Source organism: Molossus molossus, unplaced genomic scaffold (genome assembly GCF_014108415.1).
Source record: "Molossus molossus isolate mMolMol1 unplaced genomic scaffold, mMolMol1.p scaffold_m16_p_15, whole genome shotgun sequence".
NCBI classification, from domain to species: Eukaryota; Metazoa; Chordata; class Mammalia; order Chiroptera; family Molossidae; genus Molossus; species Molossus molossus.
The window spans coordinates 49,150,870-49,222,958 of NW_023425350.1; the positions used below are offsets into that span (position 1 = coordinate 49,150,870).

The 72,089-nt window shown below is 37.3% G+C and overlaps 1 protein-coding gene across 5 annotated transcripts; it reads left to right on the plus strand.

Moving 5' to 3' along the window:
• The first annotated feature begins 29,986 nt into the window (after positions 1–29,986).
• ETAA1 (ETAA1 activator of ATR kinase) lies at positions 29,987–53,045 on the plus strand. 5 transcript variants are annotated; one of them, XM_036263495.1, is made up of 9 exons: positions 29,987–30,305; positions 31,526–31,654; positions 31,923–31,999; positions 35,334–35,446; positions 35,963–37,992; positions 43,184–43,281; positions 44,916–45,055; positions 47,865–47,977; positions 52,974–53,045. In XM_036263495.1, exons 1-8 carry the CDS (start codon positions 30,083–30,085, stop codon positions 47,908–47,910), a joined length of 2,856 nt encoding a protein of 951 aa, XP_036119388.1. In that variant the 5' UTR covers positions 29,987–30,082; the 3' UTR covers positions 47,911–47,977; positions 52,974–53,045. The 5 variants fall into 5 exon arrangements, with proteins under 5 accessions (XP_036119388.1, XP_036119389.1, XP_036119392.1 ...); XM_036263496.1 differs by lacking the exons at positions 44,916–45,055; positions 47,865–47,977; positions 52,974–53,045 and adding exons at positions 39,919–39,964; positions 41,688–41,795 and having other exon boundaries at positions 35,328–35,446; positions 43,184–43,295; XM_036263499.1 differs by lacking the exons at positions 44,916–45,055; positions 47,865–47,977; positions 52,974–53,045 and adding an exon at positions 41,688–41,742 and having other exon boundaries at positions 35,328–35,446; positions 43,184–43,214.
• The last annotated feature ends 19,044 nt before the right edge of the window (positions 53,046–72,089 follow it).

The following is a 72,089-nucleotide window of genomic DNA, read 5'->3' on the forward strand; positions in this document are numbered from 1 at the left end:
GCAGCAATGGAATGCAGGGAGGTGGCTGGAGCTGAAGGCTCAGGGGGTTTAGGTTCATGTCCTGGATGAAATGATCCATATGGTTAAATAAATGGGAATGAAGATGTCAATATAATAAGCCAGGGTGCATTATTTTTCTGTAAATCAGCCAACATGGCTGAAGTCTCTGAACCAATGTGAAGTCACTGAGCACAAAGCTGGGAAGAGACGCACAGTGTGTTCTTTCTCAGGAGGCTGTGGGAGCCAGCGCCAGCACACCACGGAGCAACAATGAATGTCATCTCAAGAAGAAAGAGGATGCGTGCCCGGCTGTGTGGCTCAGTGGTTGAGCATCGACCCAGGCACCAAGAGGGGGCCAGTTCAATTCCTGGTCAGGGCACATGCCCAGGTTGTGGGCCCGATCCCCAGTGGGGGGCATGCAGGAGGTGGCTAATCGATGTTCTCTCATCAATGTTTCTCTCTCTCTCTCTCTCTCTCTCTTCCCCCTCTCCCTTCCTCTTGTCTCTCTCTCTAAAATCAATAAAGAAAAAATAATTTTTTTTAAAGAATTTAATGTTCAAGAGCTTTTATAAAATGGGGGGGGGGTTAGAATATTCTTCTAGTTCTGAGAAGATGAAAAAAAGAAATAGATTAGAGAAGAGGCCAGAACCAATGCTGTACTCCGCATATTACCCCTTATTCAGGAAGACATAAATGACCTTATTTATAGGCCAAAGAGTTCTTTTTGACAGTGGATACATGGCAGTTCTTCATTTTCTTAGAAACATATGTAATTCATCAGTATTATCAGGATTATTTCTGAAGCTTGAGGCTGGCACTTGAATTTCCAAAGCAGTACAGGGCGGCTCTGTTCATTCCATCCAAGAAGGTAGACACACGTGCCAGAGCCAGAGGGAAGAGAGAAGAAACATTTCAGCATTTTGCTAGAGAGAACCACCTCTAGGTCCCTGAAATAACAAAAGGAAGGTATAATTGGATGATATCATCATCGATTATCTTCGTTCCAATAAAATTTCTATTTTTTTTTTATCCTCACCCGAGGACATTTTTTTGATATTTTGTTCAGCTACAGAGGGAGGGGGAGAGAGAGAGAGAGAAACATCAACGTGAAAGGGACACATCGAGTGGCTGCCACCCACACGACCCAACCAGGGCTGGGGACAAACTGCAACTGAGGTTATGTGCCCTTAGCGGGAACTGAACCCGGGTCTCTCCGGACCACAGGCCGACGCTCTAACCACTGAGAAAAACTGGCCAGGGATAGATTTCCATTTGAGGAAAGTAATAGAAAACTTTTTCTTTATATGCTCCTTTATCTTGGATAGGTTCGATGTGCTTTGATGTTCAAAAATGAGAGAACAGACATGCAAACTCATCAGCATAGATGATCTTGGCTAGAAAATAAAGGACCTTACAGATAAAACATTTTTGGTAGAGGGGTGTAATCTCTGGTTCTTAATGTACCCACGAGTGCATGCTAAATTACGCTGAATCAACGACCAGAAAATAGCAGCAGCTTAAAATAACAGTCTATTGCACATTTACGTCACATCTCAGCAACCACAGAGGCAGGAAAAATGTAATGAGCCACCCATTGGCTCTTAAAGCTTGTGAATGGAATGGACACATGATCGGTTCCTGTTTCATTGGCCGGAGAAAGTTACTTGGCTGCTCCTCATTTCAAAGAGATGTGGTGTTTCATTCTCCTTAATATTTGTATACAATTATATTGACTACTACTTTAAAAAAATCATATGCTTAAAAAATAAAATCAGTCCTGCCGGTGCAGCTCAGTGGATTGAGCGTCATCCCATGGACTGAGAGGTCCCGGTTCGATTCCCGGTCAGGGCACATGCCCAGGTTGTGGGCTCGATCCTTAGTAGGGGGCATGCAGGAGGTGGCTCATCGATGTTTCTCTCACATTGATGTTTCTATCTCTCCCTTCCTCTCTCTCTAAAAAATCAATAAAAACATATTTAAAAAAAAAATCAGACAGTAAATTTTGGCCTAACATAGATCTATGGATTTATCTCTTGATGGCTTAAGGGCCTCCAAAATAGACATGAAAGACCAAGAGTGGATGAGAAACTTAGGGGGAAGAAAATGACAAAGCCAGGGACCAATGTTGTTGATGAAGGTGGATATACGGACCAGGGGTTTAGTTCATAAGAATGACTAGTAACATAGATGGTTAGCTTCTAAAGAGAGTAAGCCTCAAAGCAGGACAGTTTTCCACAATAAGGTAAAAATGGGTGCATAAGAAGTTAGAGATTGCTCCCACCCCCCCCCCCCCCTTGTTCCCTGAGCCCATTTGGGAGAGATCTGATTTTATTTCAGGCTTGGAGGTGAGGGAAAGCTATGGAGAGTTAAAGACTAGGGGCCGAGCTCATTCACTATGGAGCAGGGGCTTCTTTGGGCGGAGTGCACAGTGTTGGCACGAAAGGCAGTAACAGAGGGATGGGCAGCAAGAACATGCAGAATCCAGGGAGACAGTACTGGAAGGAACAGATGGCCAGAAAGGTTGGCATTTGGGGCACAGCTAAGGTCAACTGAAAAGAGAAATTTGAATCAGTTGGCTGGTCCCTAGGGTCTGAGTGAACCCCAGGGCAAAGGGGTTCCTAGCCCAGCACAGGTTGAGATGGCAGATGATGTCACAAGCCTGGGGGAGGGGAGAACTGCCAAGCCCCACGTAGGGTTGAACTCCAAGGCTAAATAGGTCACGTGCCATTTCCTTGTCGTGCTATAGAGGTTCAGCCCAGAACTCACCAAACACTAGGCAAAGGAAAGAAAACTCTCAGCTAGGAAAACTGTTGCTCAATACTTGGTTTTTCTTTGCCCTTTCTTTCTAACTTAAAAGCAAATATATATATTTTATCTCTGCAAAAGAATCTTCTACAAGCTTCGAAAAGCCTCACAGAAGCCCTGGCCAGGCAGCTCAGTTGGTTAGAGTGTCGTCCTGATATGCCAAGGTTGCAGGTTTGATATCCAGTCAGGGCACATACAAGAATCAACCAGTTAATGTATAAACAAGTGGAAAAGCAAACTGATGCTCCCCCTCCCTAAAATTAATAAATAAGTAAAAGCTTCATAAGAAAAGAAAAGTTTGAGGTGAGAATTGGGCAAAAAGAAAACACCAGTTTGAAAAGAAAAGCAATTTCAAGGTTAGAGAACATGGAAGAGGAAAGGATAGATATAACGGAGAAAAATGCAAAAAAAAAAAAAAAATGATAGATTTATAAGTTTGGTTAAAGCATTAAATAGGGAGGTAAAAAAAAAATTGTAATTGTGATTGTAAAAACAGTTCCAGAAACTTCAGGGAAAGGAACTGTGTGGCTTTTATTAAAGATAAAAATAGAAAATTGATATCGAGAGTTATTTTATTTCTCATTTTTAAAAAATCATTGGGCACTTAGGATATTATTCTGTGGATTGCTCCCTTTTTTCTTTAGTTTTTAAACTATGATTTCTTTAGAACAAAACGTCTCCCTCCAAATTGTATTGGCTGGTAAAATGCACCTTAATGAATAACATCCCTTGAATAACTTCATGGCTCTCAGTACCATAAGGCAGCAACCCAAACAAATACCTCTGCATACCACTCCTCACCAGGGTCGCTCACACTTTGCCAGAAGAAAGAAACTCCTTTTGTATTTTAGGAAACTATATGGTGCTTGATCTCTGACTGCTAGGTTAGCTGATAGAAATTCTTGCATCCGATTACAGTAATAGGATATTAAGGAAGTAGCCTCCAAATGATAATAATAAGTAGCATTTCTGAGCCAAATAGTTCTTCCTAGTTGATTAAAATTCCAAAATCTTGCATTTTTTTAAGTTCTGGGTTAATTTTTCTTAGAAATATGATTTTTTCTCAGAAATATGATTAGAGAATTAAAGGAATTTATGAACAAAGAAGAAAATTTATGGGAAAGAAATAAATGTGTTTGTGTAAAATAAATCAAACTCTCTTCATAAGCAATAAAATGTGAGAACAAGACATTTTTCTTCTGATAAATTAGCAAAAAGAGAAAAAACAGAAATACACAATGCTTGCAAAGATGCAGCAAAATGGGGTCTTTCACACACAGCTAGATTGTTCTAATTCTTTTGGAAAGCAGTTTTGCAATGTATAAAATATAAATATATTCATTAAATATAAAATAAAAGTATTTATAAATGAAAATACATACTTTAACACCATAATTATGCTTTGAAGAATTTATCACCAAAGTTGTACATATAAAATATACTGCCCAACATCTTTTATAACAGTGGGAATCTGAAGTTTTGGTAGAACCTAAATATTTCAAAGAGAGAAACATGTATAACCAGCCACTATGCAAAACAATGCATTATTAGAAGAGCTCCAAAGACTTTAATATAAAGGGCATATGTGATGCATAAAACATTATAAAAACCGACTATTCCGAATAATTACAAATATGGTTGGTGTCTATGTGGGTATATGCACACATACTCACACACACAAATACACATACACCTTAGGATCGTTTTGGCTGGAAGGATTAGAAAAGCCAATAAAAACTGCTGTTTAGACAGTAAGGACATTGTATAAATCAAGGTCTTATCGAAAAGCAAATGGCACAATTAAATTAAAATACTTTTAGTTCAACAAGGACTTGTTTAGGAAGGGACTGGTTACATAAGGGTGAACGCGGTGTGGAGGAACCGCGGGGGATAACGAAGGAGTCTGGGGCTAGAGGCAAGAAAGGTGTTACTACCTTTAGAAGGAAAAGAGGGTAATGGAAAACAATAAATAACAGAGGGCTGACCCTCAGCAAAGGTCATTTATGGGGTTATGATAAGCAAATACACCAACGGTCCCGAAAGTAGAAACAGAATCCACCATGTGTTCACTACACTCTGAACGCTGACGTGATGCAGCACTCGAGGGGGGCAGTACTGTGACATCACAGTAACAAAGACGCATCATAATTTGTGGGAAGAAAAGGCTCTGTGAACATTCGAAACCACACATCCCGAACCTTTGAATCCCAAAGTCTTCTCTAATTTTACCAGACCGACATAGTGACATTAAAAACTGAGACAGATGTGCTATTTCTGGGAGGTCTCCCAATAACTTTTGATCTGCTGCTTTAAAGTCACGAGACAGAAACGGTGTGATATAACTAACCATTGGCAGGACAAAATAAGCTTCATTTTGACATCATTTGAAGCACAATTTGAAAATAAGAACAAATGGCAACAATGACATAGTGCTCCCTTTGAAAGCAGATTACATTATAGGCACAATAATAATCAGAATGATATCAGTTACCAATATACACCGTTTTAGAAATGCTTTGTCTAAAATAAATGTGTAATTACCTGGTTTTGATCATTATGCTGAGGCTATCTAAGAGTATGTCCTCGTTTTTAGAAACACACACTGAAATATTTAAGGGTAAAGGGGCATATGTCTGCAACTTCCTCTCAAAAGATTCAGGACAAAAAAAAATTGTATATATACATATAGATAGGAAGAATAAGGCAAACATGGTAAAATGTTAACATTTTGATGGATTCTGACGGGTATATGGGTATTCTTTGTATTATTTTCACTTTTCTGTGCGTCCGAAATGATTTCAAAGTAAAATGTTAATGTATAATACATAAAATTTCAAGGAATACATTCATAGAGATTAAATGCCTCTTCTTCGTCAAAGAAAAAAAATGAGAGCTACAGAAGTAATTATTGAAGGTGGCAGTGTTGGAGCAGCAGTTGATAATGGAGATTTATTTGTTAATCACCGCATAGTTATTGAATATTCTGCACCCTACCAAAAATAAACATTTTTTCAGCCGTCTGAAAACTCATCACCATTTTATATTGTTAATGACACTTTCAATGCATAACATGACACGCTTTGATCTACACCTGCGCCATCTGCTGAGCTGAGGTATTGAAGACAGTGGAGGAAGAAGAGAATTGATCAAAATTATGATACCAGGTTTGTAAATGGACTCAGGTATAACTGTCATCAATATACACAAACAGAAGATTAATAGTAAACTAAATGATCATATATTTGTCTTTGAAGGCAAAGCTATATTTAGTTGTTTTTATCTTATGATAAAACTTAATGTTCAGCAGGAAAAAAATATACATTTACTTGTCAAGTAGCATAAAGGAATTCCTCTATAGTCCAGAAATCCTTCTCTTTCTGAGAAATATTAAAAACTGTAGGTTCTCACACTAGCCGGTTTGGCTCAGTGGTTAGAGCGTTGGCCTGAGGTCCGGAGAGACCCGGCTTCGGTTCCCTAAGGGCACGTACCTTGGCTGCAGTTTGTCCCTGGCACTGGTTGGGTCGTGCAGGTGGCAGCCACTCGATGTGTCCCTCGACATCACGTCGATGTTTCTCTCTCTCTCTTCCTCTCCCTCCCACTCTATCTGAACAAAAAATGGAAAAATGTCCTCGGGTGAGGATAAAAAAAAAAAAACTGTAGGTTCTCGGTCACGAATTCAAAATTAACAGCTATTTATAGGCTACCTCTCCCATGGCAGGCACTGTTGGGGGCACTGGGGATATAAGGTAGAGAATAATAAAATAAAAACATTTCCTGTCTTCTCTATGCTTACATTATAGTGAGGGTGACAAAGACACAAGACAAAAAAGTGAAATATTAAGTGTTACTGATATTTGCTAGGGTAAAAAATGAAATAAAAATTTAAAAGGAAAGAGAGACAAGAAACGTTCAGGGAGAGGGTGCAATTTTAGATAGGGTTGCCGGGGAAGTAATCATAGAGAAGGAAAGAATAAAATAAGCCATAGAGATAGCTGGAGGATGAGCATTCCAGAGAGGAAACAGTGAGTGCAAAGGCCCTGAGGCAAAAGCATGCCTAGTGCATTGAGAAACGGCAATTGGCCTCTTTGGCTGAGGCGAAGAGAAACAAGGAAGAGAATAGAAGAGGAGGCCAGAAAAGTACTAGGACTTAGATTACATAAAACCTTATAAAAGTGAGCACTGTGACTTCTACTCTAAGTAAGATAGGGAGCCCTTAGCAGAAGCATAACATGATCTGTCATAAGTTTATCAGGATCTGTCTGGCTTCTGTATTGAGAATGGCCTGCAGGACAGCAAGGCCAGAAGGAAAAAAACAAATAAAAATAAAACAATTTTAAAACCCAGTTAAGCGCCCTGGCCGGTTTGGTTCAGCGGTTAGAGCATCGGCCTGCGGTCCTGAGAGACCCGGGTTCGGTTCCCGCTAAGGGCACGTACCTCTGTTGCAGTTTGTCCCCGGCCCTAGTCGGTTGTGCGGGTGGCAGCCACTCGATGTGTTCCTTTCACATCGATGTTTCTCTCTTTCTCTCTGTTCCTCTCTCTCCCTCCCACTCTACCTGAACAAAAAATGGAAAAATGTCCTCGGGTGAGGATAAAAAATAAAATAAAATAAAAAAAAACCCAGTTAAGGGATTATAGCAATAATCCAGGCAAGAGATAATGGTGGTTCAAATCAGAATAGTAGCGATGATGGTGGTTGAATCCAGGTAGTCCTTGCTTTAAATGAACTGCAGAATATAAATATGTCTCTGCAAACTAAAATTATTCACCTTAATAATAATAATCTTATTTTAGTAGTCAATGAGAAAAATTACAATTGTTCCAGAACCTTTCAATTTTTTTCTCAAAACATTAAAAACTTCCTATTGCTACTTATAAACATATAGGCGGATGAAAAAAATAGTATATCTATTATTTACTCGGGACACTGTAATTTAAAACATTAGAAACATTGAGATTTAGTGTTTTATTTCTTTGGGAAAAAAAAACAAAACTTAGGAGTAATTTAAACAAAGTTTGCCTTTTTCTTCTTGTTAAACTTACAATAATGGCCAAGAAATTGTTACGCTCCTTTCTAAGTCTGGGTCGCTTCCAACATCTTACCCTTTCTACTTTCAATGTCTGGAAATACCTCTAGTTCCCTTACTGCAAAGTTACTTGTCAGCATGACCTCCACTGGGGAATTCATCCTTTTGGTCACAACCACCTTCTTCACTCACGTTGATAAATCTACCTTAACTAAGTCCCTCCAGCGAGAAATCTAGAGTCTCCTGAATTATGGCTGTGCCAACCTTCCCGTGAACAGGTAGGTGTTTCTTTCATAACTCCACTTATGTTTGATTTAAATTTTACTTTCAGCATTATCATTTTTTGTGTCCTTGATGCATTTTTATCTTTGTGGGTCGATTCCCTCTTCCTTTTTTTAAAATTGAATTTACTGGGGTGACATTGTTAATAAAATTACATAGGTTTCACGTGATACACTTCTAGAATATATCATCTGTATGTTGTATTGTGAGTTCACCGCCCACAGTCAGGTTTCTCCTTCATAGTACCTGTCACTGGTGCAACCTTACATTTGTTAGTGATACTGATGATCTGGTTACTGACTATACATCTTGATAGACAGCTTGGTTATACAGTTGATGTTGCATTTTCCAAAACAGTGTCTCTTCTAGTCTCACGACAATCCCGTGAGCTAGGTATTACTAATGTCATTTTGTGGATTTTGAGGCTCAGAAAAGTTTTGCAATTTACCCTAGTTTCACACAGTAAGTGACAGACCAGGACTCAGATCCATACGTTCTGAATGCAAGATACTCAAGAGACAGAAGTCAGTCCTCTTTCCCTTGAATCGCCTCATCCTACCAGTTAGAAATAGACCACAGTCTGATGAAGTCTTGTTTTGGAAACCATAACACCATGTTCTCTATGCCATGATGAGTTGCCACAGGGAAGCTGTAGAACACAAGTGAGAGCAGAAATAAAACAAGCGTGGTGTGTTTGACTCTCCTGCCTGTATAAATGTCTTACAGCTTTCTATTTAAATTCTGGTCTTAGCCTCCATGACAAGAATATATAAAATATTTAAGGACCTCTTTGTTTTCATAACAATGAGACCAACCGTACTTAATTCAGCTTCTCCAGATTTCTAATTATAATACTAAGAAAAATCCATAAAAAGGCAAAACTGGCAACTACACTGATAGAAGGCAAAAGAATATATATATGTCCTAGCCTTCAGAAAACTCTCCACTATCTTCATTAACAACAAGGATGAATTAAGAAATAAATTCTCAAACTGCTGAACCTCTCATCTGAGAATTTGGGAGAGGTAGCTGAACGGTAGCAAAGGCGTCGGCGCACATCACTGACCACACCTAACTCACAAGTGTCTGGCTGCACTTCTCAGAAACTCACTTCTCTTCCCCAAAGGATTTATCTTCTAGTCTAGCAACTTTTCTCTCCCTCTTCACCGTTTCCAAAGCTGCTGTCTGTCAGAATAGAAAACCATTGCTTTGCTACTGGTATATTGCTATTTTAGCAAGTGAGATGCTTAGCAGACACAGCTACTTTTCATTTCTGATAGGACATGAATTTCTTACAAGTCCTTTTAGACATAACAATAATAATTTGTAAGATTATTTAAAATTTTTCATTGAAAAATTTCCATTATTTTACAGTAGCCCATGGTATCCAATTAAAGGTAGTTATAATATTTAATACAAAAAAAAGAAAATTTATTTGAACGTATCCTGTGTAATCTAGAGCTGAGAATAAGACTGCATAGTGTAACCTCGATACCCCCTCTATAACAGTCGTTTTATAATAAATACCAAATCAAAGTTTAAAAATTATATAAAAATAAACAAATGATAACACTCCTGACTGAAGACAAAAGAAGATGCCTTCCACTTGTTTTGTCCTCAACAGGGAGAAGTTAGGAAACACGTTCTTGAGTTGCTGGAGCGCTGCTTTGGACATTGTACTCACGAAACCTACTAAGAGCAGAGAAGTCCTTTAAATTTTCAAAGGCAAAATAGGTATTATCGTTAAACTAACCAATGCGTGTATTATTTAAAATTACATGAGTGTGACTATTCTTATTTTAAGAGAGACACGAAGGATTTGATATGCTACCATGGAGGACACAAGTGATGTCCCAGAGAAGGAGCGTACACTGTTCAGAACGGTTCTGAAAAGGCCTGTGATGGAGTAGACATAGAATTCTAGGTTCGATGCCCTTTCCTTCTGGATGTTGCCTAACACCGACCTCATCCTCACCATGTCCAGCCACCCCAGCCCGTCCCAAATCTCCCTCCTCCTCAGACTTAACGACCTTCTACCTCATGGCTGTCCCAGGGGTCACAGCGCTCTGGTCTAGGGTAAGGATGTCCACTCCAAACATCACTTAGCAATTTTTTCTTAGAAACGGAAAATGCACTTGTTGGTTTTTACATCCAACATTAAAAATAACCCAGCGGTTAACATGTCATGTCACATACGTAGGCAAAAATGGCAGATCCCATACACACCTCTAGTAGTGTTCCCTTCCATTAAAATGGCAATAAATAGATTTTTGCTTTTAAAGACATAGATTTTCAATGAGGGGGAGGGTAGACTAAGAGGAGAAACAACTTCAATGACATTTTGGAAAAAAGAAAGCAGATAGAGGAGCGAAGACTGACATAGAAGACCAGAAAAAGATTCATCTTAATCTGGCAAATGAAGGGGGCGTGAATGTCTTCACAGAATCCTTGAAGGCTCGGGTACTGGCGGACCAAGCCCTTCCAGAAACGGGGTGCCGGTGGAGGGAAAACTGGGGAAGAGCAGTTTAAGAGGCACCTAGAGACCAGATCCCCTTCTTTATTCTGTGAAGCTGGGCAAATTCTCACCCATCACCTGACAGAAGACCAGTAATTTATTCTCTGGAGATTGGTCTCAATCTGACATGTTTAAACATAAGTAGGGTACCAAGGTGCCCAGCATCTGAGAAAACCTTACAGCAGGAATAACTGAGACCGAGCAAACAGAAGGAAAGCACTTGCAGAACCAGAGATGCTGCAGGAGAAAGAAAGCTTGGGAAACGCTCTCATCCTGGAGACACGGGGCAGTTAATACGACTGTGAAAAGGAGCAGTCGAGGAACAAAACAAAAAATTTCATGAAATTTAAAATATGAGAGCATAATTTAAAAACACTTAATATGCCCTGGCCGGTTTGGCTCAGCAGTTAGAGCGTCGGCCTGCGGTCCGGAGAGACCCGGGTTCGGTTCCCGCTAAGGGCACGTGCCTCGGTTGCAGTTTGTCCCCGGCCCTGGTTGGTCGTGCGGGTGGCAGCCACTCGATGTGTCCCTTCACGTCGATGTTTCTCTCTCTCTCTCTTCCTCTCCCTTCCACTCTATCTGTACAAAAAATGGAAAAGTGTCCTCGGGTGAGGATAAAATAAATAAATAAATAAATAAAATAAAAACACTTAATACATGTATTAAGAAACAAAATTTAGGAAATCCCCCCTGGGGGGGAGGAAAAATGAAAGAAATAGAAAATAGAAGAGAAAAAAATAAGAAACTTGTGTATTGGGTTTAAATTCTTTCTCATTTTCATTAATAAATAAGTGTACATGTTTTACAAAGTCAACTTATAGTAAAAGCTTATAACAAAAACAACAAAAAGATCAGCCCTGGCCAGTTTGGTTCAGTGGTTAGAGCGTAGGCCTGCGGTCCGGAGAGACCCGGGTTCGGTTCCCGCTAAGGGCACGTACTTCGGTTGCAGTTTGTCCCCGGCCCTGGTTGGGGTGCGGGTGGCAGCCACTCGATGTGTCCCTTCACGTCGATGTTTCCCTCTCTCTCTCTCTCCTCCTCTCTCTCCCTCCCACTCTATCTGTATAAAACATGGAAAAATGTCCTCGGGTGAGGATAAAAAAAAAACATCAATTCCCCTATCCCCTTTTTCCTGCTTCCTACTTGGTGATTTCAGAGACAATTTCCTAACTTTACATGTTTAAGTAATATGTGTATTTTACTATGTTTTGATACATCAGTTTGGGACATAGTCTAATTGCTTCCTATTCCGGTAGTTGAGCATCTTACTCTTATACCCCCTTTGCTTCTGTTTTCCCTGCTCCACGATTCCAATGTAGTTGTTCTCATTTTAGATTAAATCGATATTCAGTTATGTCTATGTGAATATTACTCACAGCTGAGCACTGTACTAGGATTACATTTCCTTTCTTGTATTTTTGCTGAAGTTAATTATTACCATCTTTTTTTTGTTTTAATCGAGGTACAATTTACACACACTAATATGCACTCATCATTACAACTGAGTGGATTTCAGTGAGTTTATAGAGTTGTGCAACTATCGCTACAATCTAGCTTTGGAACCTTTCCATCACCCCACCCCTCCCCCAAATTCCTTTGTGTCTGTTTGCAGTCAGTCTTCGCTTCAGCTCCCAGCCTCAGGCAACCACTCATCTGTTTTCTGTCTCTATAAATGTGCCTTTTCTGGAAACTTCATATAAATGGAATCATGCAATATGTAGTCTTTTGTGTCTGGCTTCTTTCATTTAGTATAATATTTTGAGATTCATTATGTTGTAGCATGTATCTGTAGTTTGTTCCTTTTTATTGATGAATAATATTCTATTTTATGGATATACAACACTTTGTTAATCTACTCACCAGTAAATGGATACTTAGATTGTTTCCACTTTGGGGCTACTATAAACAACGCTCCTGTGAATATATGTGTACAAGTCTTTGTGTGGACTTATGTTTTCATTTCCTTAGGCTAAAAACCTTGGCATGGACTTGCTGAGTTCTATAGTAAGTTTACATTACACTTCCTAAGAAACTGCTAACCTATTTTCCAAAGTAGCCGTCTTATTTCCTAGTCACACGTGCAATATATGAGAGTTTTAGTTACTCCATATCCTCACCTACACTTGAAATTGTCAGTCTTTTTGTTTAAAACCAATTTAATCAGTGTATAGCAGCGACTCATTGTAATTCGTATTTTCCCAGTGACTATTTTAAGCATCGTTCCCCCCAATGAACTGCTTAAAACTGACTGCCATGAATGGAATGGTTCATTCCTGGACTCTCAATCCATACGTCTATCCTTACCCAAAGACTCCACTCTCTTGATTACCACAGAGTTATAGTATAGTGAGTTGTATAATTGGGTATTCCAAGTCCTCCAAATTTGTCCTTTTTCCCAAAATTGCATTTGCTAGTCTAGGTTCTTCGTGTTTCTGTATCATTTTAAGAGCAGCTTGTCAATTTCTACAAAAAAAATAAATAAATAAAGCCTCCTGAGATTTTGAATAGAGATTATATTGGATCTATAGAGAAGTGCCATCTTAACGATATTGCATCTTTCGGTCTAGAACATAAAATGTCTCTCCATTTCTTTCGATCTCGATTTCTCTCAGGAGTGTTTGTAGTCCTCTGTGAAGAAGACTTGTACTTCTCTTGCCTTATTTATTCTGTTTATTGCCTTTATTGAGAAATAAAACTTTCATTTTCCAATGGTTTATTGCTAGAATATGGAAAAATAACTCATTTTTGCATATTTATCTTGTCTCCTGTGACCTTGAACTCATCCATTAATTCTAGTATTTTTACATTTTTTTTAGAAGCTTCTCTACTTAGGGTCATGTTATCATCAAAAACGGCAGTTTTACTTCTTCCTTTTTAATTTGTATGCTCTTAATTTCTTTGTCTTACCTTACTGTACTGGCTAGAGCCTCCAGGGCAGTGGTCAATAGAATGGGTGAGAACAGACACTTTTGCCATATTCTTAATCTTAGGGACAAAGCACTGAGTTTTTCACAATTAGGTAGTGTTAGCTGTACAGTTTTGTAGACGCCCTTTAGTACGTTAAGAAAGTTGCCTGTCATTCCCAGCTTGTTGAGTTTTTATCATTCATGGGTGCTGATTGTTTTAATAATATTTTGTTTTCTTTATGTTTTTTGAGATGATCATGTGGTTTTTATCCTTTTTTTCTATTAATATGGTGTATTACATTAATTTCTTTTCAGATGTTAAAATCACCTTGCATTTTTGTGATAAATCCCACTTGACCACGTGTACCTTTTTGATGTGTTGCTGGATATCATATGCTAATTTTTGAGGGCTTTGTATCTATATTAAAGGGAGACATTGATCTGTAGATTTTTCCTTTGCTATGTTTTTCCACTCATCTTTGGCAACCCTCAGCTTATTCTCTGAATCTATGGGTTCTGCCCTGTTTTGTTTGTTTATAGTTTTCTTTTCTTGAGCCAAATTTATGAGATTTTAGTGTCAGGATAATACTGGCCTCATAGTATTGGGAATTATCTTCTTTTCCTCTGTTTTCTGACAGAAGTTGTGGAAGGTTGCTATTATTTCCTACTTACATGATTGATAGAATCCGCTAGTGAAGATATTGGGTCCTGGGCTTTTCTTTGTGGATTTTTAATTGCTGATTTAATTTCTTTACTTGTTTGCCTAGTCAGATTTTCTATTTCTTCTTGAGTCAATTTCAGTAGTTTGTGTCATTTTAGGAAATTGTCTGCTTCATCTAGGTTTTCTAACTTGTTGACATAGCCTGGTCGGAGTGGCTCAGTTGGTTGAGCATCGTCCTGTGCACTGAAAGGTCACCAGTGATTCCAGGTCAGATCCTTAGTCCAGGCAGGTATGAAAGGCAACCGATTGGTGTCTCTCTCTCTCTTTCTAAGCATGTCTTCAGGTGGAGATTAATAAAATAATAATAATACTTTTTCTACATAATGTTGTTGATAATATTAGAGTTGGTAGTGATGTTCCTGCTTTTTACTGATTTGTATCTTCTCTCTTTTTTTCTTGGCCATGCTAGATTCAGGGTCAACATAATAAGTATAGCTTAGCGGTCAACTCGTGGCTGGCCAGATGTTGTACGCAGACACCTGAAGTCAGTAAGGCATACATACTGCTCATAGATCTGTCTGTGGTTTGGGATCACAGCCAAATTTGACTCTTTGACCCTGTTTCACACTCTATCATGCTCTTTCAGATCTTCTTTGTGTAAACCCAATAAAATTAATTTTGGTTTATATCTGTATATACATGTGGCTTCCCAGTCAGCCAGTCATGTGGGAAGACATTAGCTGGCTCTTTTTCTTTTTTAAATTTTTTTTTCTTTATTGATTTTTAGAGAGGAAGGGAGAAGGAGAGAGAAATAGAAACATTGATGAGAGAGAACATCAATTGGCTGGCTCCTGCATGCCTCCCACTACGGATCAGGCCCACAACCTGGGCACTTGCTCTGACCGGGAATGAAACTGGCGACCTCTTGGTGCATGGGTCGATGCTCAACCACTGAGCCACACCGACTGGGCTAGCAAGCTCTTTGATGGTTAATATTTTTGAAAATCCACCTGCTAAATTTCTGGTTACTTCACGGATCTGCCACTCATGTCAACCAGAATTACAACCTCAGGCTCACATGACAGAGCTTTCAATATACTTTTCCTACTAAGACTGCTGCTGTTACTGGCAATAGTGCTGGGGGTGGTGGTTGGCCTCCACTCTAAATCAAGCCAGCCCCTTCAACAGCAAAGCTGATGGCATTAAGGCGAGCCCCACCCTCTTACAAACCCCTGCCTACGGGGCTGAAGCACTGAATGGCTTCAGCCCCCAGCAACAGTGGCTCCTGACCAGCAGTCCAGCAACATTTTTTAAGTCTCATTTTGTTGTTTGCCTTTGTGTGATTTTCAGAGCCCTGATTTTTTTTTTTGTCAAGTTTATATTTATTCTGGGGAAAAGGATTTGCCAGCCTTTGCCCTTTGCCATGATTGGAAAGCCTTGTTTCAGCCACCTGGCATCTTAGATACCTGTCTGTTTTCACTTGTTCAGTTTTTCCTTACACTTATTGCTAAGTGTCCACACACATGCTAGTAGTCAAGGTAATTTTTCACCAGAAAGAAATATCTCTCTTTCAATGCTTTTTTTTTTTTTGAAGTCTTCCCTCCTGAGAGATTTTATTCTGCTTTTATCAAGAGTAGAAATTAATCGCTTCAGTAATATCTTGTCATCACTTCCTAATTGTCCTAGGAATTCCCTTCACCTCAGTACCGATTTAGATCGTCAGTGTCCTGAACCTGAAGACTTTCTCTTTTTTGGTTTATTCCTTATTTCCTTGTTAAAAATAGTGCTCTCTCAGAGAGAAGAGCAACGGTGATCCGCAACACACCCGCTTTTGCAGCTGCGCTCTGATCTGTGCTTCCTTCGAAGTGTCTGGCTGGGCAGAATTCTGGTGTTGTTTTGTGAGGTGGACAATGCAATAGAAAATAAATAGCCTAATTGCTAGGGAAAACAGAGTGAGCAGAGTGAAGAAAAAGACCCATAAATGGAGTCTTGTTTGACAATGATTTAAAAATTAGAATTGTTTCCCGGCCCATGTGGCTCAGTGGTTGAGCATCACCCCATGCACCAAGAGGTCGCTGGTTCGATTCCCAGTCAGGGCACATGCCCAGGTTGTGGGCCAAATCTCTAGTAGGGAGCATGCAGGAAGAGGCCAAGTGATGTTCTCTCTCATCAATGTTTCTATCTCTCCCTCTCCCTTCCTCTCTAAAATCAATTTAAAAAATAAATTAAGCCCTGGCCGGTTTGGCTCAGCGGTTAGAGCGTCGGCCTGCGATCCACAGAGGCCCGGGTTCGGTTCCCGCTAAGGGCACATGTACTTTGGTTGCAGTTGGTCCCTGGCCCTGGTTGGTCGTAGGGATGGCAGCCACTCAATGTGTCCCTTTCACGTCGATGTTTCTCTCTCTCTTCTCTCTCTCCCTCCCGCTCTATTGGAATAAAAAAAATAATAAATTATTTAATTAAAATTGCATTCTTTTGAATAGGACAAATTGCTGACTCTGGCCTCAATGTGGTCTCAAGACCAAAGCAGAGTACCCAAGGAAAAGCATCACATTCCTATTACACAAACCTGAGGATTATAAGGCTGATGCGACAACTAACAGCCGTCCATCCTAGTAACACATCAGTACTGATCTTTGTCTAAAACGGAAGTTCAACATGCAAAGACTAGAACTTGAACAAAACTTAGATTCATTCTAACAACCGAGCCTTGTCAAAAGCATCCTCCAGATTTGTTTACCTCAAATCCGATCAAAATAAAAAAAGACTCGCCATCTACGAAGACCTCAGTAGAGCCGCGTGCCCTGGAAATGATGGTGCTGGCCGTGTCTTGGACGCTTCAACAAGAAGAAATAAATGAGGCAGTGCCTTTGACAAATGGTTTCATCCACTCCAGAATTGCTGACTTCCTGTTTTGAAGCAAGATATGGATGAATTAACAGTTATTCTCTTTATAGTCAGGATGCAGTTTGATCCTGACATCTCTCTGCAGCCAGCTCCTGGTTTTTATCCAGTATATCCACACTGATGTCGCCCAAGAAAATTTCCCAGTTTATGAACACTAGTTGAAAACTCTAAAGGCTACCAGCACCTTTGAAATAGCGAGAAAGGGAAAAAAAAGTTTATTTGCTGAGCAAAACTTCAATTGGACGAAACATCTGGGCACCGAAAGTGCAGACGGAGTGCCTGCAGTGATTAACCACACATTTATTTTTGCTTCTACCATGAAGATGGAAGCTGTACTACACACAGCACTGAGACTCATTGTGTTCTCCACCAGACTACACTGGCACCACAGGCTGTCGACGTCCCACGTGAAGAGAGTCTTCTGCAGTCAGAGTTATTTTATCAATGCCAGGGATAAAGGTATTACCTTTTCAAGAGGTTTTGTCAAGAACCGAAAGTCTAACATTAAGTTCTTAATTACACGAAAGTTGATTCGATTTCAGGAAATCTTGAAATGCTTTTTGGAAGGCGGGACAAACTTCGTGTTGATGATAGAGTGTGGGTTTGCCTATGTTTACATAAAGGCGAAAAACATTCTCGGAACCATTTGAAAGGGAGATTTATTTTGGCCTGGCTCACTTGGAAGATAACATGGGTCCATATAAATGAAGCAAATTATTCTCTTTAAGACAATAGTCAGTGTGTGCAACCATCAAGTCTTAGCCAACCTGTAAATTCGACCAGGCCCATAACTCCCAAGTATTTACAAAGTACTGGGCCAGGCAACAAATGCACAATGTAGGGGCCAAGGCCTGCCTGGCTTCCATGTTTAAGTCAACTTTTCCCTTCTTATTCAATCTTCTAATACCACGTACCTCTTCTTTATAATATGTTCCATGATTGTAATTTCATTAATTAATTAATTAATTTTTATCCTCACCCGAGGACATTTTTGCATTTATCTTCAGATAGAGCGAGAGGAAGAGAGGGAGGAAGAGAGAGAGAAACATTGATGTGAGAGAGATACATCAACTGGCTGCTACCCACACAACCACAACCAGGGCCAGGAATGAACTGCAACCAAGGTGTGTGCCCTTAGAAGGAACCAATCCCAGGACTCTCTGGTCCACAAGCTGATGCTCTAACTGCTGAGCCAAACTGGCCAGGGCTGTAATTTTATATTTTAATGATCTTTTTGATGTGTCCACTTGGCTACAATCCCTGTTATTCATTCAAACACTAACCTAGGAGTAGCTTGGAAGATACTTTGTAGATATGATTAAATCCATAATCAGTTGAATTTAAGAGAGATTATCCTAGATAATCTGGGTTAGACCTGATTCCCTCTATTGAGATGCTTTAAAAGCCAAAGTGAGGTTTCTCTAAAGAAGAAATGTGTGTGTGGATATCATCTTCAGCCCATGCCTGAGAGATTCCAGCCTGCCCCTTCCCGTAGCCTGCCTTACAGATTTCAGCTATGCCTAACTAGCCAACACAAATGAGTAATAAATATCTTACTAGATATCTGTTACTGGTTCTACTTCTCTGGCTGAACCTTGACTTTTCTAACACTTCCGTGGGGCTTGGGGGTTAATATGTTTTACTTTCTGAACTGTAAACTTCATGAAGGCAGAGATTTTAGCATTTTTATTTCTGTATTTATTTTTTTGCTAATGATGGTATCACATGGTGTAGCTAGTGCCTCGCTTACAAACTGCCTCCAAATAGTGCTTGCTGAATGAGTACTTAAAGACATACACATTTCTTTATTTTTACCTAAAAAGGAACCCCTAATTAGAACTGTCTTGGAAGCCCAATGCAAGTATGAAACAAGAAGTCCGAAAGACCCCTTTCCACCTTGACTGTAGCTACATCATTATTCTTATATTGGTTAAGTAGGGACAAAAACTAAAAATATAATTATTTACCAAGTACTTGTTCTATGCCAGATACCATGCTAAATGTATACATACCTCATCTCTTTAATCCTCAAAACAATCTTGGGGTGTAGGGATTGTTATTACCATTTATAAACAGAAAACTGAGAGACAGGGAAATTAGGAACTTTGTCCAAGATCACAAGTGATAAGTGATAAACTAGGGTGTGAACCAGGTGTGTTTCTTTAAAGTCAATATTCTGCTATATCACCTCCTTCTCAAGTCTGGGGATCTAGGGCCTTTGAGAGCTCATTAATAAAAACTTGGAGCCCTGGCCAGTTTGGCTCAGCAGTTAGAGCGCCCGCCTGCGGTCCAGAGAGACCCGGGTTCGGTTCTGCTAAGGGCATGTGCCTTGGTTGCAGTTTGTCCCCGGCCCTGGTTGGTCATGCAGGTGGCAGCCACTCGATGTGTCCCTTTCACATCGATGTTTCTCTCTCTCTCTCCTCCTCTCTCTCCCTCCCACTCTGTACAAAAAATGGAAAAATGTCCTCGGGTGAGGATAAAAAAATAAAATAAAAACTTGGAGGTTGTTCATTCATTCTTTAAAAAAAATTTTTTTTTCTTTATTGATTTTAGAGAGAGAGGAAGGAAGATGGGGAGAGACAGAAACATTGATGAGAGAGAATATCGATTGGCTGCCTCCTGCATGCCCCCCACTAGGGATCTGGCCCACAACCTGGGCATGTGCCCTGCCCTGGTATTGAACTGGCAACCTCTTGGTGCATGGGTTGACACTCAACCACTGAGCCACACTGGCCAGGTTCATTAATTCTTTTTTAAAAAACAAACAATTTTTTATTGATTTCAGAAAGAGGAAGGGAGAGGAAGAGCGAGACAGAAACAGCAATGAGAGAGAAACATCGATCGGCTGCCTCCTGCATGCTCCCCACTGGGGATCGAACTCACAATCTGGGCACATGCCCTGACTGGGAATTGAACCAGCAACTTCCTGGTGCATGGGACGACACTCAACCACTGAGCTGTACCAGTGGGGCATGCTCATTTATTCTTCAACATTCCCCATTAACCCATTAACCAAATATCCCTGATATATACCTCTTTTCTGCTGAAATTGTTAATGGCATTTCTTTTCACTACTAGAAGTGTTCTAGTTCGGGCGTTCAATGCTATGGTCCCTCTACATACAGAGAAATAGCGTGCTGTGTGCAAGCAGGAACTGAAGCAAGCTGCATCTCTGCCATGACTCCAGAGGCCCCAACATAGCAACAGGATTAAACCAGCTTCTTCTCTGCTCTTCTCCACCTTGTTAGATCAAGGTTGCAAGACCACATCTTCAGGGGACCTACACATTCATGTGCATGTGTAAAGGGGGGGGGGGTTGAATTTTCCAAACACAATTCCAATAACTAGAAGGTGGAGCTATGAACTTTGACCTCTGAAATTTCCTCTCTGAACTCTACTACCTTCACCATCATCTTGAGTGAACGATTCCCCCAGATCAGACTTTCTGTGAAGACTTAATTGAGAGCCTTGGATGCATTTCAGAGCAACTTTCTCCAAGCCAAGCAGGAAAAGCATAACGTGTTTACTCTCAGGAAACCTAGCAGATGCCTGAAAAGGGGCAGTCTCTGAAAATGACCAAGATCTTTCAATGTTTCTGGAAGGTGAGGTCAACTACATCAACTACACTTGGTTTACAGTGAATTTCTCAAGGCAGTACATGGTGTTCTGAGATTATTAAAAATAACTCAGAGAAGGAAAAATACACAGAAATAAAATAAAATTCGGAAAACCTCCAGTGGAACCACAGAAAAAATATTATGGGAAACCAAACAAAATGATGGTATTTTAGTTGATTATTTGTAGATCAGCTGTTATGTAAATTAAAGGTCCTCTTGTTGTAAAGGCATCAAGTAAAACCTAATATTGAAAATAATCTACTTTTAAATCTTGGTTACTATATAATCTCTTTCTCTGTAGATAAACAATGACTTAAGAAAAATTATTTGTCATATTAATAGCAAATGTTTTCACAATTTTAAATATGCTCTGTGTGGCCTTAGTTAAATTCAGTTCTTCAAACACAGTCCAGTTCTTTTGATACCAATGAAAAAAACAATCTATAGGATTTATAACAGTAATGTTTTTTGGTCTTTCCTACCAGGAAAACTACATTGTTTTCTGATCTTAAAATACATTTATTACTGGTTTTCTTATAAGGGTAAAAAAAAAAAAAAAATTCCACAAAATATCAGCCTAAACAGAAAACCCATCTCTCTCCCAACATTGCCTGGAGCAGTAACACAGGTCAGCGTGTGCACGTGCGAGCGCGTATGTGAGAGAGTGAGATATGTATTATGTTGCAGCTTTTCCTAGAACATTTTTTCATTCCTCTCTGGTTACACTATTTTAATTCTCTAAATATTAATGAAATTGAGGAACTAATCCTGTTGGACACATAAATTAAGCCCAAGCGATAGCTCATGATGATATTAAGTTGCAATCTAACAAGCAATTAGAGACTAAAGAATAATACTATGGTCAAGTCACAAAATAGATATTGTAATAAAAAATTTAAATTTAGTACTGTGGCATATTACCTTTACTCTTTTTGTTATTTATATACGCGTATTGAGTTGGAATAAATACCAAAATCTCTCTGCAAATATGATCTTAATGAAACATTAAAGATTATAATTATACTCTTGCCAAGTGGAGACTCGTGGTTTATTTTGATGTCTTGGCATCCATAAGAAAAGAAAAACTATATATGAGGTTATTTGAAACCTTCCATTCTTATTAATAGCTTCTTTCTAAAGTATGTAAATATTTCTTTTTATTAATATAAGGACAATTTTTCATAACTTTTCCTCAATCTTACCTCGTAATGCTTGGAACATAAGGCAGAGGGAATATGTAACGACTGTAACAGACCATTGAATAATAAGCGTGACTTACAAACCTCGGTTAACAGACAGCACTGTGCCAAGAACCCAGCATTTGGGACTGGCCCTGCCATCTAGGGCTGGGCTGGGCAAACCACTGACCATGAACCTAATGTAGCCTGGAGTCCAATTTTGTACAACTTTCCAGCTAAAATGGTTTTTACATTTATTAAATGTCTTTATTGATTTTAGAGAGAGAGGAAGAGGAAGAGAGAGATAGAAACATCAATGAGAGAGAACATCGACTGGCCACCTCCTGCATGCCCCCCACTGGGGATCAGGCCCTCAACCTGGGCATGCACTCTGAACGGGAATCCAACCAGCAACCTCTTGGTGCATGGGTCTACGCTCAACCACTGAACCACACCGGCCAGGCAGTTTTTACATTTTTAAAGAGTAAACAAGTCATAAAAGAATATGCAAAGAGACAGCAGAGATAGCAAGTGGTGGGCAAAGTGGAAAATATGCATCACATGTCCTTTCACAGAATGTTGCTAGTCCCTGACCTAGGAGGTCACCATATTGCCAGTGAAATGAGATTCGCCTGTGTCCAAACAATTGGTGAGAAATACAAGATTACACAATCCAGTGCTAAAGTGTACAGAATGGACTGGAGGTAAGATAAGACTTCAGAGAAACGAGGCACCAGTCATTGGGAACCAAATTCTTAGGGCAAGGCCCTGCAGAGGATTGTCCCTGGAGCTTTCCTGTGGTCATGAGTGACCTGGGCACCGCGTAGGCATTGCCGATTCTGATTCAGTAGGTCTGGGACAGGCAGGCTCAAGGTTCTGTATTTCTAACAAGCTACCCGATGATACCCAGGCTGCTCTTCCCCACACTACATTTTGAATATCGAGGTGTTAGGACATGGAGGGTCTGGAAACGTGAAGAGGAGAAGAGGGGCTGCCTGGAGGCACTGAGAAGCCATGGGAATGGGTTAGGAAAAGAGTTCAACAGCAGAATAAAGGGACCTGTGTTTTCCACACATATCTCGCCAATGAGATGACAACTCCCAGGGCCCAGTTTTCCCCAGCACTGTACCCAGATTATTGATACTAGACCAAAGCCAAAAGAGTTCTTTACCTTCCTATGAAATACACCAATCATTTTTTCCAATAGTCTGAAAGACATGAAAAGCCCTGTTGAAAGGAAAATTTTCTTATGCTAGGAACTGAATTAATATGAGCCGAGTTAGTTCTGTAATATAGATTTTGCAATTAAACTAACTTCTTTCCTATATATTTTTTACATTCAAATTGATCTAAAATGTTATTTAAAACTTTAATATGTTTTAAATGCGGTAATTTCATTCCTAAACAATCAAAAGCCATTTTCAGCTCTGGCCAGAGCATTCTGTATGAATAATCACTCACCAAAAGAACCATGTGTGTCTAGGACAATCCAAGCATCCCTCAGCGTGCAGTTGGCTAAGCTAGCTTAAACACTATTAACAATTATAAAAATTTCAAGGCTTTATTTTTACTGCAAAATAAAGAAATCTGTAACAGTCTCAGGTATAGTGTAGCAGTGTTTTAAGTTACAAATGTGGTGACAGAGTAAATGATACGAATACTGCTGCTTGAAGAAGTCAAAGACAATCTTTTGTTCATTGCTGAAAGTATTACAGATGTTGCCCCCTTTTCCCCATTGACGCCCCCTCCTTCCCGCTCTCACCCCCTCCTGCCTTTCCCAGCTCAATGTCCCTGTGGATTGGTTGTGCGTATATTCATATTTTCAAGTTCCTTGGTTTATCTCTTCCCACTCCTCCTACAAAGACTATCTTTAAAATCAGGCCATCTTCCTAGTATTCATAAAAGCAAAAACATATAGACGATGACTAGATTCCATCACAGCCAAGAAAAAGAAAGTTATTAACCCGAAATAAGACACTTTAGGGCTGCTCAGATCCCCCCCCCCCAAGGTTTCTTAAAGCAGCAAAGAAAGATGTCTTTGCAAATTACCTCCATGACATTCACAGCCATTAATCCTGAGTAGATACAGGCCCCATGGGGGTTGGTACCTGAAATGATCAGTGGGGGTGAATTTAATTAGTGGTACTTCTAAGAAAGTACAGTGTGCAAAAAATATGCCCACTTCAGAAATGAGTAACCCACTTTGCTTCCTTCTTCCTACCAATATCCACAGACTGATCTTCCAATAGACATTCAGTTTAAAAGAGTCCCTTCCAACCATAGAGTTCCCTTTCCCAGCAACTTTCTAATTTCTCAGCCCTACCAAATTGTCCCAGGCTTTTTGTTTTTTCCTTACCATTCACTGCCTGGCTTCATTTTCAAGCCTTTAACCTATAGCGTAGGACTTTCTGGTTCCAGTTTTGAACTCAATCACTGAATTAAGAGGCTTCAAATTAATGAAAAGTCTGAAAAATAGGTAAGATGAAAAGACGTTGTAGGAACTGAGGTTACTTAAACTTGGGGAAGGGTAATGAAAGGTAAGAAACTCAGTGGTGGCCCTGGTGGGTGTGGTTTAGTTGGATGAACATTATCCCTCGCACCAAGAGGTCACCAGTTTGATGGCTGGATTACTGGTCGGGGCACATGCTGGGGTTGCAGGCTTGATCCCCAGTAAGGGGCATGCAGGAGGCAGCTGATCAATGTTTCTCTTCATCAATGTTTCTATCTCTCTTTCGCTTTCCCTCCTTTCTCTCTAAAATCAAGAAAGAAAGAAACTCAGTGATGTCCTGTAGCCAGCTCATTCTAGCTTTTAAGACTTGATTATTAACCACAGCCGTTAATCAAGAGTAAATTACATAAACTTACATATTACAAACAAAAGTAATATAAAGGGGCACAAGGAAACTTTTGGGGATAATGGATATGTTCAGTATCTTGATTATGATTTCAAGAAGTATATTTGTACAGTGACTTCTAAAACATTGCAAATCTTATTTATTCCATTATGAAATTTTAGGTAAGATTTAACATAAGCCTATCTTAGTCATTGAAATCTGCACTATTGTCATGGTCTTTATTCTTACACAGAAAGTGGTGGGAATTTGGACTCCACTTTAGAAGATGGAAGGAAGCATGCGTTCTGCTGATCAGTGACGCTTTGTCATGTGCCATTGGAAGCTCATCTGGTGACTAGAGGTTCATGGTAGCTCAGTTGGGAACCTCTCCAACAAACTCAGTAGCTCAGGTATAGGAGCTGAAGACGCAATGGCATGGCTGAAGCAAAATTTGAGGCCAGCTGGAAACTGTATTAGCAGGTTGAGAAGATGAAAACATTGTGGAAAGTGGTAAAACAAAAGTTGAAATGTCATCCCTGGAGTATGGGCTGGAAAGTGAAACAAACACAGTCCACGTTTTCTATAATTTTAGGTCTTTATAAAAATAGTGAGCCACGAAATGCTTGAAAAAGAAAAGAAAAGGTAATTTCAGATGACAGCCAGTGCCCGCTATAAATTGTTTCACTTTCAAATGAATCATCAAAATATTGTAGCTCCCAACTCCATCTTTAAATGGGATTCTGCTATATTCTATCTTGAACTTTTCCAAAATAATATTCCTTTAATTTATTGTAAACACTGCTCAAATCGTTTATAACTGTGATTTTGCCAAAGTTTACAATAATCATCTTGTCTTTAAGAATGGCTTTGGCATCGTGCTTGGCAACCAGCATTTAAAACAAAAGCATTTTTGCAGCTGATATTTCGCTGTTTCCCACTGGTGCCTTCCAATAAAAACTGAGAAACAATTAGACCATAAACTTTGATCCCAAGCTTTGTTTAGTTCAGCTTTCATAAGGAATACAGACTAACTGGTATTAGCTCAAGGAAAGAAAATTTACTATAAAGGATTTGCCTTGGAAGAGAAAAGGAAATGATTGCATCTACAGTAGAACCTGGCTTAGGGACACTGGAGCTGAACGGCTGTTGGGTTTCCAGGTGTATGGAGCCTGTAGATGTTCACTTCAATGGCTCTCTGTCAGTGTAACTGCCGCTTCCGGTCCCACTACCAGTAAGTAGGCTTCCTCCTAGTTTCTGGCCCCCATGGTCTTGCACAAGGTTCTCTAGCAAATTCTTACTTCAGATCTGTAAGAGGAAACAGAATTGTTTCCATGTATCTTTTGTGACAGTCAGGTGGAAAGCCAACCTATAGGTTGGTTTCCAAAGTCAGGTGCCCACCACTGGTCCACTCAGTTTTACCTGGTGGCACCTAAGTCATGTAAGCAGTTGAAGCTCTTGCTAGAGCAGTTCCATCAGAAGAGGGATACGCGTGGTGGGTGATTTTAGTAACAATTGCTTGTAGGTCAGGACTGAGGAAAAATGGGCCCAGTACTTAGCCAGGTGCACTTCGGGGTATATTTTAGACACATGGTGACAAGACTGTAAAAAATGCTCTACTCATTTTGTTGCCTGCTCACATCCTGCCAATTATATCCTGATAGATTTAGAGCTGAAGCCGGGCTCTGTACACAGACTGTGCTACAAAACTGCACATTATGATTTCTATTATTTTTTTTTCTTGAAACAAACACTTCTCACAATTAGCCATCCATCCAACAGATAGCATCATTGTAATGTAAGTGACAAGGCAATCACTCCACAAAAAAGCTCCTTAACCACACGTTCTCAATGTCTCAATTTTTTGCTTAATAAACACTGTCAAGTTTATGAATAATTTCTGCAAGTAAACAAATAAGAGTTTAACTTTGATTTATTAAAATGTTTTTCATTGTATTAAAACTTACTTACATGTACATATTATTCAAATGCCTAGAAATGCTAAGTTTTGACGTTTTTAATCGTATTCCATTCAAATTTTTTACAAGACTACTTTTGTTTATTAAAAACATTTTATCAAGGAGTTAATTGTACGGTACTTATTCAGGAGTTATATTCAGGAAGCACATTTAATTTGAACTACATTAGAACTGTAACAGATTGCGTGAATTAAGTAACTTTCAAGCGAAAACTTATGATAGTTTCCTACCACATAATGGTTATAATTATAGCCATCCTGGGTGTGCTAAGGTAAAAACACACGTCTGTTCTTTGGACTCAATTTGTTCCTTTTTACAATGGTTACTTGGGTATTAGAGAATTTGCACAGTTATGGGAAATTATTCACTGTTATTTTATTTGCAGTATTAATATGCTTTAAAGGATTACCACATGGTTATTACTCCTACAGGCATTATAAAATTATTCAAACTTCTTTTAACTGTTTGTAAGTGTGAGCTGGGTATTTTTCAGGGTGAATTAAGTCTTTTAGACAGCTATGGTGCCATCTACTAAATAAAGTGTTATAGTGGACATTTTACTTTATTTTTTTTGCTTCTGGGATTCTTGAGCCGTTGAGAGTTAGGAGAAACCCCCAAGAGAAATAACAGTACACCTATTAATTTAGAAAACTGGAGGTTTAAGTAGTTCATTTGAATTCTAAGAGATGTAACCTCCCAAGCAGTCATATCCAGTTATAAACATATAAAACTAAATAATGGTTTAAAAATATGTAGATTAAAAACAATCATGGCAAGGGAAATAGTTGAAAGCCAAGAACTGAGGAAGAACAAAATTATTTGGTCTCAGTGGTTGGCATAATTGCTAGAACTGAACCTCAGATTCAGTTCTAGTACTCTTGTTAGCCAACATGAAGAATGAAAACAGTCAATTACAAATAAAAAAGATTTTTGTCTTACATTAAAATTTTAAAATGTTTTTATTGATAAATATAATATGCAACTAGAACAAGTCAATGAGTAAAGCCAACACATCAGATACTCTACTTCCCTCTGTCCCATTCCAATCATTGTCCCTCCTCCCCTCTCCAAAGTAACCATTATAGCAGTGATTTCCAAGCAGTGTGATGTAAGAATTTTTAAAACATGCAATACCTGACTATTTAGTCAGGTGCACTGATATCTTTTCCCTTAGAATGTCAAATAAAAATATTTCAACAGCCAACACAATAGCCATCCGATGTGAATGGATCAAAATTATACCTTTTTTTTTTTTGTCAGATCTGTAGAAAGCATAATATATATATTTTTGGTGTGCCACCGGATTTTAGTAATTAGTTTGTGTGCCATGAGACATAAAAGATTGAAAATCGCTGCATTACAGTATACTGTGGAAGAAAGAGGTGAGAGTCTGCTCTCTTTTGCTCAACTTTATAAGATTTTCCCGAACTGTTGCAGGAGATGCAGTTTTTCTTTTCATTACTGTGTAGCATTTTGTTGAGCAAACATAGCTTAATATACTTACCTACTATACCGTTAAAGGGCTTTTGGTTTGCTTCCAGTTTGGGGTAATTTAGAATTTTACTGCTAAAGGCATCTTTAGAAAATGTATCTTGATGCACAAGTCCATGCATTTCCATTGGTTATATTCCTAGGAGTGGGACTGCTGGATCAAAACTGTTTTCCTAAGCGGTTGGATCAAGTTACACTCTCACCAGCAGTCTTTGACAGTTCCCATTGGTTGTGTCCTCCGGAGCTGGGTCTCTCACAGGCAGCAATCAAGGCTGGGGCTGTGATCTCATTTCTGGTTTACTTCCTTAATGCCCCTATTGTTAGTCTTGCTGATTTTAGTCATTCTGATGGGTGTAGAAGAGTATCCCATTGTGGTTTTAATTTTCATTTTTCTCATTACAAATGAGGTTGGGCATCTTTCTACAAGTTTGCTGATTATTTACATTTTTCCTTTTTCAGAGAGAGCTTGCTAAAGTATTTGACCCAGTCTTCTTAATGGTGGTCAATTGTTTTCTTAATGATTTACATTAGTTCTTCATATATTTTACATATGGACCCTTAATTTTATCTCTTGTAAACATCTCCCAATCTACACGTTGCTTTTCATTCTCTTTAACTTTGTCTTTGGATAGGCAGATCTCAAGTTATTCAAATTTATAATTATTTTCTGAATAGTTGATAACCTTTTTGTTCAATTTAAAATTCATTCCCTATCACGAAGACAATTTATATCAACTTCTAGAATGTCCATTATTTCATATTTTACAATTAAATATATGATCAATTGGCACTTGATTTGGGGACATGGTTTGAGGTAGCGGTTGTTTCTTTTACCATGTGAATATCAAATTGATATTAAGTCAAGTGTCCGTTTATGTAAAGGTCTGTGTCCGAGCTTTCTATTGTTTCATCTGTTTGTCTGTCCTTTCACCATTGTTAGTTACACTGTCTCAATTACCCTTCACACTTGGTAGATATCCAAGTTTATTATTCCTCGAGAGCTTCTCAGATATTTTTGCAGCTCCATAATTATTTTAGAATAAACTTGTTATATTACATATACACGTACAACACTACTGCGATTTTGAATGAATTTGTATTGAATTTATAGATCAATCTGAGGACTCACTTTGTAATAATATGGAGTCTTGCAACCTATCAACATACATTAATCCTTCATTTATTTAGGTGTTCAATTTCTTTAAAAAATATTCCGTAATTATCTCTGTAGTGAGGTTGTAATCTTTGGTTAAATTTATTCCTAGTTATTTGGTATCTTGTATGCTAAAATAAATTGTATTTCTTTAAAACATCAACGTTGTTTGTTACCAACCTATGGAAACAGTTGATCTTTGAATACTGACTTTGTATTAGCTACTTTGTTAGTCTATGAATTCAATAATTTTTCCTACATTTTTTGGATTTCCCAATGCACGTATCATCTATTAAAAAAAAATAGTTTTATAGTTTCTGGCCTAATCTATACCTTTTATTTCTTGAAAATACTAAATCCCACAATAATCTGAATGAGTAATGTGTAAAATTAGTTGCAAATTTAATAAAAAGATGTCAGTGGATTGAATCTTCATCTGGCCTGTTCCCACTGTCAGTTACTTTGCACACACCACTACCCCTTAACACTCCTTTCTGACCCAGACGGCTGACCAGAGCCCAGCGGGCTCAGAGGCGGGCTGCGGGTGCGCGCGCGCCGCCAGCACGCTCACCGCCCCGCCCCTCGCCGGACGCAGCCAATCAGCGGCCGCCTCTCACTGGCGCGCCACCGGCAAAAATGGCTGCGGCCGTTAGTGCGGGTTGTTTTTCTGATTCCATGGCCCTACTCTTCCCGTGCAAAATGTGAAAGGAGAAACGGCTTGTGGAGGGGGTCCTGGGCAATGAGTCGGCGAAGAAAACTTGGGGACAGCCCTGGTCTGAAGAACACGCTGCGCCAAGCGGCGGCGGCTGAAGAATGCAGCTCGGTGGTGGACTCGGGGAAGAGGCGGCTGAGGTCGGCCCGCCGATCGGGGCTCTGCGGGGCCGGAGAGGGGCCTCTCCAGCCTTTGCCGCAGCAAGAGCAGCCTTCAGTAGCCGCTTCGTGCAGTAAAAGTAACCCCGAGGGTGAGACGTGGGCAGCGCGGCCTCCCTAGGCTTCGGCCCTGCAGCCCCACAGCCCAGTTTGCAACTGGGAAACGTGGAGTGGGAGTGGGGGTGGAGTCTGAAGGGTGTTTTTTCCCTGGGCCTCTCCGCTCGTGCGTCCAAAAACAACCCGACACACTCGCCCTAGGTCCTCGTCCCCGAGTTTGAGCACGGCCCCACTAGGTTTGATCACCCGGTTGTCGCCCCTGCCACAGGACAAGGTCGTGTGGGGTTGACCTGTTGGAGGGAGGGAGGACGGCAAAAAGTAGACAAAAAGTTCCCAGAAGTGGATCGCTGAAAGTATGATTTCTAGGCTGCCCCTCCAAGTCAGCAGTGGCGGAGCGAGGAGAAATACTTGATAGACATTTTGCCTCCTGGGAGAATTATTTCCACTTAAATTGTTTGCCTGACGTGCTCTAGAGAAGGCATCACATGAAAAGCCATAGCTATCTCTACCAAAGCCTTGCTGATGGCTCATCTCCTAATGAAAAAACCGGAAGCCCTTCTATCACGCCCCTCAGGGTAGGGCCCAGGAGTATTTCATTAGGATAAATTTTTGGTGTTCCATGTTTGAAAGATTTTTAAGAAAACCTGGTAGGAACTGAAACTCACACCAAAGCTGTTTCCTAGAGCGTGTTCTTTAGACACGGTTTTTGTTGCCTTACTGGCTTTAGTTTACTCCCATAAAGCAACACCAGAATGAACAAAAACAAATCTCTAGAAATCTGAAAAGTGATAGTAGACAAAAAGTTCCCAGAAGTGGATCGCTCAACCTTTTTAAAATAATTGGTGTAAGTTGGATAGAGTTGGTGAAAGCGGACTAAAGAGACATTTACTGAAGTTTCTGTCGGGATGCCCTTGATTGTTGAAGTGTATCTATAAATTACAGGTGGTTCCCATAGCCCCCAAGTTCCAGTGGTAAGGAATGGAGTGACTAGAGGATACAGTATTATATTTTCGTAGACCTACTAGATTATCTTAAAATACTTGCTAGTTACAATGTTAAATTTGGGAAGTATTAGAATGATTTCTTTGAGAAACAAACATTTCATTGTGAAAATTTATATTAAATTATCTCTGGGAGAAAATGATATAATTGTACTATAAATAGTAATCTTGTTAAAAGCTATTATTTGACATTGGGGTGTTATGAAGCAATGCTAAAATGCAACAATTGTTATTTTAATCTTATTTTTATGTAGAAAAGTATGAAACACCAAAGAGAGTGCTGCAATTGAATTTATTGTCATCTACCTTCAGTTCTCCTAATGATCCAGATGGACAGAATGATATCTTTTGGGATCAAAATTCTCCAATGACCAAACAGTTAGGTAATTTGTTATCAACATTTCTATCTGGGTGACTATTTGAGAAATGATTAGGATTTAACTGTTGAATTTCAGTGGGGGAACAACATCAGGAACTTTATACAGTTTGTTATTTGAGAATCTTATTTGATTGTATTGCTGCGATATGTATGTGATATCAGTGCCTAGTGATCTAAGCTGTGCTAATTGAAATTGTTTTATAATAAGTGTCCACTATTTTATAAATCCTTTTTTTTATTTAACATTTATAGAAATGTGTTTATTTCTTTAGGTAAAGGAAGAAAAAAAAAGATTTACACCACAGATAGTGATGAGATCTCACATATTGTTAATTGTATTGCTCCTCAGGTAAATATCACAGATTTATAATTTAATTTACACCACTAAGTCCTTGTATAATTCATATATATGAAAAATATTTTGTCTTTTACAATTTTTTTTTGCCAAAAATAGAGCAGCAGATATTACTTGTTCTACTACTGAAATGCAGATTTTGAAAAAAGAAACATAATGTAAGATTGGTAACTATATTTTTCTAAACATATTTTAGTTTTTTAGAGTGATGATTTGACTAGAGCTTTGTGTTTATTTTGTTTTTAATATTATTTTACAATGAATGGCATCATTTTCAAGTTACTAAAATAACACAATTGGACAATAAAAATGTAAACTTTTAAGTTTTTTTGTGATTGGTAATTGTGTACGGTCTATAGTGCAACTTTTTCCCCATTGAAACACCTCTTAATACTGTTGATTTACAAGATCATCAAGTAACTTTGTAAAGGCGCAAAAAACACTGGATTTGGAGTTCGTTCTTAGACCACCTCCTATATTGAGTGTCCTAAGCAACTAACAAGCTCTCAGAACTTCAGTTCATTTGGCCATAAGCTGGAATTACTTTCTTGTTCTCTTTATTGAATCATTATGAGGATTGTATTAGATAACAAGTCTTTGTAAATTATTTAACACTATAAATATAAGGTTATGTTAAAGTTAGTTATGGTAGTTAAATTATTTGCTGTAATAGAAACATCTGCAAAAGTTCTTTTTTCTTTAATTTCTTGTACTGCTTCAGTGGAATAGAAATACAAATTTAAGTCAGCTTCTGTTCTGAGCCTTTACTTTCCCCTCTTTTTTCCTTATTGAACAAATTTAAATTCAGAAAACATCTAATTTTGTTTAGTGTCTTCTCTGTAGGAAGGATGATAGTTTTCCTTGACACAACTATAGATAGTGACTGTATGTTGACCAAAAACGAGATGGCACTGACCCAAACTGTGGTTATGCGGAATCACAATAATCCAGTGGAGGAGACAGGAAATAAAGCTTTTCTTAATGGCTATAAAATATTCTAAATTACAACTATGATAGTCAAAACAACTCTGTTGCTACTAGCTCTACATTCCATGTTTGGCATGTCATAGAAATTCATTTTCCATATGGTTCATTAGTTGAATAGCACTTATGCCATAATACGACTTACTTCATGAGTTAACAATAGATCTTCATTAATTGTGAGTTTCACTTGAAAGAAGCATAATAAAATGTGTATGGGCTGGCCAGCCTAAACAGTGATAAAAAGATAGTTGAGCAAATTACTGGACTCTCCCTAAGTGGGCTGGAAATAATAGCTCACCTAAAGAAATGACAACAGTATACACGTGGTAACTTGTGTATCAGAAAAAATATAGTGAAATTAGTTGCTTTTAAATGTTACCCTTTTCAACTGAGTACTTTTAAAACAAAGCTTTGGTAGTTTTAAGGTCTTTTTAAAATCTTTAAAAAGTATTCTCAAAATGACATAGTATTCATGTTGTTTATTTTTAGGTGAGTTATCCTCAAATAATTATTTAAATCACCTTTATATTTTCAGAGATGGCATTTTAAAAAAATATAAGCACTTCCATTTTAATTGGATATTCACTTTCTTAAAGGATACTTTTTTATGTGAAGATGAGGGTATATTTTCCCATCATTTTTATTTTATTTATTTATTTATTTATTTATTTATTTATTTATTTTGGTGCATGCCCCTAGCAGGAACCGAACCTAGGACTCTCTGGTCCACAGGCCGACACTCCAACTGCTGAGTCAAACCAGCCAGAATCCCATCATTTTTATAAATACACATTGTACTCTTTAGGATTAAATAAAGTGTTTACATGTTTTATACAGCACCTAGATTGTCTTGTTAATTATTAATGGAGAAATTTTAAAAATAGAACACAAATAGTATGAAGTTATCATACTTTTATTCTCTAAAAATTGAATGAATTTTAAATTACTTGGTAAATGGACAAAAAAATCCATAATTAAATCATTAAGAATATTGTTTTTCCTAAATTAAGGCTGTTATTGAAACAAAGAGGGAAGAAATAATACTGAAAGTGAAATGATTGTTTTTTGGGTTTGGGGAGGGTTTGGTTGTTTGGTTTTTAGTACTTTGCAAAGTTAAAATCTAGGATCAGCCCTGGCCGGTTTGGTTCAGCGGTTAGAGCGTCGGCCTGCGGTCCTGAGAGACCCGGGTTCGGTTCCCGCTAAGGGCACGTACCTCGCTTGCAGTGTGTCCCCGGCCCTGGTTGGTTGTGCGGGTGGCAGCCACTCGATGTGTCCCTTTCACATCGATGTTTCTCTCTCTCTCTCTCTCTTCCTCTCTCTCCCTCCCACTCTACCTGAACAAAAAATGGAAAAATGTCCTCGGGTGAGGATAAAAAAAAAAAAAAAAAAATCTAGGATCAGTTGGACATCTAAGAAAACTACTTGTTGATCAATTAAGGAGTCTAGTAAATAAATATGAATCTGACATCTTTATGTCCAGCATTTTGCTAGATGCTGAACTATCATAAGAATAACTCTTAACCTTCACGTGACCTATAATCTAGTGATAACATTATTTTTACCTTGTGTGATAAATTATGTTTATTCCAGGTACTATAAAAATAGAGTAGAAAATAGTTAACCTACTTGATTTGTTGGTTTGGTTTGTAACTAATGCATAAACTCATTCTTCACTATTTTACATGATCACGTAACTGAAAAACAAAGCAAAATATACAGGACTTAAATGGCTTTTTCCCTTACCTTATTTTTTTTATCATTCTAACCTTGTACTCATCTCTGACTCAGTCCTGACTTTAACTCTATTTAAGTGTTCTTAATTCAGGTCATCATAGACTGTCCAGCTTTAAATACTGATTGTAATGGGGATAGGGAAATTTGAGGAATCAGGTGACACAGAAAGAATTCTGTATGTATCTTTCTTTATTCTTAAATCATGATGTCTGCTACACAGTTTATTTCTGATACTAATGTTTATTTTTATGAATATCTTATAGGTTGATCAGCTTTCTTTTGATAAAAGTGTGCTTTTATTATTAAATATGCATCTGTTAAATTATCAAATTACAAGAACTCAGTATTTTTTTAAAATAAGGAATTCCCAATTCTGAATGTTTTTGTTCCCTGAAACATAAATGTATCACTTCTTGTAACTTATTACCGTCCTCCAGCTTCTTATTGAAGATGGTTTAGTAAGCATCACCTTACCAGAAGATATTACTTGAAAATAATTCAACTAGTTAAAGTTTTCTTTTTTCTATTTTTCTTTCTTTTTGTTTTTTGGGTTTGTTTGTTTTGTTTTGTTTGTACTTTATTCCTCTTTTTATTTTCCCTTCTGCCAAAGGATGAAAAACCAACAACAGACTCCATGCTGGGTGTGTGGATTGGTGAATCTGCTATTCCTTGTACTCCTAATGTAGCAAAAGGAAAATCAAGAGCAAAAATCAGCTGCACAAAGTGAGTTCAAACTTTTTAGTTTTTCTGACATTCAGTGAAGTCAGTATTTTTAATATTACCCTGTTTTGGTTTTGTGAATATGTCAAAAACTTTTTCTAGTTGTTTTTTTTTTTTTTTTTTATCCTCACCTGAGGACATTTTTCCATTTTTTGTACAGATAGAGTGGGAGGGAGAGAGAGGAAGAGAGAGAGAGGGAAACATCGATGTGAAAGGGACACATCGAGTGGCTGCCACCCGCACGACCAACCAGGGCCGGGGACAAACTGCAACCGAGGTACATGCCCTTAGCGGGAACCGAACCCGGTTCTCTCCGGACCGCAGGCGGACGCTCTAACCGCTGAGCCAAACCGGCCAGGGCTTTTTCTAGTTTTGACATGTAAAATTTTGGACTTAAAATAATTACAGTGTGGTAAACATTTTAAGTTTTAACATATTAAAATATGTTAAATAACAATTGAATATTTATAATGACTTTTAGAACTTTTCTTATAATTTTTTAAAATATTTGTTTAATAGGTTAAAAACGCAAAATCAAGAGGAAGAACTTATGAAATTGGCTAAGGAATTTGATAAAAATATGGAAGAGCTAGATGAGATTCAAGAGCAAAACAAGAGAAATCATGATTTTATCCAGATGATTTCAGAAGCAGAGACTTCAAATAATTGTAAAGATAATGTACAGATGCAGTTATTACATGATGTAATTCCTAAAATAGATAATGCTGTAATAAAGAAGCCAATGAGAGAAAAGACCAAGGTATCTGTGGTAAATGATCAATGTAGCAGTCAGAAGCCATTTGACCAAAATGCTGAAGCAGCCTTTATTGCCATTTTTGATGGTTCCACTCAGAAATGCAGTGGACAGTTAAGCCAAGATCTGTCAGATACCTTATGGAACACCGTTAATACTACCTTAGGAAAGAAAAGTGCTTTGAAAGAGGAGAAAATCATTACTAATGAAACTCGGGTTACTGAAAAACTGCCAGATAAACCCACAGCATCACTTTCTCATCGAGTAGATCCTCCTGGAATGGCAAAATCTTATGTGACTTCCAATACTAAGGAGCCAGAAGCTTTTAATAAGCACATGGATGCATTTACTACTGGTGATTTTGAGGATGAGTGGGAAAACTTACTAAGTAATGAACCTTTTGTTATGCAAAATATAGAAATGTGTGAGCCTTTTTCTACCGCTGAAACAACCCAGATGGTTGATCAAAAAGAAATGTGTACTTCTAAGAGTAAAAATAATAAAAGTAACTCAAGAATAAATATAAGTTTAGGTGTTGGGTTGAGAGATTCAAAAACTTTAGTAGATGTTTCTTCAGAGATATATACCAGTGAATCAATAGATGCTGGAAAAGACAGATTTTCACCAAATTCAAATGATAAGCCAAACCAATTACTGTCCATAGGAAATAAAGTGAAATTTGAGAAATCATTCAATAAAATCATTGAAGACAAAACTCAAGATTGTGCAGTTGCATTTGACCTGACAAAAGTAAAGGAAGATATTCACACTAAACTTATTTCTAATGTGCATGCTTCTCAAAAAAAGTCTACTTTGAACACAGGATATTCTAATGAACAAAAAAATAGGTCCATTGTTAATCAGTCTTTTAAAATGCCTGCTGATCTAGTTCCTTTTGACTCTGCTGCTATGGGCAATGCAAATCAGACTAATGGATCAAAGTTGGTATCTTTCTCTGATGATTGGAATGACCCATCATTTGCCAATGAAATTGTTAAAGCATGTCATCAATTAGAGAATACCTGGGAAGCTGATGATGTAGAAGATGATTTATTATACCAAGCATGTGATGATATTGAAAGACTAACCCAGCAGCAAGACATGAGAAAGGACAGCAAGACATCAAGAAGTATACTTGAGGTTAATAATAGTTCCAGACATGGAGCCAGAAACCTGTTTACTACATCTAAACAAGGAAGTCAGTTGGTGCAATCAATGCATTTGAATATGAGCAGTGTTTCAGCACAATCATATTTATTGACAGATAGCCCACAAATAAATAAAGCAATGAAGATGCAGCAAGGGCAAAGTTGTGGAAATTCTCCAAGTTTTTTAGGTGCTACAACAAATTTGACTATATACTCTAAGAACTCAAATTGTCTGATCAAAAATCTGCCTGTCTCTTGGAATAATACTGATGTTCCAATACAAGCGAATACTTCCAAATCAGTTCTTACAAGACGTTCAAGTTTTAATGTGAATTCAGATCATATGAGTACAGAAATAGCTACTTTTAAGAAGAAATTGAATACCCAGCCTCTGACCTATAGGACCATAACAGATGAAGCTCATAATGACCTTAATAGAACAACTAGATTGTCTAAGTATACGTTTACAAAGATAAAAAATTCTCAAATTCTATCCCAGATTAATCAAAATTGTATAACAGGAAGTTTCTCTGATACCAGAATTACACAGAGTTTGGAGAAAAACAAAACTGACAACTCATTATGTGGAAAGACTGTTCAACAGCAATCTTTGATGAAACCTGAATCTTTGAAACAGTCTTCAAAAGGTATGTATGAAGTCATTTTCTTTGAAAGGTTATTATCTTGGAAATTAGCCAAACTTGGTTTTTTTATTGTTGTATTTAATTTGCATAATATTTATGTTTTCAAAAGACTCTAATGTTTTACCATTTAATATAGTGACTGGCATGTAGTAGGCTTTCACTATATATTTGATGTTTTCTGAAAAATTGTATGTTAGATACATATATTACTGTATGAGATGGTGTTTATGAAATGACTCATTGTTTTAAAACTTGAGTAATCTTACTCCTATATTTAGCAGAACATTGAGGTGAATAATATTTGAAAATTTAGGGTCATTTTAATTAAACACCTCCTCTAGTCTAGTACCTAGTATAAAACTGTTAATTTTGATAAGAATTCTGATTACTTAGTACAACCTGTCTTCTTTCATTCTTCGGATTCCTCTTTATACAAATTATCCTTTCCATCAAGTTCTATTGTTTCTACCACAAAAAAATACATCTCAAAATTGTCCAATTTTCTCACTCTACTGCTACCACCCTTTCTGAGCCAATACTTACTGACTAGACTACTGCAGTTCTTTTATCTGTCCCCTTTCAATTCTAATCTCCAAGCAGCAGAATGATCTTTTACAAACAAATAGGTAAACAACACATTCCTATGCTTAACCACACCTTCAGTGGCTGACTGCGTATTTCCAATAAAGTTTGGACTTGACACTGTGATCTACAAAGCCTTGATTATCTCTCCTTAACTTGCCCGCCCTCTTTTTACCCTTGCCTGCTAAGCTTCAACTATACCAGCAGTCTTCCAGTTCCTCAAAAGAAATAGGTTCTCTCTTAGATCAGGATCTTTGACTATACTATTCCCAACTAAAACTACTCCCCAACATTTGCCCCCCGACCCCTTGGGTGGTACTTTTTTATCCCTAGGTCTCAGTTTAAGTATTACCTACTCTCTCACAGAGGCCTTCCTTGAACAATCTGTATAAGTAAATCTTTTCCTTGTTATTTTCCATCATGTCTCTTATTTCCTTCACTTTTTGTTGTTGTTGTTGTTAATCCACACCCAAGGATATTTCCCTTGATTTTTAGAGACAGTAGAAGGGAGGGAGGTAGAAAGAGAGAGAGAAACATTGATGTGAGAGAGACAAATCAATTGGTTGCCTCCCACATGCCCCTCAACTGGGGCAGGGATTAAACCTGCAACCCAGCTACATGCCCCTGACCGGGAATCAAACCCGAGACCCTTTGGTGTTTGGGCCGACACTCTAACTATTGAGCTACAGCGCTTTCCTTCACCTATTTTAGTCACAATTAAATATTAATTACCGTCTTATAGAATACTTTGGCTTACCATAGCATCTGCCACTTAGAAGATGTTTAATAAATATTTGAGTGAACACCATGCAAAATAATGTAAAAGGTCTGCTATTCACTGATATTGTAATATTTTTTAAAAGGGAATATGTCTGGTGTAACTACCGGACTTCTTAATGCCCAGTGCTTTTTCTCAGCTTTACGGCTGCAGATGCTGTTTTCTGCACTAGGAATAGTGCCCCCACGTACCTATACCAAATCTGCCAGGCCATTTTCTCCTTGTCCTTGTATGTGTTTTCAACCACCTTCAGAATGATTTACATTCACTTTCTCCAATACCCAGTGCTAACCTCTGTTACAGCATTTTGTATACTGAATTGTAATTATAGATTTTATTAGTCTCCCTCACTTAGAGCTGACATTGGGTACCTTATCTGTTATGTACATTAATGCTAATATGAGAAAGTTTTTTTTGTTTGTTTCTTTTAACATTAAATCTTTTTAGATTGTAGATAACGCTTTTGTTGGTATTACTGTTAGAATGTTTCTGTTTAAGTTATCCCTCCCCTTTTTATAAAACAAATTATAAAAGTCCTCTGTTTCTCCTTTCCCACAACTATTTCCCAGGAAAAACCACTGGTAACAGTTTGGAAGACATCATGTAACATTTTTTGTGCGTATAAAAATGTGTGTGTATACCTGTAGGTTTGTTTGTATAGATGGAATTAAATGCTATGTACCCAGTATTTGACAACTTGGTTTTACCTTCACTTAATATAACTATCTTTTCTTTTAGTACATATAGATTTGCTTCAGTCCCTTTAACATACTGTGTAGTATGTCATTATATGGATGTGACAGTATATTTAACTGTATATATATATCTATTGATGGAAATTTAGTTTGGTTGCAATTTTTTGCATTATAAACAATCTTCCAGTAAATACTCTTCTACATAAATTTCTGCATGTTCTTGTAAATATATCTGTTAATTACTAAAAAAAAAATTAATGAAGGCGAGAGAATGTTTTGAATTTTGATGGCTACCAAATCTTCCCAAAAGTTACATCAATTTATATGCTTATCAATACTGACAGAGGATATATCTCTACATTATGGCCCAAACTAAGTATTTTAAAACTTTAAGAATTGTCTATCTATGCCCTGGCTGGTGTGGCTCAATTGGTTGGGCATCATCCCGTGCACTGAAAGGTTGCCAGGTCAGTTCCAGGTCACCGCCCATGCCTGGGTTGCAGGCTTGATCCCTGGTAGAGGGTATGCAGGAGATGGCCCATCAGTGTTTTGCTCTCTCATTGATGTGTTTCTCTCTCTCTCTCTCTTTCTCTCTCCCTCCCCCTTTCCTCTCTAAAAATCAATTAAAAAATCTTTAATAAAGTTAAAAAGAATTGCCAATTTAAAATATGTTGTATATTCCAATAAATGTAATTAATTGACTCATACTTACCAAATGAATATATTTACATATAGTTATAATTCTATAAAAGACTAAATCTCTTTAGAATGTTTGAGTTTTCTCAAAACTCTGCATTTTTTATGGATGAGTAATCTGCCTTTCAGTTTACCTTAGCTATTTTTGTTTTGAGTATTTATAGCATCTAATATTCTTTTTTTCCCCAGTATGTTTTTTATTGATTTTAGAAAGAAGAAGGGGGGAGGGAGAGAGTGAGAGAAACATCAGTGTGATAGAGAAACAGTGATTGACTGCTTCCCATATGCACCCCAACCCAGCCAGGGATCGAGCCCACAGCCTGGGCAGGGAGTTGAACCAGTGACCTTTCAGTGCAGGAGACCACACTCAACCAACTGAGCCACACTCATCAGAGCATATAGCATCTGATGTGCTAATGAATATTAACCTTCTTGATATTTTCTATCGCTTCTACTTCCTTTCACTTTATGTAACAAACTACTCTCCAGAGAATGTTTTTGTAACAAAACCCATTTAAGAACCTCATTCTTTGAAGGCAGAGCTTGGCAAACAATGACCTGGCCAATCCAGCCTATGCGGCCTGTTTTTGTACAGCCAGCATGCTAATATGGTTTTTGCATTATAAATGGTTAAATCAAAAGAAGAAGAATATTTCATGACTTGAAAATTGTAATCAATTCTAATTTTATTGTCCCTACACAAGTTTGTATTTGAATGGAGCCACATCATTTGTTCATGTATTGTCTTTGGCTGTTCTCATGCTCCAATGACAGAGTCGAGCAGTTAGAAGAGATTTTATGACCCGCAAAGTTTAATATATTTACTTTCTGGTCCATTACCAAAAAAAAAAAAATTTGCTGACCCCTGCTTTAGCTTAAAGATAAGGAGCCACTTTCGCTTTGTACCTTGCAATAGTTTGAGACTTTGCTGTGTATTTTTATTGCAGATTGAGTTAAAGGAAGGAGAAATGGATGACTCTCTCTAAGTCAAATTTTCATGGTGTGACTTTATTATATCCTTTGAAATTATTTTCCAGAATATCACCAAGCCAACTGTAAGACCAGTTTTAGGGAGCTATGTTCTTTTCTTTCGTCATAGATTATTAACCTGTGTTCCTTTCAAATGTATGGTCAATTGAATGTAAACTGTGTGTATGTATTCTGAGTTTTTTGTGTTTCTCAGGTTTGAGACTAAAGTATTAGATTATTAGTCTAGCTAATTTTAAGTATCTTGTAGTATCTTTCTGTAAGGAAAAAAAAAGCTACACTCTGAGATAATTAGTTTAGGAGTTAAAAGGCATCAGAATCATTAGGAAGTTTATTTGAAAGATATATCTCTTACCCTGAACACCCACTCCCATTCAAATAATACTAAGAAAGAAAGGGAAGACAGGTGACATATTTTAGACATACACTTCCCTTAGTTAACAAGAGAAATGTCTCATAACAAATTCGGGACCTTTGTTTAGATGTCAGTGTAAATAATATTTCTCTGCCGGCAGTACTACAGATTCTTCTCAGAAAGGCAGATGTTATAACAAACAGTTTTACAAATACAAAACAAGGTCACTTAAATATGTATTAAGGTCATGGTCTTAATTTTAAGACATTTAAATGAGGGAATATGTTTGCTATTTAAAGTTTGATTCTTATTAACATTAATATCTATTATTTTAGTGCAAAGTGACTTAACTATTGAATTAAATTCATTATATTTATGGCTCAGTATTTTGACAGAGGTAGAATTGGATGTTTTATTAAAATAGAACTTATTTTGATTTAATTTAAAACATTGTTTATTTTGTAGTGTGTTTATCTAAAGTGTGCTGCATAATATATCAGAATGCTTCACATTAAGACTTTCAAATTGAAGATTTTATTCAGATACTCTGCTTTTTAAAATAATTTCCTAGTGTTTATATAAAATGTGTTCTCCAAATAAAAAGATAATATCTGACAGTGAATTACATGTTTATTGACATGCTTGATTTTACTCTATCATGCTAAAATATTTATCCTGGATGGCTGAAATGAAATCTTGGAGTTCTGAAGACTTGAATATGAATATAGCTTATCTTATAAATACATTATTTGAGGTATTGGTATCTATATAATTCATTTTATTTTAAATACTTTAAGATTCCAGTTTGGTTTTAAAATGTATTTGTTTGTTCTATAAATTAGATGTCATTATTCACAGAATTATTTGCTGGATGGTCAAAATGTACCATTTTTAATCATGAATTTTATCAGTGATCAGTGATTGGTTTTTTTTCGGCCTACAGCATTATGTCTGTACTTGGAATCTTATATTTAGTAGTTTAGTGTGATTTAATAGCCAAACCAATGTGGCAAATCTGGGTAATAAAAACGTGAAAATTAAAACTCATATTAACAATGACCTTACGGCTCATAAAACTAGTATCTGTATTTTAATTTTTAGAGGAAGAAGAGAAAAATAGAAAGTATTCTCCTGAAGAAATTCAGAGAAAAAGACAAGAAGCACTGGTTCGAAGAATGGCCAAAGCACAAGCGTCATCTGTGAGAGCAGCTCCCCCTTAACTTCATCTCTTTAGTGAATAGTAGTTGGAAGACTCCACAAAGACACTTGATACCTATCGATGATAGGAACATTGTTCTTGATTTCTCTGTGAGAAATTTAATGCTGAGTTATAAAGCATGGACTTCTACTTTATTTTTATTTAATAAATCATGGTTGCATTGGTCAGTGAAACCTTTCCTTGGAGATGCATGTGAAAGTAATTCCATGTAAGTTTTGGAAGTTTAGGAAGGTTAATAATTATGAATTATAAGGAGGAAAGGTTATATTTTTTTAAATACTGTGATTGCAGAGGACCATCAAAAATAGGTTATTTACTTAATTTTGTATTGTAATAAGTCTTTTCCTAATACAAAGCTTCAATTTACTAAGTTCAAGGAGACTTAGTTCAAATTTACTAAGTTTGTACTTTGAGTAACTAACTGTTCCTTAAGTTTTTTATGCATTTCTGAAGTTTGATACTTTCATATTCTTAGGAACATGGTTGATAGGAAATAAAGGACTCAGTTTATTTGTAAGGAAATTACTGTTTTCATTTTCCAAACTGAAATAGATTTGAATGTGAATTTTGTAAAATGTTATGCATTTTGGAAACTTTCCACCATTTTTACAAAAAAATGCTGATTTAAGACATTTTGTTTAGAAAAAAGTGGGTTGGCAATATAAATAATGTAGCATCATTAACATTTAGAACTGTCGGAGCTTTAGATATCATTGACCCAACTTCTTTACTGTATAGGTAAGAAATGGATATTGTTATGCTGAAAGCCACAAGGCAAGTTAAAGCTGTACTGGGATTAGAATGATTTCTTTCATTCTGATGGCTACCTAAACAATTGTACCATTTCCTTCAGAGTATTAATACATAAAATAATTTGTTTTGCTCTTTATTATTTTATAGTATAAAACTAGAGTAAGTAACAAAGTACATTAAGGACTATTTAAATATGATGCTTATTATTTCTTTCTTTTGGTTTTTTAATACCCAAGGATATTCTTAGTGATTTTAGAAAGAGAGAAACGTCATTTGGATGCCTCCCATACACACCCCAAACGGGGGTCAAGCCCATAACCTGCGTATGTGCTCTGACCGGTAATTGATCCTTTTTGGTTTATGGGTGATGCTCCAACCAACTGAGCCACCCAGCCAGGACACGAATTGTTTTTTTTTATTAAAGAATGAATCATTCTATGGTATGAAAATGAGAATATCTTTTGTGTTTTTCTATAACTGTAATTTCCCTTGATTAATTTACTGACTTTATTAATTTGTTCTCTGTTACTCTTTTTTTTCTTTTTCTTTTTGCCTGTTTGGAATTTGCTAAGCCAGAAGTAAAATCTAAGCATAGGGCATGGAAGGCAATAAGGATGCTCTCTTCATCCCCAGTGGATTTAGGAGACCTGAGGAAAGTTATAGATGGGAATTACCTATTAAGTTGTTTACCACTATTCAGGTGTCTTTTCACTCTGATAATTTTGAAATAATTAAATGCATTTTAAGGTATTGCTATATAGAGACATCATTTTGAAAATTGTATTTTCATATGTACAGGAGTGGACAAAAGTAGATTTTCAGTTCATATGGGAAAAGACATACAGGTTATGATTATTATAGGTCAAACTGTGCTTTGGATACCTCTCCCTCTGCCTGCCGTTACCTTCGTCTAGAGTGCCTTTAGCCTATTCTGTCCAGTTCCACACAAACCAGTGCCAGAGAATTGAAGAGGTGGACTGTTTCCCAGTTCATTCTATGAGGTAACCATTATCTGGATACTAAAACCTGAAACACATTAAAAGAAAACTAAAAACCAATATCCCTCATGAGCATAAATGCAAACATTCTAAACAATTTTTTTAGTAAAGGAAATCCAACATTATGTAAAAATAATGATGCTTCATGACCAAATGGCATTTATCCCAAGAATACAGGGTTGGTTTTTAACACTTGAAAGCCAACTAAATTCACTATATCAACAACTATAAAATAAAAGTTAGTAGATTGAAAAGAAACTTCCTCAATCTGATTAAGAGCAGCTACAAAATATAAAAACATATATAGGTAACATGATATGGTTAAACTGTTTCCGTCCTAAGGTTGGGAATGAGACAGTGGTATCTGCTCTCATTGTTTGTAGTCACTATTGTACTGGAGGTTCGTTAGGCAAGAAAAATATATCTAGATTGAAAAGAAGATGTATAACTATATTTGCAGACAACATGATCACCTGTTTAGAAAAGTCAGTATAATCTATAAAAAATGCTACTAGAAGTAATACATTTACCAAAGTTAACAGGATTCAACATTGATACACAAAAGTAAATTACATTTCTATATCTAGCAACAAATGAAATTGAAGTAAAATACTATTTATAAATGTTTCCCCTTTTTTAATTTATAGGGGTAACACTGATTAACAGTTGCACAATTCTACAACACCTCATCTATACACTGTATTGTTTGTTCACCACCCCAAGTCAAGTCTCCATCCATCACCATTAAAAAATATAGAGTACTTAGAGATAAACTTAACAAAAGATGGGGAAGACTTGTAGACTGAAAAAATCTAAAACTTTGCTGAAAGAAAGACCTAGATAATACCATGTGCATAATTCAGAAGACAAGACCGAGATACCAGTTCTCCCCAAATGTATAGATTTGACCCAGTCCCAATCAAAATATCAACAGCCAATTTTCTATAGAAACACAAACTTGACAATTTATATGGAAATGACTTAAAATGACCAAATATGGCTTTGAAAGAATAAAATTGGAACACTAACTACCTGATTTCAAGATGTGTAAGTAAAGCTTTAGAAATCAAGACTGGTGGTGACATGCAGATGGACAAATAGACCAGTGAGACAGTTTATAAGTAGATTCACACATACATGAACAAGTGAATTTTGACAAAGGTACAAAGGCAACTTAAGAGAAAATATTTTTAATAGATTGTGCTGTAATGAATACCATATGCAAAAAATCCACTTTGTACTTCATGCCATACAAAAATAAAAAATGTGTCAAGACCTAAATATGAAACTTTATAAACTGATAAGAAAACAGAAGAAATTGACTTTGCATTGCCTAAAGTTTTAAATATGACACCAAAAACAGTTCATAAAAGAAATTGAATAGGAATTCATCAAAATTAAGATACTACTGCTCTTCAAAAAAATGAAGATATTCAGCATGGGTGCCAAGGCTATTCAATAGGGAAAGTAATCTTTTCCACAAGTGATGCTAGGACAAGTGGATACTGACATGCAAAAGAATTAAGTTGAAGTCCTACCTCACACCATATAAAAAATTACTGAACATGGATCCTTGGCCTAAATGTAAGCTAAAATTACAAAACTGTTAGAAGAAAACATGGGAGTAGGCAACAGTTCCTTAATACACAAAAGTCACAAGACAAAAGAGTTTGTGTTTCATCCAGATTAAAAACTTGTGCTTCAAAAGATACCATCAGAAGAAAGAAAAATCTTTGCAAATCACATATGTACTGATTAAGGAAATATAAATTTCTCTTAAAACTCAACATTATGACAGAACAACATGAAGGTGAGGAAGGAGCAAAAGATTTGAACAGCCAATTCATCAAGAAGATATACAGGTGGCATATAAGCACATGAAAAGTTCATCAATCACTAGTTGTTAGGAAAATGAAAAAACCACAACGAGATCACATGATTAAAGTTAAAAAGATTTGACTATGCCAAGAATTGGTAACATCTGGAGGGACTGGAACTTTTGTGCTGATAGCAATATAAAATGGTAAAAATGGTTTTATGATTTATCTAAAACGAAAATGCAAACTAATGTGACATCATTAACCGGACGGGAGGAGTAGGGAAGGATGAATGAGGGATAACAAACTCAGGGGGATGGATATGTTTACTGTGTATACATCAAAATGTATAAAGTTGTACTCTTGAGGTATGCAATTTATTGTATGTCAAATATACCTCAAAACTGCTTATTAAAAATAAAGTTAGTTGTATTTGTACACTCATGTTCATAGCAACATTATTCACAATAACTAAAACACAGAAGCCACCCAGTGTTTATCAAGTGGTGAATGGATAAGCAAAATGTGCCATGTATATACAGTGGCCATATTAGCCTCTGAAAGGAAGGAAATTCTACATGCTACAGCATGGATGAACCTTGAGGAGATTAGTAGGCTAAGTGAAACAAGCTAAAGACATACTATATGATTCCACTTATATGAAATAGAGTTGTCAAAATCAGAGAGACAAAGTAGAATGGTGGTTGCCAAGGGCTGAGGTTAGGAGGGAGTGGGGAGTTACAGTTTAATGGGTTTAGAGTTGCAGTTCTACAAGATCAGAAGAGTTCTGGAGATGGATGATTGTGATGAGTTGTTTCCTAGGCATTTTACAGTATGACAACACTGCTCACACCCAGAGTTTGGACAATAGGACCAGAGCTTAGGATTCCTACCTCAAGTTCCTTCTTTATTTTTCCTGAAGTACCATTTAAAATAACCATTTAGAGAGCCAAATCCATGAAAAATTGGTGACCTCTGCCTCAACTATCTTATAGTAATAGGTGCTTGCTGCCAGGATCTCTATCCCCTGCTCACTCATGACCTGCGATGGAGGACTGCGCTTCCCCTGGCTCACTGTGCCCTTCCACTCCTCTCATTTCTAGGATCTGTAAGTAATAAGTCTTGTGACTTTCCTTTCTTTCTATGAGTGTACTGAAATGGCCTTTAATCAAAATGACCCCTGGGTTTTCATTTTCCCAAAATGGGAACTCTGATGCTGAGGAAACTTGTCAACCTCTTTGGGTGGCTCATTCAGCAGGTCATACTCTGCATGTTCTTGATTTAATGCACCAGCTATGAGCCCCCCAACACAGTGGTGATGTTGCAAAACATTATGAATGCATTTAATACCACTGAACTCACCACTTAAAATGGTTAAGGTGATAAATTTTGTGTAATTTACCATAATAAAAATGTGAAATAAATGTAGAATATGAAATTTGGTATATTGAAATCAATTGGTATATTTTGTACTTTGAATAGATCTTTTACTCATGTAAAATACCATCATTCAGTGGTCGTTTGGAACATAAAGATTCAGAGTTATGCATATCTTCCAAAAGCTAACACATTATACCTGCCTAACTATCACCAGTAATCTCAAGAAATGTCTTCCATGTATTAAAAAGCTGTCAAGCTCATGGTTGCTGTAATCATGTTTTTCAATATTCCAAATTTTACTTGAAAGCTTGACTTTTATCATTGACAAAAAAAAAAAAAAAAAAAGTTTGTTGTTTTCCTCAAAGTAACAGATAATGTATGCCAAATATCTAAATCTGAAGAGCCATACTTTGTCAGTCATTCTTTCAAGAAAATGGTATTCCATGTAAAAAAAGCAACTAATTAAGCTTGCACCATTGTTTGAGGCAATGCCACACATTAATATGCAGCAAACGGGTTTTTTTTGTGCATGTATACTTCCCATTTATCTTACAGAATATTAAAAAGACATATACTCAGGAGTTAAAATCTGATAAAATTAATAATTATTATTGTTTCATCATAGGCATTAAGTGAAATGCCTTTTTTTTTTCTTTATTGATTTTAGAGAGAGAGGAAGGGAGAGGGAGAGAGAGAGAGATATTGATGAGATAGGACATTGAATGGCCGCCTCCTGCATGCCCCCCCACTGGGGATTTGGCCCACAATCTGGTCACGTGCCCTGACCGGGAATCGAACCAGTGACCTCTTGGTGCATGGGTCGATGCTCAACCACTGAGCCACACTAGCCGGGCAAGTGAAATGCCTTTTTAAACAATTTTATTGACTTTATTGGGGTGACACTGGTTAATAAAATTGTATAGGTTTCAAGTATACAATTTCAAGTATACAAGTTAAGTCTCTTTCTGTCACCATTTATCCCCTCTTTACCCTCTTCTACCTCTTCCCACCCCCCTTGTCCTCGTCTGCATCTATGAATTTTGTTTTGTTTGTTTTGCTTAATCCCTTTACCTTGTTCACCCAGATCTCTAATCCTTCTCCCCTCTGACAGCCATCAGCCTGTTTTCTGTACCTATGAGTCTGTTTCTATTTTGTTTGTTTGTTTATTTTGTACATCAAATTCCATATATAACTGAAGTCATATGGTATTTGTCTTCCTCTTATTGGCTTATTTCACTTAGCATAATACTCTCTAGGTCCATCCATGCTGTCACAAGAGGTAAGATTTCCTTCTTTTTTACAGCAGAGTATTCCATCGTGTAAAAATGTACCAATGCTTTTTTTTCCCCTCCATTTTTTGTTCAGATAGAGTGGGAGGGAGGGAGGGAGAGAGAGAGAGAGAGAGAGAGAGAGAGAGAGAGAAACATCAACGTGAAAGGGACATATCAAGTGGCCGCCACCTGCACAACCCAACCAGGGCCAGGGACAAACTACAACGGAGGTACGCGCCCTTAGCGGAAACCGAACCCAGGTCTCTCCCTACTGCAGGCCAACGCTCTAATCGCTGAGCCAGACCGGCCAGGGCTACCAATGCTTTTCTATCCACTCTTCTACTGATGGGCACTTGGGCTGCTTCCAAATCTTGGCTATTATAAATAATGCTGCAATGAGCATAGTGGTATATGTATTCTTTCAAATTGGTGTTTTGGGTTCCTTTGGATATATTCCTAGAATTAGAATCACTGGATCATAAGGCAATTTCATTTTTTATTTTTTGAGGTAACTTCATACTACTTTCCACAGTGGCCGCAACCAGTCTGCATTCCAACCAAGAGCACGAAAGGGTTCCCTTTTCTCCACATCCTCACCAACACATGTTGTTTGTTGATTTATTGATGATAGCCATTATGACAGGTGTGAAGTGGTGTCTCCTTGTGGTTTTAATTTGCATTTCTCTGATGATTAGTGACATTGAAAATTTTTTAATATGTCTATTGGCCACCAGTATATCCTCTTTGGAGAATTGTCTATTCAGATCCATAGCTCATTTTTTATTTGGATTGTTTGTTATTTTTGGTGTTGAGTGGTATAAGTTTGTGTGTGTGTGTGTGTGTGTGTGTGTGTGTGTGTGTGTGTATAAAATTTTGGATATTAACCCCTTAAGAAATGTATCATTGGTAAATATGTTCTCCCATTCGGTTGGTTGTCTTTTCATTTTGTTGATAGTTTTCTTTGCTGTGCAAACCCTTTTTAGTTTTATGTAGTCTCATTTGTTTTTCTTTGCTTCCCTTGCCTGAGGAGATATTTCAGCAAAAAAAAAAAAATATATTGCTACAAAAAATGTCCAAGGTTTTACTGCTTATGTTTTCTTCTTGGATTTTGTTGGTTTTGAATCTTACATTTAGGTCTTTAATCTATTTTGACTTTATTCTTGTGCATGGTGTACGAAGGTGGTCTAGTTTCATTTTTTTGCATGTATCTGTTTAATTTTCCCAGCACCATTTATTGAAAGACTGTCTTTAGCCCATTGTGTGTTCTTGCCATTTTTGTCAAATATCAATTGACCACAAAGGTATGGGTCTGGTTCTGGGCTCTCTATTCTGTATCATTGATCTATATGTCTGTTTTTATGCCAGTACCATGATGTTTTGATTACTATGGCCTTGTACTATAGTTTGATATCAGGTAGTGTGATTCCTCCAACTTTGTTCTTCTTTCTCAAGATTGCTGTGGCTATTCGAGGTCCTTTGTGGTTTCATATAAATTTCTGGAATATTTCTTCTAGTTCTATGAAATACGTCATTGGTATCTTGATAGGAATTGCATTGCACGTATAGATTGCTTTGGGTAGTATGGACATTTTAAAGATGCTAAGTCTTCCTATCCATGAACATGGTATATATTTCCATTTATTTGTATCTTTTTCCATTTCTTTCCTCAGCGTCTTATAATTTTCTGAGCATAGGTCTTTTTAAATTTATTGAGATTTGTTTTGTGTTCTAACATGAGGTTTATCCTAGAAAATGTTCCATGTTTACTTGAAAATAATATATATTCTGCTGCTTTGGGATGAAATGCTCTGAAGATATCAGTTAACTCCATCTGGTCTAATGTATCATTTAAGGTCAATTATTTCCTTGTTGATTTTCTGTCTGGAAGATCTATCAATTGATGTCAATGTTAAAATCCTCTAATATAACTGTATTATTGTTGATCTCTCCCTTTATGTTCATGAAGATCTGCTTTATATATTAGGTATTCGTTCTATGTTGGGTGCATAAATATTTACAAGCATTATATCTTCTTGTATTAATCCTTTGATCATTATGTAATGTCCTTTGTCTCCTGTTATACCCTTTGTTTTAAAGTCTATTTTGTCAGATATAAGCATTTCTGCCCCAGCTTTTTTTTTATTTCCACTTGCAAGAACTACTTTTTTTTCATTCCTTTACTTTTAGTCTGTGTGTATCTTTCATTCTGAGGAGTGTATCTTGTAGACAGCATATATGTGGGTCTTAATTTCTTATCCATTTAGTTATCCTACATGTTTTTATTGGAGCAATTAAGTCATTTACATTTAAAGTGATTATTAATAGGTACTTATTACAATTTTATTCCTTATAACTATGTTCCTCTGGCTTGGTGTAATGAACTCCTTTAGCTATTTCTTGTCTAAGAAGTTCTTTATTTCTACTTCAATTTTAAAAGATAGCCTTGCTGGGTAAAGTAGTCTTTGTTGTAGGTCTTGCTTTTCATCAATTTGAATATTTCAGGCCAATCCCATCTGGCCTTTAATGTTTCTGTTGCAAAATCAGCTGACAGTTTTATGGGAGCTCCCTTTGATAGGTAGGTATTTTTTTCTTGCTGCTTCTAAGATTCTCACTTTGTCTTTATTAACCTTTGCCATTTTAATTATGATGTGTCTTGGTGTGGTCCTCTTTGGGTTCATCTTGTTTGGGACTCTCTACACTTTCTGGACATGTGTGTCTTTTTCCTTCACCAGATTAAGTAAGTTTTTAGTCATTATTTCTTCAAATCACTTCTCCATCTCTTACTCTGCCTTTTCCTCTTCTGGTACCTCTGTGATGCAGATGTACTTATACTTCATATTGTCCCACGTGTCCCTTAAACTCTCTTCATTTTTCAAAATTATTTTTTCTCTTTGCTGATTGGGTATTTTCTGCTACTTTCTCTTCCATATCGCTGATTGGATTTTCTGCTTCATTTAACCGTTTATCCCTTCTAGTATGTTCTTCTTTTCAGATATTGTTTTTGTCATTTCTGACTGGTTCTTTTAGTTTTTATTTCCCTTTTCATGCTGTTACAGTTTTCACTAAGTTTCTTGTAGTTCTCATTAAGTTTCTTGTGCATCCTTATGACCATTTTTCTAAACACTGTATCTGGTTAATTGCTGCCTCCATTTCAATGATTTATTTTTCTGGGGAGTTCTCCTGGTTTTTCATTTGGGGCATGTTTCTTTGTCTCCAATTTTGCACTCCTCTTTGTGTGGGGGGGTTTTTTCCTCTTCTTCTTTATATTAGGTAGATCTGCTATGTCTCCCAGTCTTGGCAGGTTTGTCTTTTATAGTAAGTGTCCTGTGGGGTCCAGTGGTGCAGTTTCCTTGATCACCTTAGTTGGGTGCTCCAGGATTGTCTCTTGTATGGGTTGTGTGATTCCTCCTGTTGCAATTGAGTCTTGATTGCTATTGGTCCATTTGTGTGCAGGTTCAATCCTCAGGCTGGCTGCCTGTGAGGATCAACCGTGACCACAGTGTAGGAACTGCTGACCTACACAGTGTAGGTACTGACCACACTAAGTAGAATTTGTCCATTATAACTATTTAATAATGATTGAGGAAATCTTTACCTCTAATCCTTTCTTTAGTAAAAAGTCTTATTTCATAATTTTTTACTGATGGATGGTTCTATTTTCTAATATGTTTACATCTTTTTTACTTCCTTGAACCTTATTGCAATGTTAAGTTCTTCCGTATGAAACATCCCAGGTGGCGCTTCCATCATTCATAAATATTAGTGTGTGAAGTACAGGAGGCAGACTTATAACATTGGCAGGAGTGGGCAACATTTCAATAACTTATTTTTTGTCAGATATTTTGCTATGTGCTTTGCAAGTTTAGTGTTACTTCATTGTTACAACTGCCCAGTGACATTATTCCCAGGTCAGAGATGAAGAGACAGGGACTCAGCCTAAGTGTCCTGAGCTATCCTCAATTTTTTTTTTTCCTTTATTGATTTTAGAGAGAGAGGAAGTGAGAGGAAGAGAGAGAGATAGAAACATCGATGAGAGAGAACATTGATTGACCATCTCCTACATTCTCCCCACTGGGGATCTGGCCCACAACCCGGGCATGTGTCCTGACCAGGAATCGAATCTGTGACCTCTTGATGCATGGGTCAAATCTCAACCACTGAGCCACACCAGCCGGACGCTATCCTCAATTTTTAAGAACATTGCAGGCTGACCCCAAATCTCATGCTCTTTTCACAGTAATTATTTTTTACTTTACATATTCCACAGTTACTGTGTGTATTCTTTTTAAAATTTGTTTAAATTGATTTTTAGGGAGAGAGAGAGAAACATTGATGTGAGAGCAGAACATCGATCATCTGCCTCCTGCATGCCCCCTACCAGGGATTGAGCCCACAACCCAGCATGTATTCTGACTGGGAATTGAACTAGCAATCTTTCTGACTGAGCATAGAATGAAACTCAATCCACTAAGCCACACCAGCCAGGGCCCGTATACAGGGCTTCCCCCCACCCTCCTGTTTTAATAAAAGGATGAGAATTTTAAATGTTTAGTAGAAAACATTTTTTTTCTTTGATGTGAAGAAATTAGTAATGTCTTCTAAATGCAAATATAGACAACATTGTTTAAGTGTCAAAGATATCCTGGGCCATTTATTATATCTCTATGCCTGGGAGTACTCTCTGTAAGGCATAAAACTTTTTGATACTGTTTAGTAACCTCAGATTTCTTTGTGGTTTCATGCAATTTCATCTATGCAATCTCTGGAAAGACATGCAAGAAATAGAAAATGCCAAGGAAGGAACAATGAAAATGAACTTTAAAGTAAGTGTGTTTTATATGATAAGACACTCAAGAATCTTTAAAAATAAAATTTAGTTTTAAGGACACCAACTATCTCCTCATCTGACTGCCTAGCATTGTAATTGTTTTTGTTTTTATCAGGCAGTGTTTAAAATAAATGCAGGGAATGGAAACAAGGGGCCTAGTAAAATTGGTGAAATACTTGAGTAAAGTATATTAAATTTAGAGGAAAGATATTTTTTAATCTGCATTTTATAGCTTGAAGATATGAGATATGCAAATCATTGTCTCTATATCTAATATACAGAGAGGGAAATTTAAGCCAAGGGGACACTAGTGCTTTAAACACGTGGGAAAGAAAACTCCACATTTCTAAGCTGTAACTGTTGCCCAGACTATTGAAATGGCATTCTCAGAACTTGACAAAGGCTCACTCAGAAAAAGACCCACAGTTCTAGGCTCTCTAGACAGTCTCAGCTCTTGTGACTATGTCCTTTACTGATAAGCTCGTTCAGGTAATTCACCAAACTGTTCATTCTTTGCTTTGGATTTCGGTTGACAATGATGTTTTCCCATGATGTGTAATAGTGCACTTAGAGACACTAAGATTTATGTTAATAAGTTAAAGTCTTTAGTTGGTTCTGCCTGTGAACTTTTTATGATGTTGAAAGTGTTATCAGTGATACCAAAAAAAGGCATAATTTTGAGGGGTGGAAGTTGAGGAAATATTGTATAGCTTACTTTCATTTATAACAAAATGTTCACAGAGAAAAAAATTACCAGGTGAAGACACTCAAGTAGTTATTTGAATACTTCCAAGTATTTTTAAAGTAAAAATAGATGATTGATAGATAGATAGATAGATAGATAGATAGATAGATAATTAACTGACTTTTTAAGGTCTTAGATTTTATTTTTTGTAAATTGTCACCTATACATAAAACAAAATCTAATTTGTTATTTCTGCTTTCATTACAGACTTACTCTCTTTCCTTAGCAAACCCTTACTATTTTCCTGCCTCAGAATTATATTTTATTATCCATTTAATTAGTACTTTCATCTGTACCTCACATTTCAGTGTCATTTTTAAAAACAGCTAATTGCTAACACTTATTGGACACTGGCATCAGCATTTTACATGCATTATTCCATTTAAGTCAATACTCCTATGAATAGGTCATTGCCCCATTTTGTAGATAGGGAAATAATTAAACCTAAGGAAACATAAAGTGGTTAAAAGGAAACATCACATAGTCAATAAATGGTAGAGCCAGAATTCAAACCAACCTGGCTCACTCCCTTAACCATTACTGTAGTATTTACCATGGGAAATGTGATGTCTACATCTTACATATGAAGAAATTGAGACTCAAATGAGGTCAAGTGACTCAGTCAAGGCTACACAAGACCGTCCCTATCTCATCCTACTGAATTTTACACTAGATCATGCTGTAGGTTTTATCCTCTGTTCTGTGCAGTTAGGAAATTTAAAAATTGCTTATATACCTATAAAGTTCTTGAATCTTCACCTACTAATGAGTCTATCTTTAAATATATTTGATTAAAATATACAGTAAATAATAAAAATTAATATCAAATAATGTTTACAGTATATAATGGATGATTGTCATTTATAGGAATGGTTTGGATTATTCTTTTGTAAAGATCACTTTTGTTAAAATAATCATTTCCTAATTTAACTTTTGGGTACGTGTATAGTCCTGCAAAAAGACTGATTACAAATACATGTTCTATGTTTAAAAAAATTGAAATAATTTTATAATTTATTGCCATAATTTGATGTAGCAATAACTTATAAGCTTTGCTGTATAGGATTGGTGGGTTTTGCCAATAGATAAATTTTGTTGACTAAAGTACCTGTATTATTTAAATTAATATAAGAACAGTTTTAAAGCTTAACATTCTTAGTTGTTTGCTCAGCTAAAAGGAATTTATATGGGCATTGCTAATCATTTAAAATACATTCTAAATTAAATTATGACTTGTTTCATTATTGATTAATTTATCACTATTTGCTTATGCTCCTCATTTTCAATTCTATGCTGGTGTTACAGTTTTTAATGTGAGCAGAATAGTAACTGATTTACTTCAATATAATGTGATTCCCTCTTTATACAAATTCAGTCCATTTCAATATGTAGATTTTGAATTATCTTGCAATGGATGATTTTGATTTTATTTTTGTAATTTAACTACTACAATATATTATCAAATTTAGCTTTTCAGAAAAATAAGTAAATAAGTCCTTTTAATATCAAGATACTTTCAGCAGGGTATGACAGCTGTTAAAAATATTTTTGTGTGTCAGTTTTTATAACTGATTTTTCATAGACTCTTGTTTTGGCTCTCTTCATTATCAACACAACATATGATTAGTCCCTTAACTTGTTCTCATAAAGTATCTAGGACATATATGTGAAGCGAAAGTACTAAAAATTTAACAGTTAACTTTAAAAATGGTTTTGCTTCCAAATTTTAAAATTATGTAAACCCACTAATATTAGCAGATTCATTTTTTAGTTTTCCACTCAATTTTATAAAATATGGGTAAACTATATTAAAATATTCCAGTAACTGCACAAACACCATTCGGTAAGAATGGTAACACTAACAAAGCGGAACTGTGTGCTTCCATGAAGTTTGTGAGTACATATCTGAGTGTGGATGTAAAAGGAGATGGATAGAAGGACCACTGACGGGTGGCATTTAAATTTTTAGATTTAATACTATATCCTACAAGTAGGTTTGTTTCCAAAATAGTTCAAAATAGTTTCATAAAATTAAACATTTACCTGCCCTGGCCGGTTTGGCTCAGCGGTTAGAGCGTCGGCCTGCGGTCGGGAGAGACCCGGGTTCGGTTCCCGCTAAGGGCACGTACCTCGGTTGCAGTTTGTCCCCAGCCCTGGTTGGGTCGTGTGGGTGGCAGCCACTCGATGTGTCGCTTTCAGGTCGATGTTTCTCTCTCTCTCTCTCCCTCTCACTCTATCTGAACAAAATATCGAAAAATGTCCTCGGGTGAGGATAAAAAAAAAAAAATTAAACATTTACCCTATTATTTTAAGTTTTTAAATTATAATCCATGTTTTAAATATAGTTTGATCTAAGGCTCAGTTGATGTCTGTCACACTCTCACTCACACCTCTGTGTCCCCCTCTGTTGGCATCATCTCCAGACAGTGAGAAAAATGGAGCCTAACATTCCCACTTTTACATGGTTTTAGTCTCAACCTCTGCAGTCCCTGCTTGCTCACATGCAACCTTTGGGGTGGGGACACGGCTCCTTAATTGACAACCTTACCAGAAGCACGTGACATGCAAGAGGGGCAGTTTCTGAAAGGAGGAAATGTGGGGCAGACAAAAAAGTAACATTTTTGTCTTGAGTTGGACCTTGTCCCCCCACCCAAAAAAAATATATATATATATATACACACACACACACACGCGCACGCGCGCGTGCACATGTATATATATGTATATATATAATTATTATTCTAGGCTTTCTGTCCTTTGTTTTCTGGAATAGCAAGAAATAATATGTTTCCTTTCAATACCAAACAACTATAATTTGCCTCCTTTTAAACTGTTGGATATGGTCTTCCTATTTGAGAGAAGACAGAATACTGCTGATGAAAAGGGAGGATTACCTTAGGAAAGTATTATGGAAAGCTCATATAACTCTCATATTTTTGGTTCCAAGTTTAATATATTCCACATCAAAGTGAGCAGCAAGTTATGGGATAAAACATCGAAACAGTTCTATGTGTCTGGGGAAAAGCTCTAAGGTTGATGAATTAAGATTAAAATAACAACAAATAATCAATTTAAATGGTGTCAAGTGACAGCCAGGAAATATATAAATGTGCCCAGAAACTTCCCAGTGAAGGCTGACATATGGAACATCAACATTTTTCCTGCCACGTCAACCTTGGTTATCCATCTATGTTTTCATTTGCCTGATGCTGGGCTCTTGCTCAAGCTTCTGCTTCTGCTCTGTGTCTGGCCCTATAAATGTATGGGTCACAATACTACTCTGTGAACCGAGCTGAAAAAGTCGGTCTGAAAACATAACCACAAAAATCTTGGGTTTGAATCATATCCATCATTTAGTTAAAAGAGGACAAATTAAATATTGTTCTACTTTTCTTCTTTAGGTAACCATGTTAGAGAAGGAACATGTGACCAAAAGTCTCTGAAGGGAAATGTACCCAGTACTGAAAATGTTTCTCCAAATAGTTTAACAGTATCTACTATAAGAATCTTATATCAGAATTGTTTGCTAATTGGTTTAAAATATGAACTTGTAATTACTCTAGAGAATAAAAGAACAGCCTAATTAACCCATGTAATCATGAGATAATAAATGTTGTTACTTTAAGTCCATAATTGTTAGATGTGAGTTGTATGCATCAATAGATAACCAAAACAATTGATAAGTTCTTTTTATTCTTACAAATTTTATTTCTCTTGTTCACATATTTTTATTTGTAATGCCTAGTACCTATAATAAAATGGTTGAAAAATTGTGGCCTTTGTGGGTATCCTGTCTTATTCCTGATTTTAATAAGGATGCTTCTATCTTTTAAATTAATTACTTCAGCCTTTTAGAATGAAATAGATATGTCATACTAGTAGTTTTTATTATATTTACCTTATTATTTACCTTACTTTTTAAAAAGATTAAGGAATGCTATTTTTTAAAATGTCTTATTTTTATCATTAATGCAGATGACTATGGCAGATACTATTGGATATCCCTCAATATCTATTCACCCTTTCTTCATTTATTAATATCATTCTCTCATTTTAATAGGGTCTATTAGCTCCCAACACCTGGATGCCAGTGTATCATTTCTGAACTGCTTATACTCAATCTATTTCAGGAGAGAGAAGTAGCCTGTCTAAGCTACTGTTATTTGGAACATTTATTAAAGGAAGGGATCTTTTTGCATAATTAATAAAATGACTATGTGATTTGGTTTTCTGCTCTCAGTTTTATGTTTATATTAGGTTTTCTTAATATTGAACCATCCTGTAGTACTACAATAAGCCAACCCCATTCAGTCATATTCTTGGAATATACTGATGGATTCTTTTTGCTAAAATTATGTTTGGATTTTTTTTTTCTCCAGTGAAACTGACCACTAGTTTTCTATTTTGTGCGAAATCTATTTTATACATCCATATCAATGACGTGAACACTTTATAAAAAGGATTTAGGTTAGAAGTCTTCCTTTTTTTTACTCTACTCTAGAATAATCTAAGTAATACAGGATTGCCTGTTCTTTATAGAATTAATTTTTGAAACCCTCACAACCTGGTACTATTGGAGAAACAGCTATTTGACAATTTAATTATCTTATGTACTTGGATGTCCACAGTTACTAACTCTGTTAATTTTAGAAAAATTCATGAAAAGATATTTGACTGTCTCAAGCAAAATAGTAACAAGGTATTGTGAGGATTATAAAATGTGTAGAATTAAAATATAGTTCAACAATCATATAAAGTATGAAAGCAAGAAAAATGTAAGTTTCTTACAACAATCATACATGATACCAAGTTATTTAGGTAAAATGTGATGTTGAAGACATTGCAAAAAAAGTAAAATGAAGTAGCCTATAGTGAAAGTAGATTAACGTTTAATTAATGAAAATGAAGGCAGGTAAAGGGATTAAAAAGAACTAATGGCATAAATAGAACATAATTAGCTAGATGTTTTCTTACCAGCTTTTATGGAAGCCACCTGTTCCTCTGGTTCTTTGTGTCTGTCTCTCCTTAGGGGGACTTGTCACTTAAAAAATATATTTTTTTTAATTTATTGATTTGAGAGAGAGAGAGCGAAGATCAATTTGTTGTTCCACTTACTCATGCATTTATTGGTTGATACTTGTATGTCCCCTGACCAGGGATGGAACCCACAACCTTGGCATATTGGGACGATGCTGTAACCGAGTTACCTGGCCAGGGCTGGAATTTGTCACTTTTTAAAATTCAGTTCAATAGGGTGCCCTATAACCTCAGCTTACTGATAGGTTTAAGAGAATGTTTTTAGTTTATTTGTTTCTTTTTTTAGACTATCCAGCTGTATCTCATTTTTAGGACGGGGGAAGCTTACTCTTATGATTTCCTATATCCTCAGGGAAGTGGAACTCCTTTTCAGTAGTATCTGTCTTTGACCAGTGTACCCAAGTTTATTTGGTATACAGATTCATAGCTATTCCGTTTCCATTTAAAATATACGATCTGTTTTTATAAAGTAAGATTTGTCTCATTTAGCAATTTGGATTTCGAATTCAATAGTGTCTGATAGTAAGATTGTGACCATCATTTTTTCTTGTCTTGCACATGCCTCGTAAACTTTTGTTCCTCCTCCTATTTTCCCTTCTGATTCACTTTGTTTCAAGTGTGACTTTTTTATACAGCATAGAGTTGTGTTTCACTTTCTCTTAGTGGGTGACTTAACTTATTTATAGTTATTATGACAATAAATATATTTGATATTAGTTGTCATATTATTTTGTTTGCTTTTTGTTTTCTTACCTGTTAAAAACCATCAAATGGCCCTGGCCAGTTTGGCTCAGCGGTTAGAGCGTCGGCCTGCGGTCCTAAAAGACCCGGGTTCGGTTCCCGCTAAGGGCACGTACCTCGGTTGCAGTTTGTCCCCGGCCCTGGTCGGTCGTGCGGGTGGCAGCCACTCGATGTGTCCCTTTCACGTCGATGCTTCTCTCTCTCTCTCCCTTCCTCTCTCTCCCTCCCACTCTATCTGTACAAAAAATGGAAAAATATCCTCGGGTGAGGATAAAAAAAAAAACAAAAAACATCAAATGTAGCTTTTTCCCCTTCCATGTGTATGTTTATTCATTTCTTCTAATAATTGGGAAGTTTACATCTCCCCATTTCTTTAAATATACCTAAGTTATCATGAGCAATGATAAATCAACTCTATTTTCTTTCTCCCTCTCTATTCCTTCTCGTCTATCATCTGACTTTTCTTGATTACATTAGCCTTCATGTTCTTAACGTCTATTTATCTACTAATGATTTGTTAGCTTTTAGTGATGTGCTTTGATTTGCAGCTATTAACAAGGAAAGAATTAAAAAACAGAGTACTTCTCACCTTCTTTCTTGCTTTTTTTCATTTCTTGTTAATTGTATATTTCTGCTCTAGGGCATGTGACATTTATATGCTTTTCTTTTTTTAAACAAAAAAAAACCTTTTTCTTTATTGATTTTAGAGAGAAAGGAAGGGAGAGGAAGAGAGATAGAAACATCGATGAAAGAATATCAATTGACCACCTCCTGCACGCCCCACACTGGGGACTGGGGCTACAGCCTGGGCACGTGCCCTGACCAGGAATCGAACCGTTGATCTCTGGGTGCTTGGGTCCACGCTCACCCACTGAGCCACACCGGCAGGGCTATACTCTTTCTTTAATCCTGTATCTTCTTTTTTTTAACTCTTCGTTAATAGAATCTATGCTCAATATCAATCAGCCTTTCTATAGTTTTTTTGCTTTTGTTTTTTTCAGCGAGTTCTTAACTTTTAGTGTTTCCTGAGTTCTGGCATAAGGCTTAATTTTTTAAATCATAGTTTGGCAAAGTATAAAATTCCTAGTGCCATATCCCCCCACCCCTACCACCACTTACTTTTCCTGAGGATGTTGTAGGATTCCTCGGCATTATTTAGCTTTGAATTTTTCTATGGAAAAGTCTGAGACCAGGTAGACCCTCCCCACCCTCACCTCATACCTCAAAAGCAACCTTATCTTTTTGCCTAGTTACCCAAATACTTATTTCTTTTTCATTAGAAATTTGTGAGAATCTGTCTTATTATTTTAAATACATATTCCTTTGACAGAGTTGTTCTCTCGCTATGTGAATCCAAATCTTTTATTCGAGTGAACTATACTTAAACTATTTTGTAAATTGCTTGTTCTTTTTTCTTTTTTTTCTTTCAGTACTCTATGCAAATCTTAAGTCCATTAGCCGCTGTTGTATTTTACCTCTTTATTTCAATTTTATTTTCTTTACTTTTCAAATATCTCTCTTCTGTGTATTTTATGGCATTATTTGCTATCTCTTTTCTATTGTGTTTCTTTCTATTTTGCCTTTCTTTGTGTGTGTGAGGATTTAATTATTTTTCTTATACTTTAGAGTTGAAGTTATATTTCATCTCTTCCTGTTGTCTCATGATCTCTTAAATACCTTTTTCATGTTTTCTTCAGAGAGAGTATTGCTTTGTTGAGCTTTTTTAAATTTCTAGTGAAAATTGTAGTCCCAATTTATCTCAATTTATCTGCTACAGCAGACCATTTTTCTGCCTGTGTGTTTGTGAGACATTCTTACTTGTTTCCCTGCTTTCTTTCTTTGCCTTATAGTGTGTGTGTGGCTCTGGTGATTTTTGTTTTCATTGCTCATCTTTACAGCTGAGGAGTTTCTCCAGGATCAGTTATTTTCAGAGTTGTGTGTGTAGAAGAGTTTGTGGCTATCTCAAACTCTGGAATTCTGCTATCTGGAATTATCTTGAGGACCCATCATTTTGTATGTGAGTGTGTCTAGGCTTCAGTTTTCCCAGGTCAATGAAGAGAGGCACTCTGGAGGTTTGTCACAATGCTAACTCTGCTCTCACTTTCTGCAAGAAAGACTTCTTCCTGCAAAGAGAGCTAATTGGCATGATTCCTTGTTTGTGGCACCATTTTAACCCTCGGGAGGAAGCCGGATCCAGAGGAGTGTCCGCCCCCAGCACATGCACCCTATTTCCATTGTGATGATCAAGATAATTCCAGATAATAGAATTCCAGAGTTTGAGATAGCCACAAACTCTTCTGCACCTTGGGAGTTTTCGTCTCAGAGAGTGCCCCTCATTTTTTAGGAAGTGTATTCTGCTGACTCTTCCTGAAATCCGACACTGCACTGTTCTTTCTCCTGTAACCTGCACACATCCCTGTTTGACCTCAAACAAAAACAGTTTGTGTTATATCTTTTTCTCTGTTGCTTTGTGTGATTTCGGGGTGGGGGGGCGGTTGAGGGAAATACTGGCTTTATAGCATCACCTTCATTTTTGATGCCAGTTCATTTGAGATATCACAGTCAGCTCTGTAGAGGTTCTCTCCATTGGCTTGTCCCAGTTTGCAGAGATTATTAAAGCATATTTCAGGAAATGCAGTTTTGAGTTTCTGTTTGTTTGCGCCTGTTTGAGAAACTCTGTGACATGGTGGACTTCTCACTACTGAAGCCACAATCGTTTCCTCTTGATTTTCTTACCCACCAAATGTTTAGACCTAAAATATGTAATCAATGAATTTAGGAAATGTGATAGCTGTGTCTAATTGCAGCCAGCTACATCTCAGCTGTGAGGGGAGCATCCTCTCAGCAGTGTGCAGATTCGAAATCTATACTTTCATACATTTTCCATCAATACTGCGAGAGCTCTATTGCCGGACTCGGATTTTCATTCATCAATTGAATGGACAATTAAAGGCTTTGCTTCCTGCACCCGTTCGCAGGCTCTGGTTTTATTGTGACTGCATTGACATGTGGTGCAGCAATGTTTAGACAGTTAAGTAAACAGTTTATTGCATTTTGCTCTATATTCTAAAATTCAGTGGGAAAAGAAAGAATAAAATTGCTAAACTATGATTTTAGAGGAAATGTGTAACGTCCCTTTTAAAACATTAAGCTCTCCATCACTGGCAGTCAAAAGAATCTGGCCTAATATGAGAGAAAGTAGAAGCACAATTTGACATGAGGCCCGGAGGAAGGTTAGCATACAGAATGTGTGCTGTTAAGTTCTGTTCATTTTCAGCCATGGGCTAAAATTTAGCTTTTGAGCTTTAGCATGAGTGGGGGCTAGTCTGGATTTCTTTAGTAGTGGTGCTGGGGAGAAGGTCCTGGGTCAGTTCTGTTTACTGTTAAGCATTACTATTATTTTTTTAATATTTTTTCTTAATTGATTTTAGAGAGAGAGGAAAGGAGAGGAAGAGAGAGATAGAAATATTGATGAGAGAGAGCATCGATTGGCCGCCTCCTGCATGCCCCCACTGGGGATCTGGCCCACAACCTGGGCATGTGCCCTGACTGGGAATCGAACCAGTGACCTCTTGGTGCATGGGCTGATGCTCAGCCACTGAGCCACACTGACTGGCCCTCAGTTTACTATTAACAGTCACATATTCTTTATTTGTTGGTCTGGCCCATTTATGCTGGATCTGGAGAAGGTGTCCAGAAACCCCTTGAAGTACCAAAGTGCCCCTAGATGCCAATTTTATGTTGCCATTTGCTGATTAGGTCTGCTGTAGATGCCAGATAAGGACGTCACACAAAAATATAAAGGATATGTCCTGCATTTGAGCATCATTGTCCTAACCTTTAGCCTCTGACTTCAAATTAGTTAACGTTTTCAAAGAGCCTCTGCTACCATAGAAGCATCTTATTCTTAAGAGGTAAATGAGCTCACTACTTATTTCTTCAAATTCGACGGTGGGAATCAGAGTGGCAAAAGAAGGAAGGCTAGCACCATTAGATGAGCGATTGAAAATGGCTGGTTTTTCTAATGAGGTGGAAAGAATCTCGTCCTCGTGACACAGCGAGCCACAGAAGCCATGTCTTTGAAAAACTTGTTTGTATCAGATCCCATTTGTAGTCCATCCTTTTCAGGCTTGTGGACTGTGGTTGGGGGCACGTGAGGGAGGTCGTGGGGGAGCTTTCGAAGCAGAATTTGTAGGGAGTTTAAAAACCCCATGAACAATGTAAAAGGGGAAGAGATTTAAGGATGACACATGAAATAGACACGTCCTCTCCTGACAGGTCTGAAATGGCTGGATGGAAAGCAGTCTTCGAACTATACATCTTGATTGTTCTACTGGAAATAATTTTATGACCCTCAGTTGTAGGCATTTTCAGTTGATTGTCAGAACTCCTGGGCAATATTTTATTAGTTATATTTAGTGATTTAATTTTTCTATTAGATGACATAATAATTATACATTTGGGAAAAGTAATTAGGCACATTTTTATTTCTGACGAAGTAGAAGTAAAAACTATGAAGTAGGTTCACTAATGGGGTGATGGATAATCAGTGTCCCAATTCTGTCCATTTTTGCTATCAAAAATAGCAAATGTTTTATTTGGTGGGATTGCAAGATAATGAATGAAAAACCATATTTAGAATGGGTTTCTCTTTTGTAAAAAATATGTTTTATTGATGTTTTTTAGAGAGAGAGGAAGGGAGAGGGAAACAATGGTTGGCTGCCTCCCGCATACCCGTAGTGGGGAATGAGCCTGCAGGTGGGCGATGTCCCCGGCCTGGGTATCAAACTGGGGACCTCTGGATCTCTCAGGGCATGGAACAACATCCAACCAACTGAGTCACACCGGCCGGGACAAAATGGGTTCCTCTTAATTTTGTCATGGAGGTAGGAAGTATTCTAGCCACCGATTGCTCATTAGAATCACCTAGAAAGCATTTAGATGACTACCAGTGCCCATCTGGGGCTATCACCTGGGCATCAGTATTTTTTAAAAGCTTCTCAGACCATTTTAATCAGATTCCAGTATTCAGAACCACTAACCTAGGCTATTCTCAAGTACACTCATCTCAAATATTTACTAAGCCCATTACTGCTAAAACTGATACAGGAATTATGAAATATAATGAGTCTTAGTGACTACACTTAAGAAGCTCATACTGCGCTGGGAAGGATTATTTAAAATAAAAGAAATAAAAAAGTTTCAAAATGGCAATTTTAAGAGTGAAATGTAGTAAAGAATTTGTTCCAAAGGTGTTCTGAGAGGCAAGCAGTCATGGAGAAGTGTGGTTACAGAAAGCTGCTAGGAGAAGCTGGGACAGTCTAGACTTCATACGTGTGGTGGCTCTGGTAGCCAGCCTCCAAGGTGACCCCCATTCTGGGATTCACATCCTGTGGCTTTTGTCTTGCTGGCCCTCTCTCCCCCTTCCATCACTAACTCTGGAGGAAGCCGGTGTGCAGACACTCAGGCATCATAGAGGGGGACCCGTGTGGGGAGTATTGGAGGACTGGTTAACAGACAACAAGCATGTGAGTGAACCCATAAGTGAATTCTTTAATACCAGTCAAGTCTTTTTTTTTTTTTTTTTTTTTTTTATCCTCACCAAGGACACTTTTCCATTTTTTGTACAGACAGAGTGGGAGGGAGAGAGAGGAAGAGAGAGAGAGGGAAACATCGATGTGAAAGGGACACATCGAGTGGTTGCCACCCGCACGACCAACCAGGGCCGGGGACAAACTGCAACCGAGGTACATGCCCTTAGCGGGAACCGAACCCGGGTCTCTCCGGACCGCTGAGCCAAACCTGCCAGGGCAATACCAGTCAAGTCTTGAGGTGACTGCAGCATCGGCTGACAGCTTGACTGTCCTGAGAGACCTTAAGACAGAACAATTCAGGCCAAGAATAGAAGACCAGGGGTTGGGAAAAACAGAAGGAGCAAAGGAACCGAGTGAGACTGAGACGGTCAGTTGGTATTCAGGCTGGACACACACGTATATTGCCTAAATACTTAAGGTCAGAAGGAATATGAAACCACGGGGCTTTTGTTTTATTTCTCCTTTCAAAATTTTGGAAGCTTATTTAAGCAAACATATAATAACTCAAATTTAGAAGGGAAAATATTTTGTTTATAAAGTAGCAAGAGAAAAATCAGATCACTGTTTTGTATGAAGATATGAAGATAAGCGCCACTCTTGTGAAAAAATGTTTCAATAGACAAAGGGTTTGAGTAGAAGAGGATATTTAGAATATGAGGTGAAATTCATCAATCACTAGTGAACAGTGAAACTAACCATCAATTTATAATACCATAGACATCTAAATATATGCTGGAGAGACAGCAAAATCCCTTTCTTTACTAAGATTTGATTTCCAAATTGATTCCAGTTGACCTCAAATATATTTACCAAAACTTATCACATAAGCAAGCATTAATTGAGTGCCCTATGCATTTTTCATATAGCCACCCGTTTCCTACAAAGTATATAAATATTAACTGGAAAGTCAAAGGGCAGCAGTTTTTAATTTTTCATGATGTAATAAGAGCTGGAAAGAATTTTATGAATGAAAATTTACCTGGTTTTAAGTATAAGCTCACAACCTTCTTTTAGCTGTTGGAATGTTTGCCTAAAGAATGTTGCCTTAGGCAAGTCTCTGCTTTTAGAACAAACAGATCAAGTTCAATTTTATCAGTGTTTTACTTTTGGCTTGCTGTTTATTTTGCAAGTAAAACTCAAAAGCAACAGTTGGGTTTAGGGTGACCATTAAGGAAATTTGCCCACCCTGCTGGGTCTGCAATGAATCACCTTTAGGGAGCAATGTATTTGCTATTTTTCACATTTCTCCAGAAAAGCAGATAAAGCATGTTATATTAAAACTTTTTTTTTTTTTTTGCATTTTAAAACAATGCACATGTAGTATGCAAATTTCTGAGTATCAGAAAAATAGAAGGAACTATTTGTTTTTAATTTTTTTTCCTTTATTGATTTTACAGAGAGAGGAAGTGAGAGGGAGAGAGAGATAGAAACATCAATGAGAGAGAACATCTATTGGCTGCCTCCTGCATGCCCCCCACTGGGGATTGGGCCCACAGCCTGGGCATGTGTCCTGACTGGGCATTGAACCAGCGACCTTTTGGTGCATGGGTCGATGCTTAACCACTGAGCAACACCGCCAGACTTTTTTATTTATTTATTTTAATCCTCACCTGAGGATATTTGTTCTATTTATCATTAAATAGAGTGAAAGGGAGAGAGGGAGGGAGAGAGAGACAGAGAGAGAGAGAGAAACATTGATGTAAGAGAGACACATCGACTGGTTACCTCCCACATGACCCTGACCAGGATCAGGGACAAATCGCACCCAAGGTATGTGCCCTTGGCCGAAATTGAACCCATGACTCCTTGGTCCGTGGGCCAATGCTCTAACTGCTGAACCAAACTGGCCAGGGCAGAAGGAACTGTTTTTAATTGTACATTGTAATATCACCAAGCAGAGCATATGACTATTGCATTTTTCTTTATTTTCTTCTGTCATTTTGTTCTCTGTATATATTTGGATGGTTTATAAAGTTATGATTATTCAATATCTACAATTTTTATCCTGTTTCTTTTCCCATTTGGGATTCATTATTTCATTCTTTCAACAAATATTGAGCAACATAGCATACGTTCTCATTTTATTTTAACTTTATGCATATAATTATAATGGCTGCATAAAATCTCATAAAGTACATTTACCATAGTTTATTTAACCAATTTTCTGTTATTGGATATTTAGTTTCCTATTATCTTTTGATGTGTGAATTTTTTTTCTTTTAACTCTTAGTTTCGTTTCATTGGAAAAGTAATACATACACATCGTAAATCCAAACAGTAGAATGGGGTTTGTATGGAAAGTTTCCCTCACACCCCAAACTTCCAGATTCCTAGTCGTTCCTTGTTATCTGCCTCAATCGCCTCCATTTGAAAAAAGTCTGTATATATACAAACTTCCTTTTTCCTGTACAAACAGAAGCACACTATATACAAAATTTTCAAAGCTCTGTGTAACCCATCCGCGATTCACATTATGTTGTTGTAACACTGGTGAGGAAAATGAAATAGATTCTGAGCGGGGGCCACTGTGTGTGTGGGTGGAAGGGGGGTGCACATTCTCCTGTGTCTCTGTGTGTTTTCTCCGGGTCCTCAGGTTTCCTCCCACATCCCAAAGGTGCACGTGAGGTGAACTGTGCTGTCCAAATCGGCCCAGACTGGGTGAGTGTGGGCGTGGGTGGCAGCACCTTGAGATGGAAAGGCGTCCTGTCCATGGCGGGTTCCCGCTGGGTACCCTGAGCTGCTGGGACAGGTCCTGCCGCCCACGACCCGGAACTGGAATACGCAGTTTGGAAAGTCTATCCCTTGTTTTTATTCATCTTTCTTAAAAGTCTGTATAGCTCACATTTATCGCAATGTTTACTGGAAGTGTGTGGGGTCTTTATTTAGAAGTTTGGTGATGCTTTTGTGGCCAGAAATACACAGTAGGAACTTAACTCTTACTTTTATCAATCAGCTTATGGTAAAATTGGTTTTGTTATAAGTAGTTTCTTTTAAAGTTACAGTTTCGAAGAAACAACATTAAGTGAGGACTTACCATATCTTGTTTTTCTTTCTTATGTCTACAGTACGGAACTAGTCCTTCACCTGAGAGAGCCTCTCGGTATTCTGCTGTGTTAGTTCTCTGTTGATGTTTACCCAGGTTATTAGGGTTTTTGCTAACTCTCTAACCTATTGCATGGGCTAGTTAATATAGCTTAACTGGTGTTAAATTGTTCCTGACTTTAATAGAATGTCTCTAGTTACCCAATATTAAGCAAGATCCTGGTTTTTGGCTTTAGAAAATACTGTTAAGAAAGTATCCATCTATAATTATGTTAAAGAGATAAAGGTCAAGAATGGATGTTGTATTTGTAGTATCTGTGGAAATAAATGTATCTTCTCTTTCTATCGACTAATGGATGGGACTATATTAATACATTTCTTAGAATCAAGTCATTTCTGTATTCCTAGGATGAATTTAGCTAATACAGAGTTCTAGTCACACTGTGTTTACAATTTGTAGCATTTATTTTCATCTTAAACAACATAAAGTCTTATAAATTGATTTCATATTCTTTGTAAATATTATTTTATTGACTGCATATTTTTAATCTAGCAGTTGTATTTTTTCTTATAATCATCTTTGTATTGTTGGGTACATATTTATTTCTATTTCAAGCTTTTCTAAACAATGGGAAACAGATTTAACAATTTTTGTGATGTATGCGATACAACACAGATGTAAGCCTCAGTCTTCTAGCCCCAAGGGCTTTAACATTTGAATTCTAATAATTTGAGTCTTTATCTCACTATGGTGGAAAATCCAGTGTGTATCTTTGAGAATCCCCTGGGATCCTCTTGTAGTTATATCTAGTTAGGCTCTTTGGCTTCTGCTGGGATTTGATCTCATTTATATCTAACCTCTTGTGGAAGCTCCCCTTTCTTTTGTTGACTCAACAGAGATCAGGACCCCCTTTTAAATTCTTCAAAACACAGTCCAAACAAGGCAGTTATCAAAGATAGTTATGTATAATAGACTTTTTCAAAATTAAAAAAAAAAAAAATGCTTTTATTGATTTTAGAGATAGGGGAAGGGAGAGGGAGGAGGAGAGAGAGAGAAACATCAATTGGTTGCTTTCTGCACCCAACCTTTCGGTGCAGGTTCATGGGACGATGCATAACCAACTGAGCTACACTGGCCAGGGCTTTTATTGTTGATTGGTGAGTAGTTACACTGAGTTATAGCCCAAAAGATAAGAGTAATATGAGACATTTATGTTCTAAAAAGTCCTTTGGCTATTGTGCTACTGAGAATTTCTCATTCTGTGACTTTTTTTGGAACATTATCTTTCTCCTCCTTTTATCTCTGGACTGTCCAGGGATGAGATGTCCCTCGTGTCTGTCCCTGAAAATATAAAATCCTTCCCATTTTATCATGCATAGCAGTGCAATGCTCTCTTTATTTACCCTTACCTCACAACTGGCTATGTCGAAGGCCTGTCTTTCCACAGCTGAAATGACCCTAATAATTGTTATTTTTTGGTTTTTTTTTTTAATCAAAAGGCAGGTCTCGCCCTGGCTGGTTTGGCTTAGCGGTTAGAATGTCGGCCTGCAGTCCAGAGAGACCTGGGTTCGGTTCCTGCTAAGGGCTCGTACCTCTGTTGCAGTTTGTCCCCGGCCCTGGTTGGTCGTGCGGGTGGCAGCCACTTGATGTGTCCCATTCACGTCAATGTCTCTCTCTCTCTCTCTTCCTCCCCCCCCCCCACTTTATCTGAACAAAAAAATGTCCTCAGGTGAGGATAAAAAAAAAAAAAGACAGGTCTCTCCTAAGAATTGCCCTACTGGATTTTAACCTACCGCCCCACCCCCACCCCACCCTCTCCAGGAGCACCGTCCTCATAGCGCACAGTCCTAGGACTTTAACGGGGAGTCAGATAAGGCAGCACCGGCACCTGTGTGGCCTGCCCTCCCGTATTAAGACTTCTGATAATGTGTCAATTACCTGCCTTTTCTGTTGATGGAAGAATGAGATTGTTGGGACCCTAACATGATGTGTCTGTCAGCAGAATTGATTCATCATCATGGAATGCCAAGGTTTTCTCTGATTGAAAAACAGGAGGGTTAAGTGATCAGTGTCTTTCACCTCCTCCCTCTCCCCTGTTTTAATTCCTTTCGTGTTCTTGCCTTATGTTTCTACTGCATGTTTTATTCTCTAAGAGGGACATCATGGCATGGAGGGTGGGCGTTGGGAGGGTTGGATATGGTGTAAGGAATGTGTCCATCCTTTCCTTTAGGCATTAGTCTAAGCTCTATTTCGTTTAGAAATTTTCTGAACAGTGTGGAATGGCTTAGGACCTCTTCCCCCCACCCCTTATCCTATAAACCTTTCAGCCAAGCATCCCTCTACGGCTTCCAGTGGCCTCCCAGGATTGTCCCTGGCTAGACTATGTTTTTCCTCTTTATATACAAGGGATGACACTTATATTTAGAGTTTTAGATATAGAGAGGATGGCCCCTGTATAATGTGTGTTCAATGACAAATATGAAATCGAGCACAGAACAGTGAATGCTGTCTATCTACAAATAGTAACCGTTCAGTGTTCAGACTCTGAGTGTTGATTTGTCTCCAGGCTCATGGACCGTGC

Excerpts from the sequence above, each read along its gene's own strand:
- ETAA1 (XM_036263495.1), top strand. The coding sequence starts at position 30,083 with ATGAGTCGGCGAAGAAAACTTGGGGACAGCCCTGGTCTGAAGAACACG. Across the intron at positions 30,306-31,525 it reads CAGTAAAAGTAACCCCGAGG|AAAAGTATGAAACACCAAAG; the intron begins GTGAGACGTGGG and ends ATTTTTATGTAG. Across the intron at positions 45,056-47,864 it reads TTCCCAGTTCATTCTATGAG|TAATAGGTGCTTGCTGCCAG; the intron begins GTAACCATTATC and ends ACTATCTTATAG.